This window comes from Propithecus coquereli, unplaced genomic scaffold (assembly GCF_000956105.1).
Source record: "Propithecus coquereli isolate 6110/MARCELLA unplaced genomic scaffold, Pcoq_1.0 Scaffold194, whole genome shotgun sequence".
Taxonomy (NCBI): domain Eukaryota; kingdom Metazoa; phylum Chordata; class Mammalia; order Primates; family Indriidae; genus Propithecus; species Propithecus coquereli.
In genome coordinates, this window is record NW_012144300.1 from 2,581,408 (window position 1) to 2,653,496 (window position 72,089).

General features: G+C 39.8%; 1 long non-coding RNA gene across 1 annotated transcript; it reads left to right on the forward strand.

The window, feature by feature from the left end:
• The first annotated feature begins 5,271 nt into the window (after positions 1 to 5,271).
• LOC105809448 lies at positions 5,272 to 29,882 on the forward strand. The gene is made up of 3 exons (XR_001137440.1): positions 5,272 to 5,451; positions 13,421 to 13,535; positions 26,798 to 29,882. It is a non-coding gene; the product is annotated as an uncharacterized LOC105809448 (long non-coding RNA).
• The last annotated feature ends 42,207 nt before the right edge of the window (positions 29,883 to 72,089 follow it).

Sequence of the window (72,089 nt, forward strand, 5' to 3'; positions counted from 1 at the left end):
CAAAAATTATTGAGATACTGTGTGTGCATGTACATATATTAGCCAAGTCTTTAAAATCTGAGGTATGTTTCACACAGCACATCTCAGTTTGGCCTGCCTACATTTAAAGTGTTCAATAGCCATATTGGATAGTGCAGACCTATAAGAAAGTACTTTTTTTTGTTTTTAATTGTAGACAGAGTCTTATTTGAAATAGCCGAAGGTGGTTACTATTAAATCGTACATTGTTGACAGATGTTTAAATACAATGATTTTAATTCCACTCTTGAATATTGATGATGTCATTTTTATTACCAGGAAGTCTGTCCTGCTTCAGTTTGGTAGAGGGTCAAGAAAGGTGAGTCATAAGCATGTTCTTTAAGAGACTCTGTGCACAGCCCAATGACTTTAGTCTGGGTGTGGTAAGCTGACCTCACAGTCTATTGTGCGAGTGTTTTCACTTTTGTTTTTAGTTTATTTTCCTTTTCTGGTCTTGCCAGCTTTATTTGGGATGCAATCTAAGGGAAATATATTTGTTTTGCAAGCACACTATGGTTTGCTCAGATTTTTAAATGACATATGTAGGATCACACCCTCTTTATTCTGTCAGCATTTCCATTAAAAATTCAAACTTTCTGGGATTTATTACACAGCCATAACAAATTGCTCCAGGCACAATCTTGGCAAACCCTCTTTAGTGTGGGAGGAAATTCTTTTTAACACTTCAAAAAAGATAAAAATAAATAAATGTTTACCATTTTAACTTACTCTTATGATTTTTTGATGGGGAAGACATTCAGATAAAATACACATATCTTTACATTTTGTTTTACAATTTTACACATTTGAAATATTAATATTAGCTTATAACTCAAATTTTGCTCAAGACTTACACAATTGCCTGCCCACCTCCCAAATTTTCAATCATTCTAGTATTTGATTCTAATAAATTTGGAAGTCTGCAGGGTGCTGGATCAATCAGCTATGAATCTTTGTGTCTCACCATGATAAAAATTAACATTTTCCCAAAGGTAAGATTTGTTTTGCTCTGAACTCCTTGGAGATTGAGATGTCTGACTCAATTTTATATTCTTAGGGCCTAGTGATTGTAGATGTACAATAAATGGCTGTTGGTAAATAAGTAATAAATACATAAAAAGCAATCTGAGAATTAAGACATAGTCTTATTCTTAATCTCTTATTTAAATACTCAATTATCAAATATTCACTGATAGTAAATTTGAAAAACCTTTAAAACTGTGAAAAACATGCTACTGGATCTTTAACTTCTATGATTTCCTCCATTTACGAACACCTCAAAGGATTACTGAAACAATTAAATGACTCAATGTTATGAAAGCATGAACAGGTTTCATAACTTTTTTGAGGCTTAGCTTTTACTACGAATCTTATCTACCTCAAGGGAGTTTTTGCGGGTTTAATACAAAAGAGATGTGAAAAGTATGAAATGCTACATAGATATAATTGAAACCTAAATTCTCACCACTGCAAGCATCGACAGGCCCCCTAAAATTATTGTGAAAGTAAACGTGGTAAAAAGTGCATATACTTTAACCAATATGTTTGACCTCAGATGAAATTAATGTACCTGATGTAGGATTAGATGAATTGATTCCATTTTTAGATAAACATGAGTTACTCTTAAGGTTGTCTTATTCTGTATTGTGTTATCTTTATTTTTGACTACAGCAAAGCTAAGACATCTTTTTGACTTTTGAGGTCCATTTTTTCATTTTTAAGAATTCAAGCCTTAAATTCTAAAGAAGTATATCTTTATTTGATTTAGCTTCCAATCTGTTCAATTATTTAGTTGTTATAACCTGGTAAGCTGTTTGTGTTTTCTTGTTTGTTTTGGTCGTTTTGCTTTGTTTTGAACTACATAACAGGCTACTTCCAAGGAAAACATACACTACAATTTAAAATCTGTCACAATTTGGAGGGCCTTGTGCACTGGTCTTATTAAGCACTCTTGTGCTCCCTCTGCTGCCATGAAGAAAACATTAACATTCAAGACCCCACATTCCTCAGTAGAGTGTTCTCTTTTGGCAACAATGATGCAAATTTGTGCATAAATCAGGGCTCCTCTATAATGAAGTACGATTTATCCAAAGCATGCAATGTGATAATTTTTCATTGAAAAGCCAAAATTAATAAAAGGTATTAATAATAAGGAAGAAAAACTAAATAGAATAATTAAGTTCTGCACCTGTGCCCAAATTCATCTAGGCTGAGTCTTGTAGTACGGACCAGTGTTCTTCACACTATAGTGTGCTTAGGAATCACCCGGGGGGCTGGTTCAAAGGCAGATTCTGATTCATTAGGTCTAGGGTGGAACCCTTGATTCTGAATGTATAAAAAGCTCCTAGATGCCACTGCTGCTGCTACTCTGAGGACTACACTTTAAGAAATAAGGGTGTAATATATAATTATATGATACAATACATACTTGCTGACTCATTTTAAACCTTTAAGAGTAGATACCATGAAAACAGTAAGACAGATGTAAGGGCTTAAAAGTATTTTTCATGGTGTTTAAGCAATCTAGAACACAGGTTAAGAGTAAGGGTCATCAGGCCTTATTTCTCAATTTCTTTAATTTCAAAGGTTGACTAATGCTTGTACAAATATAATATGACGGGTGTGAGGACTACAGTACTACATATTTGCCTACTGGCTTCTTGAAAGCTCTGCCCTTTTTTCACTGAATTTTTATTTGCATGAGAAAGTCTTGTTTTTAAAGAATCAGTGTCTGTTATTTGTGAATGTACAGTTAATATTTTGCCATCTGAAAACAAAACATTTTAGTACTAAACGTGATGAAACTGTTTCATGAGTATGGTGTTTATGTTGGACTTTGCAGGAAGAAATAGTTACAGATTTTAGGGACAGTTTATGGCTTTAATCTTAATGGCTACGAAAGTAAATGACACATTTCTTATTACTTGTTTTTACTGTTTGGGTAATATACATATTTAGCTTCCTTGAGGGAACATTGAAATTAATTGATGAACTCTAATCTGAATTATGTATTTTAATTTGTTTAAGGTTGTTAAAATAACGTAAATTAACTGCTCGTGCCAATGTAATAATTACAATATTAGTTCTTTTTTTCACTGAAAATTCTCTAAATGTAAGACGTCTAAAAATAGAGTGGAGGTGGATTGGACAGTTTGCAGATTATGAGTTGGAATAAAAACATCTCAGTTAAGCCAAAAACATGGCAACCAATATTTTCTGTTATAAAAATATTTTAGATGAATTTAGTTTTTATGAAAGCTGTCTAAAACTGAAATGAATAGCAGAAGCTCTCTGTTTATTCACAGGCCAGTAATAATAATACCTGCAGCACAAAGCATACGTCTTTTCCACGCAGAGTCAACAAGCTTCTGCTTCTTTCAGAAGTTGGCTTTGCCAAGTGGGGTCGGGAAGAGATATTACCCGATTATGCTCTGAAATATTAACCTTCACCTTGACAAATCTTGTCAACAAAACAAAATCAGGCAGAGCTTTTTCAGGAAACTAATGTTAGCTGTCCACTAGAGGCTGTAATGAGACCAACAATGTCACTTTAGACCAACCCGAGGTTTAAAGCCGTAACAATCATTGATTTTTAAATGAAAAAAAAAAGTGGTAGAAACGAGTAAAAGTGAACAGTAGTAGTTCTATTTAAATAGCCATGTATATGTGCATGGCATTTCAAAATGTGAGAAAAAAATATTTCCGGGGCTCTACACCTTCCTCATTTGTATGCTTATTTTTATTTCCAAAGCACGTTAGCTCTACAATACAGAGTTGTTTAAAAACTGACACACTTCTCTTGGTGATTCTGTGTCCTGCTTCAGTTGGTGACTAACCGTTAGGTCATAAGTAAACACAGCCAAAAGGTCTCTCAAATATAGCTTACAGTCAATAGCGGTGGCTTCCAGAGAGTAATTTACGCGGAGGGATCATATTTCTAGACGCTTAGTTCTAAGCACCTGAAGGAGGTCAAATGCCGCCCCAGCACCTCCTGGTCTTCCAGAATTATCTGCAACAAGGAGAACGCCGCACCGAGCTCCCTCTGGATAGATGTGCCTTCTCTTCCTTCAGGTGCCACACCTGTTGGCAAGGTGCACCCCTCCAAAGAAGATTCCTTCGCATGGAGCTCACACCTGGCGGTGGCACAGGCGGAGGGGACGGGATGGGGGGAGTGGAGGACCGCACTTAAAAATCGAGTCCAGAGGAAGTTCTCCGGCGTGGATTCTCCTCGGAAGCTGCCATTTGATGCTCGGTTTGCTTTCCCTGTCTCCTACACTGGTTACCTCATTTCCGATTAAATTAATGATCCCAAATTAGCTGCGAGAGGAGCGCGCGGGTCTTCCATCAAGGATAGAGCTGAGTAGTTCAATACCCAAAGCAGATTTCCGGACCTGCAGAAAGAGAAAGAAGGGAGGATCGCCGGCTTTCGCAGGCAGGAAAGGTGAGGGTGCTTGTGCAGTCGTGGGGACCCTTGAAACTTTCCCGAGTTGCAGGCAACGGCGATCCCCGCGGCGCCTGCGCCTGGGCTCCCGAACGCCGGAGCGACACCGGTTTGAGGGTTAACGTGCAGCTGATGATCAGAGTGAGCCCTCTTAGACGCTTCTCCGAGCGCCGGGCACCAAGGGCACGTCGGGATTAGAACTGGCCGACCTCCCCTCCGCTTTGGGTATTTCATTGGCTCGGAGCTGAAGCCTGACACCCCTTGGGGGAGTCCCCCATGTTGCCTGAGTTGCACCCCGCTGTCGCTCTGTCCCCTTCAACTAGGTGCAGGGACCAAGGGAGGCGCGCGAGGACCGACCGGTCACCGCTCAAATTACCTCATCGCCTCAGCTCCCCGCCCCTTTCCCAAACCTGGAAGGAACTGTGCCCTCCAGCCCGTGTCTCCCCTGCCCCCACCCCCATCCCGAGCCACTCTTCGGGAGAGGCTCCCGCTTCCCCGGGGCCGCCTCCCCGCGCGGCGCGCACCGAACGAAGGGTTAAGGGCGCGGGCCGGGCGCCGCGCTGTGCGCTAGCGGTGCTCTGTGCGGCTCGCCGGGCCGCCCGCCAGAGGGGCCCCCCCGCCCCAGTGAAGTCGGATCCTTGAGCTGCGGCGGCGGCAGCCAACTGCTCCATATTTGGCTTCTATTACACATTTACATACTGGAGCGAGCGAGCGAGCGCGAGAGAGCGCGAGGGAGGGCGGGCGGGCGGAGGGAGGGGAGGGGAACGGGAGGAGGGGGAGGAGGAGGAGGAGGAGGAGGAGGAGAGAGCAGAGTATACCGCAGACATCATTTCTACTACAGTGGCGGAGCCGTACAGGACCTGTTTCACTGCAGGGGGATCCAAAACAAGCCCCGTGGAGCAGCAGCCAGAGCAACAGCAGCCGCAAGACATTGTTTCTCTCCCTCTGCCCCCCCCTTCCCCACGCAACCCCAGATCCATTTACACTTTACAGTAAGTGGCTATTTTTTTCCTCCTCTGATTCTTTCTCTCCCCCTCCCCCATCCCCTTCTCCCCTTATTTAGATTAAAATCCCTTCTCCCCCACTCTCCAGAGAGGGGCAAAAACAACAACCAGCAAACAAACCCCAAACCCCAATCGGCTGCACGAAAAACAGCTGGAAGAGGAGCGAAGGAAAGCGACGCGTCGTGGTGTGTGTGTGTGCGTGTGTGTATGTGTGTGTGTGTGTATACATACAACCGTCCCGGCTCCAGCCTGCCGGGCCGACACCCCCACTCTGGGCGCAAAGGCGGCCGGCAGGGGGGCTGCAGGGGGCCGGGTGGGCTCCCGCCGGGCTAGGGGGCGCGCCCGGACCGGGGGCGCAGGCGGGGAGAGCGGCGGCGGTGCCCGGCTCCAGCGGCTGCCGGTCCGGCTGCGAGTGCAGAGCCATGTCCTCCTCCCTCTGGGTGGCGCAGGGGGAGGCGGCGGCGGCCCCGAGTCTCCCTTTCCCCGCCGCCCGTTTCCATTCCTCCTCCCCGCAGGGGGCGGTGAGAGCGAGGGGGTCTCGGGGAGGGCTGGACTTCCCTGCGAGTGGTCGCCTGGCCTTGGCGCCCCGGGGCGGGGGTCTCCCCTCAGAGGCCGGCCTCGCCGGGTGTTCGGCTGCAGGCCGGGAGGGAACTGCCCTGGCAGCCGGGCCGGGACTTTGCGCGCGGCCGGGCGCCTGGCGGGGGACGCAGAGGGGTGGCTGTGGGAACCGCGCAGTGGGGAGCCGGTGTGCGGGTGCCGGGAGCGCGGCTGGAGTGGCGGTGGCGGCCCTGACTGCCGCCGCCACCGCCGCCCTGTTGGTGCAGCCGCTTCCTGATCATGTGCAGCCGCCGCCGCCCGGAGCCGGGAGCCCGCGAGCGCCCCAGTCCGGGCCGGTGCCCCAGCCAGCGCCCGCGGCAGGAGCAGAGGAGCCGCGACAGGCGCTGCCCTGCGCCGGGAGTGAACGGCTGCGAGGCTGCTGGGAGGGTGAATGAAGCCAGGAGGAGGGGAAGGAGGAGGAGGTGGCGGCGGCGGAGGAGGAGGCGCTGCGGGGATTGGGATGCGCCCTGGAGCCCCGCTGCTCGTTCACTCTGGGCCGGGCCGGAGACTCTGCCACTCCCGCGGCCGCCGCCGCCGCCTCCTACGTGGTTCCAGCGCTGAGCGCAGGCCGGTCCCGCAGGGGGCAGGGAAGGGGGCCGGACGGGCGGAGCGAGAGGTGAGGCGCTGTCGGAGCGCGGCTTGAGTGTGAGTGTGGCTGAGTGTGTGTGTGTGTGTGTTTGTATTTGTGCGCGCGCGCCGGGCGGGGGGCGAGGGCAGTCGCGAAAGGGAGGGGACCCTTCACGGCCACTTGGCTGACTCTGCAGCGCCCCGACCCTTCTTCAGCCCCCCGCCCCCAGGCTGCCTTCTTCAACTCTGTGGCCTGTGCTTTCATTTTATTTCAGACCACGTAGGGGGCTGACTGGAAGCGATGAAACAATTCAGGTTTTCTAGGGAGATTGAGCAAGAACCTTAGTGGGGGGTGGAAGTAGGGTGGTGATCGAGACTCTGCTAGAAAACAAAACAAAACCAAAAAGAAAAAAAATCAGTTTCTGAGGACGATGGTGTTCGGTTCGATCCCGTGGCTGCTGTTTTGTTTTGCTTTCTTGGTATATAATCTTACAGATAAGAGGGTAATATAAATACTTGGGAAGGTTGGGAAATTGCTGAAGTGTAGTAAGGGCAAAAAAAAAAAAAAAAAAAGCCAGTCGGAAGAAGCTGGTTATATAATGCACGATGTGGCTAACGAGAACGGCAAGCTATTTTTATTTTGTTTACCGTATGCTGTGCAGTAGGGACTCCTCCAAACTGGTTCTATCCCCGAAGAGATTCTTAGCTTCCTTGTGAGATCCACAGGATACAATTAGCAAAATTAGAAGACCCTATTACACCCACAGAATAAAAACTAATGCCTTAGAGTGGCATTCTCCCTGCATATCCTGTCGTGCAGGCACAGGAATGTGTGTATGCAAATAAGTTCTCCTTTGGCAATCTAGTAGTCACATCTCAATGACATTTGTGTTTTATAATGCAGGCTGTTCTTAATATTTAAACATCATCGTTCTATATCGCACACAGCAGTGGGTAGCTACTTGATAGTTATTTTTAGGCATAGCTAGTTACTTTTTCAACAGTGTTAGCTGAGCCATTCCTATTTGGGTTTCTGAGGAGCCCTGCAGTTCCTAGAAGCCCCTGTTAAGCCCACCCTCTGGTTTATTTGATCGGTAAAGGTAGTTTGATACTTGAAGATTTTTTTTTGGAATGAAGATCATGCCTGAGGAAACCACCAGAGACAAGAACGAGAAAATCCTGCACATGAACTCTTGGAAAGGGATTGCACCATAACGGCTAATGCTGTGGCATTTAATCTCCTCTGATTGCCCTCTAACTGTGCACGCATCCGTCAATATTTTAGCAGCTCCGCAAATAAATGGGCGTGCATGCCACCTTCTAGTAAAGCAGAGGTTGAAGGGCTCCGCTGAACCTCCTGGCTGCCTGTCTTTCACATCATGTAGATAGGTGTCAGTGGTGTAGGTTTTCGGTGCACTTACTCCAGCCTTGATCACTCATGTAATTAGATCAGGCTGCCATGGCAACAGACAGTGTTCCTCGTCCATTCAGGTGGGTTTGTCTTGTGCACGAACTACTCCAAGTGTTCATGCACAGTATTTGTGCTGCCCAAGCCAGCCGGGAGACTTCACTGTTTCCACTGCATCTTCTTTCAGTCATTTGAACGGGAGATACTGAATGAGGCTTCTAGCTACTCAACTTTTATAAAGTAGACCAACAAGCTGTTCTTACTGGGTGCAGTATGTAAATACATCTCCCCAGACAGTGAAAGGAGCCTGACAATCCTGCTGGTGTTTATTGTGAAGGGATCAACAAGTATTTGGTACTTGTTAGAAACCTTTCAGAGCTTACTAAAGCAACATTTCTTTTGCAGTCTGCTGCCTTTGGCCTTGCAGGCACTTAACCCTTTCAAGTGTGATGAGCGCTCATCCTTTGGAACCTACATTGCCCATAGTGATGGCTGGCTTTCAAAAGGGTTTATTCAGAGGAAATAACTTGTTTGGGAAGTATATCCCCATTGTCACATTTTAAAACTTTGCAGCCATTGTAACAAAAACTGGTACTGACAGTAGGGAGACGTGAATATATTCATTCTTAATTTAGACCTGTTGGCCATGATCTTTAACAACTTTTGGTAGTAAGTTAAAAGGTTTTGTTTTGTTTTTCCTCAGCTAAGGGACAGGTGATAGAGGCCTATAGCTAGAGGACTGATAATGTGTGGGGATTTTGCACGGTAACACTTGTACTCTATTTTAGAATATAATTTAATGAGCAGTTAGAAAGCAGTATTCTAGTCTTTACATTAGAGCACCACTGATTAAGCCTGCTAAGCAAAGAGAAATAATATGGCAAAAAGGAAAAAAGAAAAATAGCTTTAGTTGCTTCTGAAGCTCTGTGCTGCTCAGGCAATCCAACTAAGGAAGAGTATTTTAATAACCCTGATATTTGAAAGAAAAGATAATTGAAAATAATAATGTCTTTATTTAGTTGTGACCCTGCCAGTCAGTTTTTAGTTTTATGGCCGCATAGCTAAATTGGTAAATTTTTTTTTCCCCCAGGGCTAGGATTGAGAGAGCTACTCAACTCTGCTCACAGGGGGTTTATGAGTTTCTACTGTTTAGTGAGTTCATGTGGTTGGTAAATTCATTGTGGCCTGGTCAGATGAAGCACTGCTGTGGTTAAAACAAGCTATTATTTCTGGGAGGTAAATAGATGGGAAGCCAGGATATAAAATAGAAGTTTAAGTTTTTACACAATACCTTGGAGGTCCTGGATTCTGTTTTGCAACATACAGAAAAACCCTTTACTTGCAGTAAAATGTGAACATGTATTTTTCAGTGCACAAATAAATTCATGCTAAAATATGTATGAAAAATGTACTTGCTTGGGAATCATGAAATACAATATTTTTTCTTCTGGATTTCATTTTAAGAGGGTTTGGTAAACAGAAGTGATACATTGTCAGAAATGTTATAACTAGGCTTTACGGCTTCTGAATTGTCTTTTAGAGAAAAATTAAAGAAAAACTCTTTTTTCCATCAGATGATGTGTTAAATGCCTGTCCATGGGCCTTAGGTTTCAATATACCTAACTCAGTTGTCTGGGAGTCCTCAGAAAGGCCAATGTTAAGAGATTATTAAAATATTAGTAAACATTTCTATGACTCCTGTTTTTGTTTGTCATGATAGAATTCAAGGACTCAGATTCCTTTTGTATAATGTTGTTCCTTTATTTTTTTTCCCATTCTGAAATGTCAAGTGGATTTTGCTTTTGCACATACCTTGAACGACAGTTTCTGATGACTGACATGCTATAACAACCTGGTTTATTTTGTTCCTAGTAGAAGTAGTCAATAAACATATTTTACTAAAACTCTGAAACTCAGTTTAATAGGTAAATGTGGGAGTGAATGTTAATTCTTTAAACACTAGTTATCTGAAAGTAACACATAGTTTAGAAACTGAAAAGCTTAAATACTTGCATAGGTAAAGTAGCATAGTACAGCAAGACAGGCTGTCATTTTTAGGGGAGAGATAGATTATTTGACTTCCCTTGCTTTATATTTTCAGAGTATTTCAGTAGTTTGAATGATTGGTTTCTGTGAGAGATTTAGATGTGTGCAGCTTAATTGCTTGAAAGAATAGATTTAGTTCCGGTCATATTCCAAGGTTATCAAAAGCAGGCCTGTCTTTGTTTTGTTAAAAGCCTTGAAAACAATAAATTGTAGAAATCCCAACAGAGATAATAATTTCTGTTCTAGGACATTGTATATGGAACTTTTTTTTTAAGATAGGAATTTTTCAGTAATTAATTACACTGTTAACATTTTAGTTTCATTTAATTTAATAAAGTAAATTTACTCATTCAAAATTTCTTTAAGAAGTGACAATAATAAGTATATAGGGTGCTTGTTTTATAGAATTTTTGAAATGTTGGCTGAAAGAGCTGCAATTGGATTGTGATTTTAAAAAATACATAAATGCTTAAAATTACAGAAGTAATAAAAATGTTTTTATATAAATCTTTATCTGTACAAAGTTTTTTTATTTTTTCCTTCTTGCATAATTGTTTATATATTTTTGTCATTATCAGTGTAGTAAAATGTTTTATAATCCTTATAAATATGAATCTTTCAGGCTAGTGTACTCTAAATATTTGTACTACATATTAATCATATTAATACCATCCCAAATGTACTAAAACATGTTTAGAACGATTACAGGCAAAAAAAAAAAAGCAACAAGCGTTATATTTTGTTTGACATATTTCATGAACAGAAATGTTTCATTGATTTTTCTCTAACTTTTAATGCATTCCATTTGTGGAGTAATAAAAACGCAATGATAATTGCCATAATGTAAGCAAAAATTATATCCTACCTGAAAATTACTTTTCAGAAAATTCATTATAGTATAATCAGAATTTGAGACTTAAGAGGGCAGAGGTTCCTCTGATTATGCTGTATGGATTTGGGCTAAGAGGGACTCTTTCTTTTTTCCCCCCCGACTTAGGTGTCTTTTAACATGAGAAGTTTTGAGGGAGTTATTTAGCAGAAGTTTTTAGTGATAATTATCTTAACTGCTAAGCATAAGCATTTATGCTTCTAATGTTCAAAGAAAGTGTATTTTTCTCTCACTCTGTGTGGCAAATTTTATTTTATTATGCCCTTGGTTTTGACCCCTCTCCCACATTATCTCCCAGTCTTTACCAACCATCACATCAGTTTTATTTAGGCCATCTTTTTTGATAATCTTCCACTATTAGTAGTATTGTATTATGTTGTTCTGTTGTGCTTTTTTAAAATGAATATTCCACTCTTGGTGTATATCATTGTATAAAACATTCTATTGGTTATTTTTTTTGCTTATTGTTTGTATGTTTTTGCAATGAATCCACACTGCCTTGCTTTTATTCTTGTGTTGCTTCCCTCTTTGATGGAATATGAGTTATGTTGACTCTCTCTGTTACCCTAACTGGTGTAGCAACACAAACGCTTTTGAAATAAGGCATACCCACGCGAGAGTAAATTAATCTTTTACAGCATTTGCATCATGTTTGACTGTCCTCTGCACTTCAGCAGAAACAGGAGGAGGCTGTAATTTGGACTCTATAAAACCTTATCTGCCAGGTGATATGTAAATAGGATTGTGTGCGCACACATCGATATACAAGCAAACACTCTCCCAACCGTGAGCTTCTAAAGTGCCATCAAAGCCACAGTCCCTGCACCTCATTTGAAGATCAAGTATTTTGATGCTCCTTGTGAGATGTTACTAGATAACATGAAGACCCCTCTCCCCTTAAGAGAAATACAGTATAAGATTAAATAGGATTTTGTGAATTTGTATTTAACTTGGCAACTATTTATATTTGTAACTCGACAAGCTTCTTGGTGGAGGGAGAGTGTCGTCTAAGGATTTAAAAGATATTATAGTCTACAGCAGCTTATCTTCCTTCTGTATACACACAGCTTACACTTGGGGAAACCGAGGACTACAAAAATTACTTCTTTTGCATATCAGTCCCAGGCATGCAATCGATGCTTAAATGCTTGGTGAATGGATTAGTTAGAAGTAAGAATGTTTTGGCTACTGTTCATTACTTTGAAAAGTGCTGGAAAGAAATGGAAGTTATTTTCCTTTCCAGCTGGGCTGTGCTCTTAAAAATAGTGAATGTGTATGGATGAAAATAATCATGACTACCGAGATGTATTGCCATGTACCCAAGGATAATTGGCTCACTTACCTGTTTACAGATTATTCACGTTGGAGATCATATTCACAGCTCCAGAATAGTTTCTTTCTGACACCCAAATAACCCTAGGCCTTCTCCTTCCTACTGTTACCTGGTGTGAGCTTTGGAAACCCAAACTAAATTTAAAATCAGCCTAAACAAATATGCAGATCAGCACCAGTAATCAAAGACTGAAAATCAGTCCAGCATTTGCTAGCCCGGGGATTATTTTATAGTAACTGTGCTGCTGATTTTTTCTGTTTAGTGTGGATAAATGGTAATTACCAGTATTTAAAAATATAATTTTAATGGATAAGGCTAAAAAGCATATTAGCAGATCGAGTCCTCAATTTCTTCCATTTCTGTGCGTAGGTCTTTACCTCACAAAAACTACTACAAGCACCAAGCTCCCTGATGGAAAGGTATATGGAAGATTCATTCATTCTTTCTTTCATTCATCCATTCACACATTCACTCATTCATCATACAGTGGATAAGTTTTACTTAACCATGTGCAAGGCATTGTGGCAAAATGAAAATGAAATAGATATACATTCAATACTTAAATAATTTAAAAGTTCAGTGGAAAGTCTACTGGATATGTGCACACTTTAAAATTTTTTTCTGCATTTTATACTTTTTTCTATGCCATTGGATTGGTATGCTAATGGCTGTGCTTTTTCATGATTGTCTTTCAAGTTGCATGTTGATAGATAATATATGCCACATTCAAATTAGGCTTTGACTCAATTACTATTCAATCCATGCCCATTTTCACCTGATATTCCTTGTGATTACCAGCATGTGTTTATCAGATGATTGGCTAGAATCAATGCAGAAAAGAATGACAGTGGCTGGCTCAAATGGGGAGACCAACCTCTAAATTTGACTGAAGGGATGACCTTTTGGTGTGTTGGCCTCTCTGAGTCCTGTTGAATAAAACCAGACCTGCCTTTTGAGCTGGCTGGGATCTGTGTAATTCTTATATCATAAAATGCAAAAGTTGATGTTATTAAAGTTCATATTTCAGTGCATAGACGCTTAAGGTGGACTTATTTTTTAAAGCAGTTTATTCTCTTTTTCATTCTGGATTTCTCCTGCACTCCCTGACCCACTGCAGGAGCATCGAACAACAAATCGCCAGGGTGGTCCATTCAAGCTGCAGATTTGATTGTCATCCTTGTACAACGGTCTCCTCCTCCACTGCCACTACAGGGGAGCGCATCACATGTCAGGTGAGAGTTGCGATGTTCCCTGTTTTCTATCTGAGGATAAAGTCTTACCTGGAAAATTGCCTCCTAGTCACGCGTTAGCATTTTATTGACGATTGAATGTATTTTTCTTTGCAAACTAAATTGTGTAGGAAATAGAGAAATTGCCAAGATAGTTTTTTTAAAACTTGGATTAAAGTGTCTATCTTTTTGGTTTAATTTATTTGGTTCATGAAAAAGCTTATTTGACTTCGTGGTGATTGATTATTGCTATTGTTTGGGGCTTGAGTCTGGCCGTTTTAATTGTCACCTTTCCTTAATGCGATTAAGAATGTTATGCTACCCCTTATTGTAAGTCACAGTTTTTACATTTTAGGTTTTTGTCGTAGTCTAATACATGCATAGTAAAACAGTCTGGTTTGTTTAGTGGCAACCAGTATTTGTTTCTTGAATTTCTTTGTGTCTATTTGGATTTTACAACTTCCTGATTTCCCAATGTACAGTAAGTTTTTCTGGCTTGGAGAGTCATGCATACACAGGGTATATGCAAGGGTGATGACTCATGGTTCTCTACTGAAGAGCGGGCAAGAGGATACTGCCTCAGATGAAATCAGGAGAGAGATGGAAGCTTGCTAGAACTTGGGGCAGTAAGGGTTTGGGAACAGGGCTATACGCAACCAAGGGAGATTATGAAATAGAAAATAGGGGATTAACTTCTATTTGCCTTGGAAGCAGTCCTGCTTGCGGCTATGAAGATACACTAGATCAGAGGTTCCCAAGCCTGGTTGGGCAACAGAATCACCTGGAGAGCTTAAAAAAGTAGAATCTGGGGCTCCACCCTAGACCTCCTGAATCAAAAGGTTCTGGAGGGTCTGTCTCTCCTAGGAGTGTGGCTCCACAGATTTGGGAACTGCTGGATTTGGTGGCCTACAGGTAGCTCTTCCCAAGTAATGTTCTATATCCTTACTTGGTGAAAAGCACAGTCTGTTTTTACCAAACCTCACATCTAAAAATTTGGATTTTCAAAACTCATTTGTCAAGAAGTGGATATTTGCTTTACCAAAATGCTTGACCAGATTTCTTTAAAGGGAGAACTCTGTCTATACACTTAACTGACATATAAATTCCCTGGCATCTGACACAACAGCATGGAGCTCTGTAACTAGCCCTTCTGGACTTAAAACCTAGAGCTGCCTTTCTGACCTCGAGCAGTCCTATATCCTTTCAGTGCCTCAGTTTGTTCAAGTGTAAAATAGAGATAATATTAGAACTTTCTAATAGGGCTGCTATGAGGATGGAATGAAATAATATATGTAACTGCGGGTAGAAGAGTGCCTGGTGTATGGTTTGTGATCTGTTAATATATGCTATCCTTGTTACCGTGCAACTTATCTCTTGACAGGGTGATTGTATATTAATGGTTGTGTTTTGTGATGGTTGCTCCTGGACCATACGTGACTAGGAACAAGTAAATATACCTGGACCTTGGTCTTTGGACCAACCCTGTAGACATCTGCAGCTCTGCAAAGCCAATGGGCCTTTTATTTATTTTTTTGAATTTTAAATTCTGAAATTATCACAACTTTCTTATTGTGATAGGATGTGTATGCATTTTTTGATGTTGTTGTAAGATGAACTCAAGAATTGCATGCATAAATGGAGTTATTTGTGGTCTGAGTAAAAATAAACAAAAACCTGAGTGACTAAAGTATTATGCCTCAGAAAAAATAGACAAAAACATGCTAGTGGGGGACAAGGAGGCAGAGGGAGGAGTTCTCAAAAACATTATATAGACGGAACTGGGTTCCTTACATTTTATTGGCTGTGGATTAGAGAGTTATTCTTTAAGTGGAAATAGAATAACTTGGAGTGACATGCAAAGGTAGACCTCTTAAGATCTCTAAGTGTCAGTTGACTGGAAAGGGTGGGGTGTGTAACTGCTACTTTATCTCTTCGTGTGTTACCCATTTTAACAGTTATTTGCTAGGCAGAAAATCCTCACATTTAGATTTTTTGGGAAATAGTTTAATTGCATATGGGGGGAGTATACGTGCAACTATTTTTTTACCCTGTAGTGTTTTGTTTTTTTTTTTTTTGAGACAGAGTCTCACTCTGTTGCCCGGGGTAGAGTGCCATGGTGTCAGCTTAGCTCACAGCAACCTCAAACTCCTGGGCTCAAGTGATCCTCCGCCTCAGCCTCCTGAGTAGCTGGGACTACAGGCATGCGCCACCATGCCCGGCTAATTTTTTCTATATATTTTTAGTTGTCCAGATAATTTCTTTCTATTGTTTTTTTTTTAGTAAAGACAGGGTCTTGCTCTTGCTCAGGCTGGTCTCGAACTCCTGAGCTCAAAAGATCTGCCTGCCTCGGCCTCCCAGAGTGCTAGGATTACAGGCGTGAGCCACCGCACCCGGCCCCCTGTAGTGTTTAAAGAGCATCATTTGTGATAACAGAATATCTCAGGAATTTCATTGTGAAAAAAACAGGCAGCGAAACGTCGAATCTCTTGGTCAATATGTGCAGCTTACTGAGAAGAGTCCCAGGTTTTTATAGTGCATTAGGCAAGTCTAAGTGCCTTATGAATACTCATTGTATTACTGACAAAGTAGTGCAAAGTCACCTTGAATTTTAAGCAGATGACATTTTCTGTGATTGCGTTTAAAGGAAGCTTATAAGCATTATCTAAACATTTTGCATCAATAATGACCTCATTACAGTCCTCACAATTGATGGCTAAACTGTGGGCAGGGAAACAGTATCATTCATGTTGTACTCTGTTATATTCATTCAGTTTTTTTAAAAACCTAGATTACAATTATTTCTGGTTCTAGTTATTTTATAAATATGATATAGCTGTAGCAAGTGATGACCTAACTTATTCACAGTCCCTATTTATGTAAAGAAATGATTCATTCATTTTCTCATTGTGAATTTTTTTTTAAACGACTGCATGGTGCCGTGGGAATGAAAGTGAGTAAGAGCTGCCGGAAGGAGGTTATATTCTTCGTGGTCAGGCAGGGGGACGAAGAAATGCTCCGAAATAACAAGTACACAGCAGAATGGGGTTCTGTGAGTGTTCTAACAGTGAAGGGATTCAGGAGAGTGATGCTGAGTAGGAGTGATCAGGAAAGACTTCGAGGAGGAGGGATCGCTTGCGGTGAGCTCTTCCGTCTGGATTGCATTTCGGTGGGAAGGGATGGATAGAGCAGGAGGAAGCCCATTTGAGTGGCTGGAACTTAACAAGCAAGTGCATGGTGTGTAACTGACCAGGCCATTTTGGCTGAAGCATAGGTGCTGGTGGAAATCTGAGTTTCTGGAGTCGGGCAGACAATAGAGAGTGTGGGAGGAAAACCACTGAGAGGTCAGGTCTGGAGATAAATTTGGAGGAGTCATGGGCATAAACGTGATCTTTGAAATTAGGCTTTGGATTCTTATGCCTTGGCAAAAAAGTCCGACCCACAGGAGGGGATAACTAAATCCAGGGATGACATCAGCTGGTGTAGAATACGCACAGAGACAGTGAGAGCGCAAAGTAGCTTGAACGTGGATGCGGCTCTGCCTGCGTGCGCCTCATCTTTGCAAGACCTGGTGGGTGGAGGAGTTGGGACGATGTATGGGTCGGCGCTGGGGGTCTTCCACAGAAACTCAGTGCTGAACTACAGCTCAATGAAATCTTGTTGAAACCTCTATTCCTTTAAGACCTTTAAAAAAATAGGAACTTGAGCTAATTTTAGCTAAATCTAATATGTGTGTGTATGAAAATGAATGCTGCTTTTGAAATTCAGCACATGCGGTATCTCTTTTCATTTAAACAAATGATCCTTCTATTTTCCTCTAAACTGTTTTATTAAGAAGATATTCAGTGAAGCCCTGTACATATTAACAACCATTCCTGCATTTCCTTTGATCTTCCCCACCGTTGATTTATTCATTGCGTGTGATATGCGTAAATCACATTGTGCCATCTACTCGACTCTGTAGCAATTGTTCATTTGTGGCACTTCATTGACTGTACTTTGATAAATCACGTTAATATGGTTGTGTTTTGTAACTTCAGAGGATTCCCCGAGGCTTTCTGCAGACTCTTTTAAATGTGAGATAGATAGAGAGGTAGATATACACATATACTGTATATACCTAGCTACTAGACACAGTTCTTTTGAACAATTTGGCTTCTCATTTATACTTTATAGGAAATAAGTAACATGGAACTGCTGAATCTTGACTCTGGGCAGAAAGTTAGCCTAAGACTTCATGGCTCAAAGTGTAAAGGGGAAGGCTGGAAATTATCTAATTGTATTGATTTTAATAAGCAGTCTATCTAATTGTGTTGATTTGAATAAGCAGTCTGTTTTAGTATAATTAGAGAAGATTTGAGGATTATTTAAGATTTTTTTTTTTTTGGACCTGAGTTATTTAGATGGACTGTCTGTATATCCCAAAATGGCTCGGAATGAAAGCAGTGACTTAACCTAACTTTCGTCAAAGACAGAAGGTTAGGAGGGATGGAGAAAACAACTGCAGGGGCAGGTCATTCTGCCTGCAGTTATTTAATGAGCATGTACATGAGGCATTATGCCAGCAAGGCACCGTAGGTGACACGGAGATGATCAACAGTTCACGCTTACTGTTCTGAATATTAACTCATTTAATCCTCACTGAAGTCTTTGAGGTAGGCACCATTATTATCTCCATTTCACAGATGAGGAAACTGGCACGGAGAGGGTAGGTAACCTGCCCAAGACTGCCCGGCTGTTTAATGATAAAGTCATGCTTTGATCACAGGCTACATTTTTAGCTGTGGCTGTAGATTGTCTCTCAAGCCCTGAGTCCTGTTTTTAAGAAGCTTACAGTTGAGTGCAGAAGGCAGGGTATGCTAAAGAATAATATTTAAAGAGCCATAACACAGGTAGAGCATACTCTCAGAGGTCAAGATCAGGGCAGGGTCCTTGGGGGTGATGAGCTTTCCATTTCTTTCTATTTTTTGTAGAGATGGGATCTTGCTATGTTGCCCAGGCTGGTGATCCTCCCCTGAAAGTGATCCTCCTCTGAAAGTGCTAGAATTACAGGCACGAGCCACCCTGCCCAGCTGAACTTTCCTTTCTGATGCCTGGCTGTCGGTTCAGAGTCACACATGAGCTTTCTGATGCAGGCTGCCCCACGCAGGCAGTCTTTGTCGTATTTCCTCCCTTTCTTTCAGCCTTCCTCACGCCGGCCAGGGATTCCTACGCACTTTCAATAATTATTAATGGAAGAAAATGATGACAGTGGCAGTATGCTTATCTGTTTCAGGGGATTGGCTTAAGTTGGCTCCAAATATTGCTTGGCATCAGGAGTCCCAGTCAGACGATGAACTTTTGACTCTTAAAAGAACTTCAGTGGGTCATTGCTCAGCTTGCAAGATTTGGCAGATGTGAACCATTTATCTCTCCAGTGTGATAGGTGGTGGTGTGGCACTGAATGCAAGCTCTAAGCACAAAACATGCAGCGAAAGGAGGCCACGCTTTAGTCAGGGTGGCCATAGGAGGCTCAGAACTCCCATCCCCTCCGGCCCCTGTCTTGCCTGGTCTCATTTTCTCTCCTTCATTGCAACCGTGAATGAACCTTAGCTCATTCATGTCCAAATGATAGAGAAGAAAGATCACTTTTCTCTTAGCCCGCTTAGGGAAGGCCAGATTGTCTTTCTTACATTGAGTGAAAATTACTGAGGATTTTTTTTCTTTTTTTTTTTTTTTTGGTCTTCAGAGGCAACGTCTCTTGTTTTACAGACACGTGGAAATTGAGAAGAGGACTCAAGATTTACTATCTGTGCCCTAGCCTGGCAGCTCCAGCCTACATCACAGCTGTAATCATATGTGATGCATTTTTATTTACAGATTAGTAGGCTCTGACTCTGACATATGACTAACCGGGAAGCTCCTCCCTACAACAGTTGCATGTCATCTGCTTCGGAGAACTAATTGCTTGGCAATTCCCCTTTGGTAATTCCCTCTTTATTTTCTGATGAGTTACTTAACAGCGATGGGCTTGTTGAGCAGAGCGTGGAGTTTAATGTGTGCTCCAGAAACTCCACTGTAGGCCTGGGGGATATGTTTTTCGAATTCTGTTTAGCTCTACTGAAGGAACACTGAAACCATTATATGGCCTGTTAATATTTCACTCAATACCAGGTTAAAAACTGAGCTGTGTGCAATTTTCCAAAAGAAATCAAAACCAGGCTTCTTTTTAAAATGTGCCTCCGTGCATTAGAAAATTATTAAACAAGGAATTTAATATTTATAGAATGTTTAATGCTCTTTTAACAAATATGATTTGAAATGGAGTAGCTCTCCAGTGCACTGCAGAGCCAGTGTGGTATGGTGGAAAGCATTTGGGCTTGTAGTTTGGAGGCTGAGTTTCTGTTTCCTGCCCTGCTATTGGGGGACTTGGGCCACTCCCTCTACCTCCTTGCAGGTCCTCAGTTTCCCTGTCCACGAAAAACAAGGAGTTTGAAAGAAATGATCCCTTGGGCCTCTTCTATCTCTGACATTGTACAGTTCCATGAATAGATTTTATTGTAATTCTTCCTCGCAGCTCCCCCAAGACCTTTGCTTCTGTCAAACATCATTTGCTGTTGTTTGACTTTCTTAGGTTTTGTATTTAATTAGAATTTATATTTTAGCTATTATTGTGTCATTATTTATAGAGTAAGTCATAAGTGGTGCCTAAAATCATTTATCACCCCATCTATATTAGTTTCATACCTGAATACTTCCTCTGCTCCTTTTTACTGTTCTTGCTACTATTCCCCAAACAATATCCATTTCTGAAGGTGGAATGCGTTATAACTGGAAAGAATCTTTTAGCTAATTGTGGAATTATTTTTTGCAAGAGAAGTACAGAAGCTCTGTTTTTCTAAGCAGTAGTATCAGGGGCCATATTCTGCTTTTAATTTGCAAGTAGAAATCCTTTTGGTGTCGTTTGGTTTTACTTGCTGGTGCAGGTCTTAGTCTCTAGGTAGTTCCTTTTCTCTTCTGCATCAACTTTCCCAATTACTATGTGCAGCATTACCTTGTCTTTTGGGTTAATTTATAAGCAGTTCATACTGATGCCTCTTGATTCATTGCAGTTAATAGTTTCTTTAGGCAGCTCGTGCAAATAGATGAGGTGGCATTTGAGAGGTTTTTGTTATGTTTTGTTGCTTTATTTTGTTTGTTTCATAGGCAGAGAGTAAGGGAAGAGGCAGTACTTACGGTGGGTAAAAGCGACGGCTTTGAAGTCAGATTGAGGTTTGAATTCTGGCTCTGGCTCCTTAAGCTGTGTGGCCTGGGTCACATGTCTTAAATCTGTGGTCCTCAATTTCCTCATCTGTTAAATGGGGGTGATAGCAGCACCCCCAGGATTGTTGGAAGGATCAAACGCATACTCACTATTTATCTACACAGTTTATGGTAGTATCTCAGTAACTAATAAAAACAAATGCACCTGCCCCTCCCCCACCACCACACACCGACACAGACACACACACACACACACACACACACACACACACACACACGCGCGCGCACACGGAAGGCATGGCATTTAAGAGCTGGAGAAAGGAAATAAGAACAAAGGAAAGTGTTGTGTTGTGGGGATAGTCAGGGTAGGAGGAGCCCCTCGAAGCAGCCAGTCCTCATGGACAGGGCTCGACTCCTCAGTGGACCTCTGAGATGTGGGAAGGACTAGATTCCCTCCACTGATCAGGACCGTGACCTTCTCTGCTGGTTTATCTGCTCCATGGAAAAGGGTGTCTGTTCACCACACACAACTGATAGAAATACTATGTTTTTAAGCATTTATTGCCCAAACCTTACAACAATAAAGAGAAGCCAGTAAAAGCAAAATTTCCCTTTGATTCCACCATCCCAGTCCATAAATCAAATTCACTTTCATGTGTTGTTTTTCAGTTCTTAACAATGTACCATATATCTTTTTTTCAGTTTTGCTTTTCCCATTTAGCATAAACATTCTCATTTGCAACCTAGACTATACAATTATAATTTGCAAGGATTATATAACGTTCTGTCAAGCTGTTTTATCTTATTTTAAGTTTCTTATCATTTTTAGACATTCAAGTCGTTTCTAATTGTTTACTATTGTAAAACTTCAGTATCTTTGCACACTTAAGTATTTACTTAGGACAGGCTGGCATCAGAAGGCTTATTACTAAGTTAGAGGAGGCTTGCTCTAAATTGCTTTGTAAAAGACCTGTACCAATTTACATTGTTACTAATGATATTGGAATGTGTCTTGCTTCAGCCTGATTAATTGTGGGACTTACTATTTTTTGGCTAATTTAATAGACTTTGGTTTTGAAATTTGCATTCCTTTGATCCATCTCAGAGATATAACATTTCCATCTATGTTTATTTACTAATTGTCCTTTTTACAATTAGCAAATGGGAGTCTTGATGTTTTCTAATCTATGTATATAAGCCCTTTATATGTGCTAGATTTTAATCTTTTATTAAAGTCATTTTTCCTGCAGCTATTTCCCCAGTCCAATTTTCTTTTATTTCAATGATAATACTTTTTGTTGTACAGAAGTTTGAGTTTTTAAATGATTGGTCTCTCTTTTCTTCTGATAGTATCCAGGGCCAGTCTGGAAGGAAGAAGTGAGAAAACCGTAGTTTAGATTCTGCAACAGGCTGGCCAACAGGCTTTGCTGGGAACAGCTCTCACTTTCTTTTGCTCATTGCTCCCCTTGGAAACTGCTCCCTGTCAAAATCCTAGTGGCTTTCCATTTCCATGGGCCACCTTTCCCTTTTTCCTCCCACCTGCTCCTCAATCCTTGCCCACCTGTGCCAGTTTCCTGGCTGTGGCATCCTTCTGCCCAGTGCTGGGGTTCTCTGTCCTCCGTTGCTGGACCATGTGTTTCTCAGGGAGTCTTATCCCAGGAGCAGTGGGTGGAAACATGTCTGGCCACCTCCCTCACTTGGACCTGGAGAGATCAGTGAGGAGTTTCAGGCCCGGCCAAAGTCTAACCATTTTCCAAGGATCCTGTTTTGGGGTCTTTACACCTTCCGCCATATAATCCTGCTACCCTACCCAGCATGCTACCCTGCTGAGGGTTGGGCTCCTTGGCTTTGGTTTTCATCCATGTTGGAACTACAGTGGCACGATGCTACTCCAGTTCCCTTCCTGTCATACCTCTTCCCTGGAGATAGCACTTTAGGTGGGAGGCTGGGAACAGCTTCCTAGGTATTGAGTTTTGGGGAAGTCTAATGTCAAAGTCGGAACTTGGGCGAGTGGCTCAGCTGGGCTGGGGAGGTTTGGCACATCATGTGCCTCCTCAGTGGCCTCTCTAGAGGTGCGGCTGTTCTGGTCCAACCCATTTTCCTCTCTGAAGCCAAAACGAACATTTCTTACCTGCTCACATCTGTTTTCCTTAACCCTCTTCTGGTTTTTCATGGCCCTCAGTATGAATCCGGGATCCTTAAACTGGTCCCCTACGTTTCGGGGACCTTGTTTACCTCTCCATCCGTATCACTCTCCTGTTGCCCCAAACTTGCTCCACTTAGGTCTTATAGCACTTCCCCCTTAAAGCGCCATGCTCTCTGGTATGTCCCAGCTTTTAGACGTGCTGTTCCCCCTCTTTAGAACCCAGCACCTCCCTCCCCCCTGTTTGGTTAACTTTTCTCTCATTCTTAAAATCTCAGCTTATAGTCCTTTCCTTAAGGAGCCCTTGGACTAGATTTTGGCCTCCCATAATAAGTACCCTATTCTTCCCCTTTCATGACATTTGTCAACCCTTTTCCCAGCACAGAGATAGGAGGAAACTGTTCCCCCCAAACACACACCATTTTCAACTTACAGCATATAGTAAACCTGCAATAAATACAGATATTTCCCTTATGATATTTATTTTTATGTTACAAATTGGATGTGATTCCATCTATTACTATGGACCATGACTTATATAATTGTGTTCTGGAACCAGCATGGGGTCCAGTGGAGCACAGTAGTAGAAAAATCTTTGGCCACCTGTTTGTTTAATTGGCTTTGTGCATCACACAGTGGGTGACAAAGGTGATAAAAAGTGTAAGAAGCCTGGGCTAAGGAGAAAGGATAAAGAAAGGCCCAATGATGAATCTTCTGGAATGAAAGCTATATGTAATAGAATGCTGGATTTGCTCAGTGATATTTAAGTTTGATAATACTGCATTTACAACCACACAAAACACTTATTATTGAAATTAATGCAGGTAAAATGGCTTTGTTTTTGAATGTCTAAAACTGTCTTTCTTCACATTGAAAAATTTCCTATTGAATTTTGATTACATGAAGATTCTTAGAAACACAGCTATTGTGTTGAATGAATGAATGAATTTGAGGTTCACATTTCTAATGTCTTCTCTGGCCTTGATCAGTGTCCCTTAAGTGCTTTTGGGACCCCACTCTCCAGTTCAGGCGAGAGTTCCTGGTAAGATAATTATCCCAAGGAGGATTTTATCTGGAAGAGAGTAGCCCCGGAGTTCTAAATGAGGTTCGTCAGGTTCAGGTGAAGTACCACAGGGAAAGGGGAACCATTTGAAGGGGTTAGAAGGTCCCTGAAACCCTCCTGCATAACCTGGTTATGAGGAATGAGCCCAGTGGGGCCGGAGGTCTCTCTGAAGATGATGTCTGTGCCTATTTGAGTTGGCCAGCCATCTCCTCCATCTTGCACATGGCTTCATCTAGAAGTTGCCTTGGTGGTGTTAGGACACCTTTTCCAGGTAGAGGGTGTCCGTTTGTGGTCGTTGGTGTGAGGACCATGTGCTAGACAATATGTCAGATCCTGTTAGAGGTACTGGCAGGGGTGGAAAGGTCTACCGTTAGCAACTGAGGCCCTGGGCCTTTCGTCCAGTGCAGCGCCGCACACAGGAGGCCCCTGGAGCACGTTCTGCCTTGCTGTGCTCTGGCAGGTTCCGAGTGGGAGCAGAAAGGAGTCTGGATGGATTTTGGTCAGTCTTCCCTGTTTCCAGTTCACCTCTGGAGCTGCCTGGGTCACTGCAACCCAGACTAGAGAGAGGTATGATCTCGAGTTGTGGCTTTTATTGGGAGACAGCCTTTATATAAGGAGCTAGGAAAGAATGTTTTCCCCTGGCTGCTGCCTCTCTGGTGCCTAATCTGATACTTTCTGTAAGATAGCAGTTTTGTTTGGTTTGGTTTGGGTTTTTTCTTTGATAAGTGGTCATAGACCCATAAGACAAGTTTATCTATTATTATACTGACAGAAGAAAAGAAATGATCTAGTTATTTATTTGAAAAATGTCCTTCCATAAAACTTTGCTTTATCTATTGAGTTTGAAGGAAATATGATGATAGCATCTAAGTCCAAATTTTGGTATTTTATTTTGGCTTCCCTGTTCTATTTAAGCCCCAGTAACCCTTTGTACCTTTGTCTACTCTTCAGAAGGAACAGGTTGTGTGTGGTTTTTTTCCCCATCTCAGCATCATCCAAATGAACAGTACTATTTTAACAATCTGTGTAAACAGATATAAAAGGATGAAGACTACTTACTTTATTTTTCCTCCCGGCGAGCTGCAGATCTATTTCAATCATCCTAGAGATTAGAAGAGGAGAATGTGAGCAGTAAGAAGCAGTGAAATGAAGGAAAGTATTTCTGAGTGTGACCTTGAACTGTGGGTCTTACCGGTAGTATATGAGCCTTCTCCAGACTCAACTCCAGAAGTCACAGTTCATGCCGTCTTTAAGTCCCGGAAGGAGAGTTATTAATCTACGGAAATGAACAAACACTAGTTTTTTGCTGTCCTGTGCACAGAACATTTGGTGACCTGAGTAATCTCAAAATTTCTGTCTCTAAATGGTGCACTTACTTTAACTCTTGCCCTGAAGTCTTAGAAAATGATTTTCTTAAAAAAAAAATTTTTTTTTTAACTTTCCAATTTTAAGTGTCCAGGGTCTTCAAAGACTTTACTGGGATGAAAGACCTGTTTCCTGTTTCTCTCATAGAGCTAGTCACAACTACCCTCGTCTCTTGATGGTGTTTTGCAGTCTGAGCCTCTGAAGTAGTAACTACAGGCTTAACAAGCACACTTATCCAGACCTTGTGCGGTGGTTAGTGTGTCATGGATCTGCCTCAACTGATAATAGCACATCACAGAGTTCAGAGTGCCTTGAACAAATTGTTTCAGTGGATAGTCATAATGACTTCTTAGGTAGAAAGTATCCTCATTTTCTAGGGGAGAAAACAGAACCTAAGAGGTTGACTGATTTATTAGGTTCCAATGGCTAGGAATGCATGTAGCCTGTGCTGGAACCCTGGTTTTCTGACTTGTAGTTCAGCTCTCTTCTCCATCACCTTGTATAGCTAAGATACACCAGGAATTAGGCAGTGGTGTCTCTGAAGTTGTAGAATGAAAAGATACGACTTTGCTTAGTTGAGTTGGCCCACTAGAGCAATTTTGGGTTGGAACTGGGAAGGCAAAGAAATGCAAGAGTTCAGTCTCTTGAATATACCCAATTCCTAGTTACCCCTTAAAACAACTTCGTCATAAATTTAGATGTTACATGTTTTTGTAGTGTCTAGGCCTAAACTTGATGGCTAGGTGGAGAGTGGTTTTCCTTTCGCAGCCACTGCACCTTTAAAGTTGAGCATTTTGAGTTGTATTTCCTTTAATGCACCTGTGTCAGCAAGGTTAAATACATCAGGAAATCAAATTGATCTCATATATGGAATCTTGAAATATGATGCCTTCTCTGAGAAGTCCTTTCCTGTGTAGATGGGAAGATAGTGCTGTCAGATCATTTCCCTGTCTGTAGGTCCCTACTATCTTTCTGCTGCATGTTACAGAAGAGGTTAGAGGAAGCTCATCCAGCCATGTGTGAATCAGCTGTATGCCTGCTGGGCAAGAGGGAGCCGGAAAAACAGGAGTTGCTTCCATGATAACTAAGAATCTACTGCACTGCAATATCTACGGGTTAATCTTTTAGTAAAATACACTGTCCATCTCCTGATACTAGAAGCATGTATTAGTACTAACTGTTACAAAGCCTTTTCTGTCTTTGCAGAAGTAGTTTGGTGGTGACCATGCTATTAGGTGCAGAAATACTTAGAATCTGATTCCCTCTTGGAGTTGACTGAAGCCAGATTTTAAATCTGGTAGCCTCATTAGTGATTCTGCAAACTAACTACACAAAGGCCATCTCCTAGGCGTCCCTCAGTCTCTTTACAGCTTTTCCCCCAGGAGTCAAGGAGATACAGCCTGGCGGGGAGTTTTGCTTGGTGATGGAGTAGCTAAGAATGTTTCTCTCTAACAGGTCACAGAACAGAAAGTGTTGGTGGACATCTCTTCTTGCCCCAAGATCTTCGTTGGAAGTCCTCGGGACTTGGTGTCTGTGCCGTTCAAAGTATTTATGAACTCTCCAGGAGGCATAATGTGTCACCATTTTATTCTGGGCCACCCTAAAGGATGACACCCAGCTTCAGAGACCTCCTGTTGGACGTCATCCCTGAGAATGTTTTAGCTCTCCCATTGTCTGAAGTCTCTTGCCAACTGGTGTTGAGCTGGTGCAGGCTTAGTCGTTAATGGCCAGCATGATGTTGAATGTTCTGCTTCATCAGCTTGCAGCTGTACACCTTTTGTCACTTGCAGAGCAGCACCTCCCTCTCGAGCTCTTGGGGAGTCTCTACACAAATGCGCTAGAAAAAAGGCACCAATCCATTCTTTCCAGCTTGGCGTTTGCCCACAGGCGTAGTCCTGGGATGACCTGGAGCAGAGGCAGTGGAGGATAAATTCATCTTGCACAGACTTGTTTGTGCTAGTTCTAGCCTGTCTCTCACCACAGATCTAGCTTTTAAATACTCAAGTGATTGGTTTTGTGTAGGAATGTGTGGATTGTTGGATTGAAAGAATTTTCTCTCCGGATTTCTAGTGTTTACATAAGCAGATATAAAAGAATGTTCTATCACTGATTTAAATAGCAGGACTTATTTTAAAAAGTTATGGGTGCTTAAAGGTGGTACGGAATAAAAATGTCTGTTTTTTTTTTCTTTATTACAAGTTGTAACACAACCCAACGGTATATATTAATGTTTTGTCAGGAAAGGGTCAAAATGGAAAATTTGCAACAAAGACAAACTAGAATAGAACAAGTGCAAACAGAAGCTGACAAATATATGCCCCTTGTTGGGAGTTCAGCCCATGGAATGTTATGTAGGACAAAAGGAATGGAAGAGATATTTCAGTAACATTTTGTTCTCTGTCAAAAACCTTCTGAAATATAAATCTGCTGTGTATTGGAGAATGGATACAGCAATTGATTCAAGTTGAATAGCTTTCATTTAACTAGAGTATCCCACAGAAAGCAGTTCTTGTTCTGACAACCATATTTGTGCTTTCTTTGACTTAAAGAAAATTGAATTCATGTTTACATATCTTATAGGATTGTTTTATGGACAAAGACCCAGGTCAAATCCCGTCACAGTGGCTAGTGTTACAACAAATGGAAACATTTCTAAATGAAATAACCTTTCCAAGCCATGGGCAGTGCTTGCAGTAATAATACTAGGTTGGTATTATGAAGCCATTTGCAACTATAAATAATTCAGCCGTAGATGTGCTTTTTTAAAAAAAAAAAAAAATCTGTTTTTTTTATAATTCTAGTCTCTTGCCAATATACATACCCATACACATACTTCACCTATTTGCATAATAGAGAAACAGGACTATGAATATATATACATATATATGCATACGTATGTATATAATAGAAGTCGGTTTTCTTTTGGACTCTCTGGAACAGATTACCTTTTTTCTTCTCCTCATGTTGGCTCCCTGAATTGCTTCTAATTATTGAAATTCCGTAATTGCCCACAAATATGAATGTGTTTTTCTAAGGGTCTTGCCATGTCCACTGATCTAGCTGAAAGCTAAGAGCCAGTATTACTGGTTTAAGGAGCTGAACTTCAACATCAAGGGCTCCCTGAAAAGGGTATTCTGTTTTAGTCTCCATTTCTACACTCCTCAAGGAGAAAGTAGGTGCTTAATGTTTTGTTTTGTTTTGTTTTTAAATTCCCAGGTCATTCTGGCATTGATCCTGGACTCACTGCAAATGTAATTTTTAGCAATAACTATTACTCCTGAGATATTTTGGCTCTCTGTGGGCTGTGGTTCAGTAGACCTGAGATTTTCCAGATACATTAAGGACTTAAATACAGAATGTCTTAAAATTTTAGGGTTATTGATCAAGAGAAAGCTTCTCTAGGAATAAAGGTCTGCTAGTTTTAGCCCCATTTTATCTTCAAGATTCTTAACTGGATACCTTATATTTTCTTTGTTTTCTGTGTTTATGCTAATTTTCCACTTGGGTTTATTGTTTTCTTACTTGGGATCTACTTTTTTGTAAATACACAGCCCTTAAAATTATAAAACAGTTCCAACCTGTTCATTCTTCATACCTTGACCATCTTTTCTGTCTTATTGCTGAACCATCGTTTCTCTTTCTGCGTGTCTTCTGGGATTTCGTTTTGCTCAGCTAAAATTCTGGTGTGTGATTTTGAATACTATGGTTTGAGTTTCCTGACCAACTTCTCCTTGCGTCCGAGTCCATTTCCTGTGCTTAAAGCTGTTGGCATTCCATTCACTGCTCCTAGTCAAAACTGAAACTTCTTGCACTAATAAGATTAGTCTTTACAACATTATTAATTTCTTCCTTTTCTATTTCTTGTTCCATTGTTATTTCTCAAAGATGAAAATTTATTTGTCAGTAAGAAATTCATTTTGCTGTCACTTACTAAAGATCTCTTGGGATTTTCTGTTCTACTCATGCATGCTACAGCTTCAAACTGCAACAATCATCAACTGGTCTTTGACAAATGAGTTGTCCCTACACATGGTTTACAATATTACACTAGCTGTTTAAAAATAATTAAGCCTCTCTCTGTGTTCTTTGCTGTGGGTCAGGAAATTTACTTACTTTGCCATCCAGCACAGAAGTTAATCACAAATGAGTCCTCTGAACCAAATAATTAAAAATAGAGCAAAGTTTCTGAACCAGGCGGTTGGCAGAAACGTCTGTACTTCCATCTGTGCATGGTTAGGAAAATATTTCATGATATTTAAATAGCATCAGCTTTGCTCTCTTTTGTGTGAGAGTGTGTCTGTGTGTCTATGCGTAATTCATTGCTCTAAAGGTTTGTTTGACTGTTAGCTAATCTTAAAAAAAAGAAAAGTCACTGGCAAGGAAACAGGAAAGCAAATCCAGGTGTTTTGTGCATACATTCTTTATTTGCCAGTTTCTGTGAAGGAGCAATGGTCTTGCCTTTGCTTTTCTCTTTCACTGAAAGTTTCTCTTGTAGCACGTGCCTCAGAAAATTAAAGAACATTGTATTTTGACTTTGAAATCTTTATGTCTTTTGATTTTTCACTTTGCTAATGGCTTTTAGGAGCTGTTCTAATATACGTGAAATGTTGACAAATCTGTTTCAGTTTGGAATGTGGCTAGTTAGGAGTTTTTGCTCTCTGGAAAGAGGATTTATACCTGATATATACATCAAATTCACGAACACTTTGTGACATAAGTACAGACACAGGGGTGAGTGGTTTTGAGAGGAATTTATTCCTTCAACTTGGATTTTCCTTTGTTCTTATCAATAATCAGTATCTCATAAAATATATGCAGTTTTGGCTGGTTCTGCAGTTACTTTAAAAATATATTTTCATTTATTAAGATATCAATTGCTATATAGTATAAAGGTTATTCACCTCTGATATTTTTCTGTTGTAAGGATCTCTTTTTATCTCTGAAAAACCTTTTAAGGTTGGTTTCCTTCTCCCAGGAGAGCTATTGCATTAAATAACAACTAATGCTTAATAAATACACTGAAGGGAGATTAGGAATTATTAAAAGGAAAAAAAAGGAAATGTCTTAATTTCATTCCTCTGGCTCTGAAACACGTATATTTCTCAGAGTTGTCAGTTTGCTTATGTTTCTAGAAACTTAGCAGGTAGGCATATTTATAACACCGTGATAATAGAATTAAACACTGAAGTCAAGAGCTGTAGATTGACTATGCTCACATTAATTGAAATTAAGGAAAGAGGATTAGCTTCATTATTAACATGGCAGTGAATTCTTGAGGTTAGCTATGAATATCAGATATAATCATTGATAGTTTTATTACTTAGGTAATCAGGAAATTTAAAATAGGGAGGGTCCTTAAACATCTTTTTGTCCAACCTCCTTATTTTACATTCAACTTAATTCTATTGATTTCTTATAAACCTACTATGTGAAAGGCATTATGCTAGGAAGAACAATAAAGTTGAGTGAGTTGTGGCCCATGGTTTCAAACCAATTAATCTTTCATTGCTCTTTGATTTCCTTTTCTGTGTTATTTGAGGGACAACTTTTACAAAGAGATGAGTGGATTTTGCTAATGTTTATTCTTTGTCACTGTAAGACATTATGACTTCATTTATTTTGTGAACTCTGAATACACATAAAGTTGAATGTCTTTATACTTTAAGTTAACACTGGATTTTGCTTATAGTTGCATCTCAAGACAAAACTCCGGTCTTCTCATTATAATACAGCTAAATCATTTTAATATAAATGAGATTCTTCTGAAAGGATGCCCGGATACTCAAGTTCTTCACACTTTTCTTATGGAACCATTAGATTTGTTTCTCTCATTTGTTTGGGCATCTTCTAGATGTCATACAGAGTTTCACTTAAAAAAGCAGAATTTGATTGCTGGTATTTTAATTCAATAAATTATTATTGATAAATATTTATTTGCCAGATTGGTGAACAAAAACACAAGGAACGGTGTACACACTCCAAAAATCTCACAGTGCAGAGAGCCTATTCTTTTAATAATAATAATGGCTGGCCGGCATATTGAGGATTTAGGATGTGTCAGTCACTGCACTAATCACTTAATCCTCACGGTCAACCTACATAGGTCGTTATTATCTCCACTCTACAGATAAGGTAACTGGGTTAGTAGCTTGCCCAAGGTCACAGCGCTGGCAAGGGGGATTGGGATGCAGCGCCTGCCTTTTTAACCGCAGACCCTGTGCTCTCAACGCGGCACTTCATTGCTGTCCACCCGTGTCATTGTGGGACTTGCAAATTGTTTTCAAAAATGGTTTTTACTAAATATCGAGTATATATGAAAGCATAGGCACAAAATAAATGTAAATCATAAAGAATAAAGATTCAGTGAACGCTCATTTAACTCTCCACCGGGATTTTAAAATCACCACAAACTGGATGTCCTCTGGGCAGCCCTCCCTGATCTTGTCACCTTTCTTCCCACCTCGGAAGTAACCACTATAGAAAAATGAGGTTTTAAATTACTTTTAACAGAAGTGCACAGTAATGCGCCCTAGCCATACCATTATTTTGTTTTATCATCTCTCTTCCTTCCTTCCTTCCTTCCTTCCTTCCTTCCTTCCTTCCTTCCTGCCTGCCTGCCTGCCTTCCTGCCTGCCTTCCTTTCTTCCTTTTCTCTCGCCATCTCTTGGAGCACAAGGTAGGACTGAGTCAGACATACGGACACCCTCAAAGATTAAGGAGGGCGTTCCTTGCTGTGATGCCCAGGCAGTGCTGTCACTAGCCTTGGGGATTCTTAGTGAGGTGGCAGGTTTTTGCATCCCTCAAATGACGTATCCCCTTCCAAGTAAGGCATGCTATAGTGGATACCACCGAGAGGGGTGAGTTCACGTGACCCTGCTGACAGATCTCTCACAAGCTTGTCCGGTAGAAGTCACAAATATTGACTCTATAGACATGTGGTTCTTAAATAGTGTGACTCTTAAAATAGAGATACATTCTTGGTAACCAGTGTGAAGGCACTTCATAACACAATCAAAACCATTGAGTGGAACACGTTAAGATAACATAACCTTGTTGTCCCTTTTAATGCTTTAATGCGATCTTTCAGCAAGTAGTAATACCCAATTTGTGTGTGTAAAAATTAGAATGGGTTCTGGCTTGGTGGGGATAATAGAATTCTTTCATCAGTTGGAAAATATATTTGAATAATTCACTCCATTTTTTTAATTAACAAAGAAGTTTTTGGTGTTTTGGTCACAAATTATACTCTGTTGCATGGAAGTTTTTCCAAGGGCCATTCAATTCTGTAGGAGGAGATGGCAATTTAATGCAGTCTTAGCTATGGAGGATTTAGAACTATGTTACTTTAAGTTACTGCTAAGAAATTATAAAAAACAATTAATAAGATTAAAAAGAGCCATTTCTAGCTAAACATAAAAGTGCTTGTAGGCACTTGGGTTGTTTCCACATCTTTGTGATTGTGAATTGTGTTGCTATAGACATTTGAGTGTACCCCCCTAATATTCTGAAATTTAAAAAAAGTGCTTATAAGGGCATATGTGTATAAATATGTGTAGTCATTTGCACGTACATATTTACATAGGTATGCTTTTGTTGCTTAGTATCTAGCGCTGCATGCATTTGTATGTGTAAATATAGTATACGCCCTTTATAGAACTAGTCTTGGGGGACCCTTTTATGAACCAACTATTATGATCTAGAGCTTTATGAAATGGAGTGATATTTTCAGTGGTTATGATTTTGGCCTGTCACAAGTAATATGACAATGAGGTTGAAGTGTGAGTATGTGTGTCTGTCTTTATCTTTTATCTCTTTTCTTTTTGCTTAGAGAAAAATTTGTGTTGAAAGATAACGTGCCTACTAAGCTTCACATATGAGAAGAGCTACCTGTGACACTTTGTTAAAATTTGTCCATTATCTCAAGAATGTGCAAAATATGGAAACTAGGAGAATCTTGGCAAATGTAGCATAAGAGTGTCACTGATTTAAAAGCTGCATTTGAGTATTCTAAGTACTGTTCCGTGACAGCTATTACTATAGGAATTGGCACCAGCTAAGAAAATGTACAGTTTAATACTTTAGAACAAATAATTGCTTAGGATGCTTTAAATAGCACAGGAAATGTGTAGAGTGTTTACTTGACATTTGCTATATTGAACACTAATACTGAAACAGATTCTTTGACCACAGAGAATGCCAGTGTAGGAGGGGTGGGGGTAGATGGGAGACAGAGGCAGAGGAAAAAAACAGCCACATGATTAGATAAAAATTAAATGGCAGATGAGCATTTTCATGATGTAGAGACCCCAAGAGGGAAATGCCTGTTTGTTTGATCAAGTAGTCTCCAAGTGTGGCAGCAGAAAGCAAAACACAAACAACTCCCTGGGATTAGGGTTGTCCTGCTAAAGGCTGTCTTCACCAGGCAGTCAAAGCCACGCAGCCCTTGGCAGCTCTGGTTTATTTTTCAAGGTCCTGAAAGCAGGAGGAATGACCTCCCTTTTTATAAAAAAGAAAAAAAAAAAACCCTCGTTATCTGTTTAATCTGCACATGCTTGTTAACCTTTTTTTTTTTTTTTTATGACAACTCTGGTGCCCTCATTTCTCAGTGCAGCTCAGCACTTGTCATGTGTTTTCTTCTGGATGCATCGTGTGCTCCTAGAATCTTCTTTTCATCCTTCCCTGGCTCTGTTAATTACGGGTCTTATCTTAGAATGGGGTCTAGTGCAGTTTAGTGTAGGCCTTAAACTCAGAGCATTTCTTTTTGCACAAACTGCTTACCGTGCATTGCGATTCAGTTGCACTTAATGGGAAAAATAAGGTATATTTTAGGCTACTGAACCTTCTTCCATTCGTAGGTATTTGAGTCAATTATACAGTGCCTTTAAATGTATGTGTTAAAAACTAATTGGCACGTATGATAGGTCCAGGAATGTTAAAATGGTGCAATGTTAATGAAATTTGTTAAAAGCATCTTCTATCTTGTCAACATGAGCTGCTTTTTTTTAATACCCAGGGGAATTTTGAAAACAACAATCAAAAGTCAAAACTTCACCCTGCAATATGGCTCAGCACCCAGAACACTCAGTAGAGGAAAGGCTGTATTTATGGCTTTTCCACTGATTTGAGATTTGACCTTGAATAAATCATATTTAACTTCTCTATGCTTCAATTAGCTTTTGAAAAATATGTGCAGTTGTGTATAACCAGTGGGAAGGTAGTAACAGAAGTTCATAACAAAAGGAGAACTGGAAGAAAAATTTTTTTAGGAAAGAGCAGTGGGCGTGAATACAATCCTAATGTAGGGTGCTGTTCATAAAATGTCTTGGTACACATGGTTCCCGAGGAAGGTAGGGCATTTTCTTGTAATACTCCTTTTATGTTTTGTAGAATTAAAAAATATATAAATAGTTTATATTTATATTACATTTACTATATATATATTGTTTTACCCTTTAACTCCAGAAAGCTTTGTGTTCTTTTTCTAAAATTCTACCTATAAAGGGATTTTTATTTATAGTCTTAGAATTTAAATTGCAATCCAGCAGTAACAAATTTTATTTAATATGCAGAAATATGTAATTTCATTTTGTAAAGGAAACTCCAAGTTGTTATTTATTTAAATATTTTCTTCTGTTTAGTCTGTTGCCACCCCTGAGATGACCTAAGAGGTTTTCCATTCATTTGGGGAGAAAGGAAGAAAGGTAATCAACATTTATTGAGCACTTACTGTGTGCCAAACACATTGCTAAGTGCTTGGTCCTTTAGTACCCTAGGTGATTGATGTTCAAAGGGCCTTGTCCCCTTCCTAGCATGTCAGGGCTCAGTTGGGAGGGCTAGAATCCACAGGAGAAAATGAAATATAACCATTGTGATTGATAATTAAAGGAGGGGCCTTTTAGTTAGCAGCACCCAAAGATCTCAGTAAACCAATGGTTAATAGGTCCCACCAAGTCGGAGACCTCCACCAGGGTGAAGCAGCTAGATTGCATCACAGTGCTAAACCACATCTCCCTGGTTAAACCATTTCAGTTATTGCCTCACTTAAGTTGCATTGTTGTAAAAAGGACATACGTACTACAAGTTGCAATGCCTAAAATTTGAACGGAAGAATATAGGTTTTAATGTATTCTTAATGTCAGAGCTTGACTCCGGAGTCCCAGATGCACTTTCAGGGTGAGTAAATACAAAGTCAGTAGCTCCAAGTTTAGGTGAGAAAACATTTCAAAGAAAGCCGGCTAAAGCTTATGTATTTAACACAATATCCATGACTCACTTTCTCTTTGCTCTCTCAGCCCGGCCATTATTCATTTACTGCTAACCTCACAGGAAAGCTCCTTTTGAAGTTTGCCTTTGGCTGCTTTGCAAAACATATAAATATACACCTTGGGAGAATAGGGTGAGAGAGAGAAAAGACAGAGGTCACAATTTTTAATCCTGCTTCTGCCGATAACAAACTCTGTGACCAGATACTTTGTATAGCAGGGGAGCATGGTTTTAAAATAAGGTTCTCAGTTGCCAGGTGGTCATCATTCTGCACAAGGGCTCGTCTCAGGGTTTCTCAGATGTCTGTGGTATTTGGTCTGCTGAGGTACCTAAAGAACCGTCCATTTGGATCAGCTCTAGTAGGCTTTTGGAAGTAGCCCTGGAAGTGTGATAGCACCTTAAGAATCCTTAGCAATTAGGACTAAATCTTCCGGAGAACTTGAAGGAATAAAAGCTGGGTGATGGGGAAGGAGGTGCCAAGCTCTTCTGCAGCTGTGATCCAGACTTCTTGGAGGTTGGGCCTGTGTGTTCAGCTGTAGTTGGCTATACCAGAATTTTGATACTGCCTATGTTTTGAACACCAGCTCTACCATTTACCACCTTGGCCAAATCAATGAACCTCCCTGTGCCTCAGTTTCTTCATCTGAAGGGTAGGGATTACACTCAATGCAAGGACAGAGTAAATCAACATACGTAAGACTCCTAGAACAGCACTGGGCACCTAGTAAATGCTATTCGTGCTTTATCTACTATTACTGTGTTATCCTTTTCCTTTGGAGTTTTCTAATTTATTTGTGTCATTCATGTGTCCTGTCATTCATTGCTTCATTTTGTTGCTTAGATGTCTCGTGTCCCCGTCAGACTCCATGTGACTGGAGGCCTTTGCCTCTCCTCAGCATCCAGGGTGATGTGGCAGAAAGAGCAAGCAGCAGAGAGGGAAGGGACCTGCTCTCCTCTCCAGTTCTCTTCTCTCTCTGATAAACTCAGCATGCTCAAGGCATCTGATCTTTGTAATCCTTAGAGCCTGCTCCCACAAAATGAGGGTCTACTCTAGATCGAGCAACCTCTGTGTTTACTCTTGCAGCTTCATCATTGTAGAGTAGTAGATGGTGAATCAGTATGTATCAAATGAATGAATAAATGTGCAGTCTCAAGCTGCTCAGTTATGGCTTAAATTATTTTTGTGTCCAGTAGCATGTTTGCTTGGTGAATAGAGGACATGGTCTCTGTGACAAATTTTCACTTTTGGTGGACAGAAATTTTGTTAGTTTTTATCCTTTTATAGTCCGAATTTGTGTTCACATTGAGTTTATATTAGTAATTTGTCTGAAAAAAAAGATTTTCTTTCCTAAAAAGTAACATAACTAATGTCACAAACTAATAAATGTTAAGAGTAAATAAGAAGGGAAATGTATTTTTAAGCACTTTGGAAGTCCCTGTTTGCAATATTATATATAGCACATAATTATGTGTTATATAATTATATAAGCTCTTCTACTCTGTTCATTAAGTAATTGATCATTTTGAAGTTTTTCTATAAGTACTTAAGAAATTTAAAACTATATTTCTGATTAAAACTTTGTAATTTGGACTTGTTTTCTTATTTATATTAAATATCTTGTCTGAATCTTACTTACTGAGTACATATTATTTTTTTTGTATGTTAAAAGAATTGATAGATATGGTTGAAATTTTTGACATTAAATCTCACTTTGGAATTATTTGTGTATTTCATTTATTTCTCTGCTCTAATAACTATATCTGGACCCCAGATTAATTGTTCTTTTATCATATTTAATGCATCTGTTTGCTTTATGGTTTTACTGATATTTGAAAATTTTAAGCAATTTTGAAAGATTTTGAATTTACTCTTCTTGATTTACTTAATTAACATAATTTACTTAAGGTGAAGAGAGAGAAAGAAAGAGAAGGGACTTGGCTACTTATTTATGTTTGAAACCATCTTTATACGTATAACATCAGAGCAGTGACTTCCTAATTTAGAAGGCTTTTTGGTAATGACACCATGTTTTTCAAACTGTATTTTCTGAAAAAAATAGTTTTTATAATATCTGTCTTACTGATTCAGACCAATAAGGGAATATGTTCAGTGTCTAATTACGTTCCATATGGCTTGAGCTCTTGAAAGATCCACCTCAAGTAGGACTGGTCCCTCTTAGGAAATTATCTTATGTCATATAGGATTGGGTGCAAGAGGTCTTAGTAATTTGCACTTAAAAATGATGATTGGCATCATCATTAAAGAGGAGTTCTACCTTAGTGTTTCAGTTTAGCGGTGACACAAAGATATATATTAAAATCTCTCAATATTAGTGAAAGAACTGGGAATCTCCTCTAACTTTTTCTAGTTCATGGAGTGTAAGAAACTCCCTCCTAGCGTTTCATCTTCATATAGTAATCGTGTTCCATATTGTAACCAAAAAGAAAATGTTTGTGGGTATCTTGGGGAGGGCTAGGGGAGAGAGGGCAGAGAAACATCAGCTGCCTTTATTTAAGCAAATATTTACCAATCATTCCTGCCCATGGGCATTTTGTTCCTTGTGTACTTGGGTCTGAATTGATTAAGAAGGTCTGTATTTATTGAGTCTTTTCTCTAAAAAATGCTTAGGCTTTACTTTGATGCATTTTTTTCCTTTTCTTTTAAAATGGTGCAAGCAAATGTTAGAATAAATGTAGTCAACTTGTATGGAGAAGGATTCTCTCCCTTATCTGGGCATAAATATTGTTGGAGGCGAGAGTGTGGGGAGGGCAGTTGCTACTGGGCAAATATGCATGCTGAGCTGAGCGCAAGTGATTATTGACATTACTGATTAGAGAAAGGGAGAGAGAGTTTAAAACTATTTCACAGGGTATTTTAACCAAGACGTTTTTCTGAATTTGGTTTCTGAGTCAAAAACTGGATTGAGCTTTTTGTTTGTTTTGTTTGTTTCATCGGAAGAAATTTACCCTGAATTGAATGGGAGAATGTTTCTTAATCCTTCGTATCTTCAGCAGTGAGTCATTCCTATGTTGTTGAGACATTTTCTAGCCTTTATTGCTGTGTGTAGTTCATGCTTTTCTCTGGATGTTTTGACTCCTTAAGAAACTCGCAATAACAAATTAACAATCACACTCCTCTGGAATGAAAACATGCAGTAGCGGAGTAATAAATAGCGGTTCTGGAAACCTGAATAAACAGAGAAAACTCAACTCCTCTACTTCAGAAGATGCTAGAGGAGTCCAATGTCCAACATATACAAGCAAGATACACTATTTAAAGCAAAAAGAAATGAATATATTTTTATTTTAATTTTCTAAGGGATCGTGTTATAAAACTATGTAGCCACTTTCATTCTTTAAAATGTAATAAACAGGTATTTTTAGTCATTTGCCCTGCCTTCCTTCAAATGGACCATAATTTAGTTTAACAGGTTCGATGTTAAAATAAGCTGTATTTCTCTGGGAAACTCAAGTGGGTCTGGACTTCTCCGCTTTCTGCCTCTATTTAGTGAAATGGAATAGTGACTAGGCCGAGGCCACAGTGGATCCACACAGCTCTACGACTAGGCGCTGCCTAAGTACTGCCCGTCCCTGCACAACCCAGGTCTGAATGGTGGTCCCATTGGAACTTTAAGATCAGAGCCAGGTTATAAGTAGCTCCAATGGCTATTTTTTCACCCTGTTCACAGGGTTGCTTGCTCTGGTTGTGTCTTTAGTTGCCTGCAATGGATGGAGTAAAACTGTAAAGGCCATCTCCCAGGGATGAACACTGGGCTTGATTAGAGCCCATTGTCATGAATGATATTATAACTCCTTCCTTACGATCCGTGCTTGGAAGAAAACGTTGATGCCCACAGAATCTGAAAATTTCAGGCTTTGGAATTTTTACTAATCAAAAAGACACCTAAAGAACTCTTTCAGAGATTACATGATTTTTCTCTCGATTCATAATGAGGAATAAGGGCTAATTTTATTTTTCCCCTTCGCCTGTTTCAGTTTCTCATGAAGTTTGTCCATATTTAGACAAACTGCCCAGTTTAAAGGGAATGCCATTCACTTTGTGCTTAAGACAATGGAGTACACACGTTCCTTACCAATCAGCTGGAAGAGCTGGTGGGGCTGAACTTCCAGTCTGAGGTGTGTGAGTCAGAAAGAAGTAAAGATTTAAATGTTATTAACATGAGAAAGATCTTTTGAACATGAAGTCACCATGCTTGAGGTTTCTTTGAACTTTCCTCATAGTCTCTTTTATGATTTGTACTAGAATAAACATGCTTTACTTTTATGCTAAAAAACACAGTAGAGTAAAAATGGACGTGAATTTGAAATTGCATGATAGCCAGAAATGTTCCTATTGTAGAAATGTTACACTGTGGTAAATATTTAGTGAAGCTGCCTGGCTCATGGGCTATTTTTTAATGGCTTTTGGGTTCAGGAATCTGGGGAAGTCAGATTCTTTGTAATTTAAATTTCCTTCTAAGTAAAGAAGTACACTATGTTATTAATTTTAAAAATATATATACTTAGAAGTTGAAATTGTATAATTATCTTAATGTTCTGGAGCCTCTTTTCTGACTAAACATTGGAACTTATTCTGTTGAATGCAGGGAATTTGTCCAGAAAAGCTTTAAGGAAATTTAGCCTATGCAGGGAAATATGCTAGATTCATAAATGAAAGGTTTATGAAAGTGATACATAACATGATTTTATTTTATCTATAAAAGATTGTATTTGAGTTTTGTCCCTTCCTTCTCCTTTTTGGATGAAATAATAATTATACCTTACTTTTTGTAGTTGATTTATAGTAATAAGTAATGTTGTGAGTTGACAGCAGGTAATTGAACTCATTTCAACTGCATCAGGATAGATTATTTTTTACAGGATCACAAATAAATTTTATTTTTAATGAAGTAAAAATGTCCCCAGAGAGGGTGCGCCTGGGATCTTAAAGTAAGCTAAAAGATAATACAGTATGCCCTCTATCTCTGGAGGGAATGACCTCTCCCATTGAAAAATAACTTCAAAGAATTCAAAGTTTAGAATTTTTAGTTGAAGTAATTTATAAATCATGGCAGTGACTTTAATCCTTAGTAGAATTCTATTTGATTTCTGAGAAGTCTGCATAAATGTTTATAGAAACATAGCCTTAAGTATTTTAAGTGTAGCATACCAACAGTACTTAAAGACAACTTTGTGCATGATAACACACCAAGTTGTTAGGTAAAAATGCCTTGTACCTTTTTGGGAAGAAAATTCTTATAGTTTGTGTGTGTGTGTGTTTTAAATTCTTAAACATAGCAGATCTTTTATAGCAGAGTGGGAAATGTATTGTTACTCACTTTGCATGCCCAAAGTGAGGGAAGCAACAATATGTTTCAGCTTTAGCAAGTTAGATGCATTGACTTACTCATGAAAGAACCTGAGTAACAAAACTTTACTTTTTATTGTTGGAAATATTAATAGTATTTGGTAAAGCTGATGTCAAACCAGGTTTGGTTACTGTCATGATTCACGGGCTTTATAATATGATGTATTTTCTGTGTATGATTTTAGATTTTTCCTGTTATTTTGGATTTTTAAAGTTATTTACTATGGGTTCACATACACATAACCAAGAAAAACAATAGTTAGATGACTCAATGCATGGAATCAGTTTTATGGAACACAAAAGGGGGGAACCTCTTTTTTTGTAATTAGACTATTATCAGTTAGCCCTTCCTTTGCCTTTTCTCCACATAAATGTATTTTTTCTTTGTAACTTCACACATGCCAAGTACATAAATGCATTTTGAATTTAAAGCAGAATAGGACATTTTAGTAAAATGAAAAGCTCAATATTTTATTTTCTTGTGAAACTTCTAATTGTTCCCATTTGCTGAACTTTGGGTCCTGTTTTGGCATTGGGAGGACATGACTGATGAACACATCTCCTGTAGCTGGTTTACGGCTACCCGGGACACTTGGGAGAACTGCATAACGTGTGCTTGGACTGTGATCTCCCTTCATTTCCTCAACTGCAGTTAATGTTGCGTCGTTTGTGAGATGACAGAACCATGACATGGTGCCTAATTGCGTAGGCTGCGCAGAAGAAGGAATCTGTGGGGTGATCAGGTGAGGGGACTGTACAAAGTGTGCCTTGTTGCTGACCCTACAGTAAGGCGGTTGGGAATTCTTCATTTCTGATCTTTTTCAAAATGTCCCAAGGCTCCCCAGAAACTGTATTACGGCATGACATTCAACATATACGTGTTTTTCTGGGGAGAGGATCATAGCTTTCGTCAGATCCTCAAAGAATTCTCTGTCCCTCAGAAGGTCCATAAGAACCACTAATTTAGAATTGAGAGATATGGACATCTTCTGAGAAAAAGTAATGAAAAGGGATGTTAAGGCTGAGTTACAGAAAACAAGCCATAAGTTACATTTTTAATTCGGTTAAAAATAACCACTACAACATGGCCATGTTATGAACTATTACATTAAGTCTACGTTGCAAATATACCGGTTACTTATTTAAAACACAGTTTGTTTATTTTGAAATAACGAAAAATTAGTGTTTCGGGGTTTGTAGTGTCCACATTTTGGGATGACTGGATGCTGTAACCTTGTTTCTGGTAGCTCCTGATTTTTACCTGTATTAGCATTTGGGAAAATGTGTGAGTGATGAGTGAAGACTAATAGCTGTCTTGAGAGAACTGTGTTCTGGTTTGCATTTGTATTAAGAGGTATGCAGAGCAGGAGTGGTTTGGAAGTGGGGAGCTGGCTACCTTCTGTGCGTGTCAAGCACAAATCTCATATTCCTCTATATCTGTACAACATTTGACAGTTTGCAAAATGAGCTTAGAGTTATGCTTGATAAGGACAGACATTTCTTGTCTGGATTCTAGCTGTGTCACCGTGCCGGCATGATATCTGGCCTCCACAATATCTAAAGAACTATTTTGTTGGGTAAGTTACCTTAGTGGGTTCTCATAGCAGCCCTGTAGCTATAGACAGCAAGTTTTATTATTTTCTACAGAATCAAAGAGGGTGATTACTTACCTAAGGTCACATGGCTGGTAGGTAAAGGACTTAGGCCTCTTCCAAGGCTTCAACTCGACCTAAATAACCAAAGTAGAAAAGCCACATTTTCACCAACTGAGTTTTAACAGAAGAGCGTTGGAGAGAGGTCATAACTCTCAAATATTCTCAAAAGTAATAATAGCATGCTTGACTTGCAACAGAGGGAAAATCTTAAGCTAATACCTCTTGCTAATGTTAATCAAGTCAGGTGTTTATAATTTCGTAGAACAGAAAAATAATTTATTCACTCTTATATAACTGAGTATTTATTGAATGTGTGCTGTGTGCCAGACAGTTCTGTGCACTGAGGAAGTGACAGGGAACAAGGCAGTCTGAGTCCACAGAGAGCTTGCCTTCTGGTAGTGGAGACAGACCACAAGTAAATGCATAAGTAGACTCCATTTCCACACAAAAAAGTAGAGCAGGCTATGTTTAAGGGAAAGAGAGCGATGGCGGAGGGGAAGAGGATTATTTCGTATGGTGCAGTCAGGGATTGCCTCTCATGGCTTGGACTTTTGTGCAGATACTTCAGTGAGGTGAAGGAGCCGGCTCTGGGAGATTGGGTAGTTGAGGGGTAAGATGAGACTATGGAGGAACAAAGCCATCCCCAAAATTACGGTCGGTAGAAAAACTTAGAAAATGATAACTTTGTTTTGCTCCATATCTGTACGTAATGATAATCACTCCATAGAAATGCCAGGTGAAGAACTATGCACCAAGGTGTACGATTGTCTTTATGTTTACATTATATGCACACATCTGTGAGCATCTTACAGTCACGGATGAATCTAGCTGAAGACTAAACAGCAGGGGAAATGTTCTTTCTCACTAAAATCGCAATGTTAAAATTCTTGGCAGTTCATATGGTCTCCGCTGTAGCTGTTGGTTTACATTTTGATAATTTACCAAAGAGCATATAATATTTAATTCCTAGTTGGATTGTGTAACTGAACACAGCATTTCCAGCAAAAGGCATTGCAAATGTGAAAGTAAGCATTTTCCTTGGGAACTAGCAGCTCACTTACTCCACCGGTTCTTCTGTGGCTATGAGCGTGACCTGTAGGTTAGAAGTTGTGGAACAGAAGGAGAAAAACAGATCACGTCACAGTTAACAGGAAAGGAGGTGCTTCACATCCCCTGCTCCTTTGCAGCTAGTTTTGTTTTCCTTCCTTGGTCTGGGAGTATTTGGCCTTGCATATCCTGGCATGATTTGGGGAAGTAGGCTCTGACCTTCTGTCATGCTCTTTCGTTTACCCCAAGCATATTATCAGTGGGCATAATCATATTTTTGTGGCTAAAAGTTTTCTGATTTCTGTACTGAGGCTTTGTTTTCCAGCCCACTAGGGCAAAAGAACTGTCATTTGTGGACATCATTGCCCCTTTGCCATGATTTAGGCTTTTCAAAAAGAGTGCAAAAAGTGTTCATTGCACCTTGTTGTGCACCTGTGCCAGTCACCAGCTGGCACTGTGGGTATTTGGCTGTTGCTGTTATTTACTTTGCTCTGGTTTTTAGATTACTGAATTAAGTCTTGTGCCAGTTTCCCTTCTATACATGCATAGGGAGGCAAACATAAACTTTGTCCCCAAGAATCAAGTTATTTGGCTTCACTGTCTTAGTCGGCACTGTGAAAATCAGTGGAAAGTGAGTAGAGCCAGAAGTGGTGTGTAAGCCCTGCTGTCAGAGAGGGCTGGCTGGCTTTGCACACACCTACCACCCTCTGCCCCTGCTTGGAGACCAGAGATGGCTTCAGGTCTGTATCCAGGGCTCGCCGCGCTGACTCAGAGAGCTAGGCGACAGGCGAGCCTGAGCTGAGACCTTCATGCTAGCGTGTTCATTCACAGTGGAAAATATCACTAACATAGTCTCAGGGCCACATGATGATCACCACATTCTCTCACTGTGTCAAGCAACGTGGGAATGTAAATCATAATTGGAAGCTACTTTATCGATCTGCTTTGAGAAATTGCTGCTCTCTGACTACAGGTATCAACGATAGTCACAGGGCACATGTTCCCTAAGATAGATCCATATGGAGTCAGGTGGTTGCTTGCTTAGCAAGGAACCAGAACAAGGGAGTGAGATGAGCTGACTGTTGAGTAGCACTGAGCTAACATAGCCTGCTGCTCTCTATTCATCTCAGGAGGAGGGGGATTTTTTAGTGGTACTAGGAACACTTCAGTCATTGGCCACAACTGCCTAAATCATCTCACCAGAGTGGCCTTGCCCACAAAGCCACCCCTCTCTTTTCCCCAACATCCTTGGCACTGCCTGCATTGGCTTTAGTGACTCTGTACTACCCTGGCTGAACCAGTCCATTCTCACCTTCGAGGACACTGTCTTTTCTTAAACATATGAATGTATTTCATCAGGTGCTAGTCGGAGCAGGAGCGGTGGTGGTCGTGCTAGTGCTGTTGTGGTCGTTGTCTTTTTTCAGTTGACTTTGTGTGTCCATGTTCTAACCCACAAAATGTTTTGAATACCATAGACCTCTGACTAGGCAACCTCTGTGCCCCATTTCCAAGTTCCTGGTGGGGGAGTGGTAATCCTCCTCGTGAAGACTATGCTCCTTATAAGTCCCTGTGGGATAGACAAAGGCTTTGGGATAGACATCACCTGAATTATACCTTCACGTCGGGCTCTGTGAACTGCACAGCGACATGGAGGCATTCCTTCAGACCAGGTGCAGGTACACTATGGCCTGGGGGCCAAATCCAGCCTGTTTTAGTAAATAAAGTTTTATTGAACACAACATGTCCATTCATTTGTCTAATGTATATAGCTGCTTTCACATGGCGGTGGCAGAGTTGATTTGAGTCATGGTAGAAGCGACCATAGGCCAACAAAGCCTAAAATATTTACTGTCTGGTCCTCATCATAAAATGTTTGCCAGCCCTGGTCTATACCTTTTCAAGTCATAGTGTAGCAAGGAAGTTCCCCCAACCCCCAATTCAGTGAGGATCAGAGAAGGACTGGGACTTGCCCAAGGTCACCGAGCTGGTTAGAGGGAAAGCCAGGACCTGAGCTCAGTACTTCCAGTTCCTGGTGTATTTGTCTCCTACTTTTGGAGGCCATTGTGAGTTTTATGGTTCACAGATGACCAGCCATTACAACATACTGAAAATAAAGTTTCTTCAGTGGCCAGAGCTGTTTTCCATACTGACTTCCCCAGGTAAAATCAATAGCCAGCTTGGCATTGATGCTCATTTATTAACATTACAACAGCACCTGCCATATGTCAAGAATGGAGAAAAGGGCTAGGGACATTGATGAACAGGCACCCCTGCCTTGCCCTCAGGAAGTTTAGGTGAGAGAAAGGTCAGATATGAATCTGCACATCCTTTTATTTGCAGTGTGTTAAATGTCATCACGGGGTTGAGCACAAAAGGCTGTGATTAGTAGGAAGGAAGGATGTGTTCATTCAGCCTTGAGGGGGTGGGAGTATTGTCAGGAATGGCTCCATAGACTTGGAGAAGTTTGTGTTTGTCTCAAAGGAGAGAAGTTTCTTTGGGCAGAGAATTGCAGCGCAAGTGGCTGGTGCTGTGTAGGCATGAGTGTGCATGGTGTTCAGTAATTTGGGAATACTTATCTGTCTCTACTACAGGTAGTGCGTAGGGTATGTGGTGAGGCGGTGATAGGAAGTACAGTTGGAAAAGTAGGTTGGAGCCAAATTATGGGGCACATGGCATTTCATGCTAAGGATTATGGACTTTAGCTTACATTCTGGGAATTTCCAACCTGTAGATTCCATAACACATGGGAGACCACAGTTCTTATAAAAGAGGACCTACACACCCATATCCACACTAAGCATTGTCTGTAGATTTAGTAATCAATATCACTAACAGAAATAGGAGCTTTCTTTCAAATATATGTAGGTGGCTGATACTGTTATTCATTAACCAAAAATTCATTTAAAGTGTTACTAAATTAATACTATTATTTTGATCATTGTACATCTTCTTGATATATTAAAAGTAAAACATCTTTTGCCCAAAGTCTGCAACATTTTTGATTAAATAAAAATGTTGGAAACTACTGCTGTCGATGGCAGTAGTCATGAAATTTTTTCAGGTAATACATGGTATAGGTTCCAGAGTCAAGCTGCTCCAAATTTAACTAGCTGTGTGACTTTGAGCAGCAAATTTTTTCATGTCTCTCAGCCATAAGAGTCTATCTAACAGTAAAATAGTAGCATTTGTCTCTTAAGATTGTTATAATGATATAATAATGTCTGAGGAGCATGTAGCATGGGGCCGGTGGCCAGGTGCACGGTATGTGTTCATTAATAGAAGCTATTTTTATGATTTTTAGTGGGAGTGGCATATGCAGATGTATCTTAGATCAAATCCAGTGTGGAAGATGAGTTCCAAAGGGAGCATTATACAATCTTTTCATTATCCAAGTGAGAAATAATGGGGCCCTAGGTTAGGGCAGGAGGAGAGCGGGTGGGGAGCATGAGAAGGCGTAAGTCCACTTTAGGTAACAAAGTGGGAAATGAAAGAAGCCGTATTCTGTTCATGCCTAAAGGGGTAGACAAGGCAGGGATTAGCGTTTAGTGAATTCTGGCTCTGTGACTTTATGGCCCGGAATGGGGTGAATTATCCGGCAAATTCCACACCCCATAATTTCTGGAATTGATCTACATAAGAATTCCCCTAGGATAACTTTTAAAAAATTAATGTAATGAATTAATAACCCTTCTTTGAAACATGTGAAAATGAGAATTACAACTTGAGTGCCTTCTTTCTCTATGATACAGGATAGCTCCGCAGGTTAGCCTGCACCTATCACAGAGCTTTGAAAGGAAAATATACGAGACAGTATGTGGTATATTCCAAATATAAAAAAATTAAGTAACATGTACATATTATTAAATATTTATATATCTATGCTTAGAAAAAGTCAGGCTGGATAAATGGTAAAGTGCCAGTTGGGAGGTTTCTATTTCCTTTTTTGTCATTTCTGTATCTTTCAAAAGGAATATATATATATATATATATGTATATATTGTGTAGTATTTAAAAAGGAAAACAATCACAAAAAGGAATACATCAGACAAGCCTAAGGGAATTTTCCATCCTTCTCTTTTTGGGTAGATGTTCTACAAATGGTGGTGGTGGGTGCCCTCCCAACGGTGTCTCATTGTAGTCAGCTGTTGCTCTTCTAAATCTAGTGGGGGGCGGCTAACTCAGAAAAGTGGGGGTGGGTGTGAGGACTTTGAGTGACAGTACTACATGCTGTTGGGACCAGTGAAGATTTGACCGTTACACGTTATTAAATTATGAATGTTAAAAGTCTAGGTTAAGACTGTAACATGCGATTCCTGTTAAGTACCATCATTTTTCAGTCTGCAAATTCTCACACACATGGGTGCTTGCACACACACAGGCATACACTGCAGAGGCACCAGGCCCTCACCTTGAGGCTGCAAGGACGCCGACACAGAAATCAGGAAGTGGTGGGTCTGGTGTCAGTTCTGTTACTTAGTTTTGTCATTGACTTGACTAAGTGGTTAACCTCCCTGACCCCAGTCTCTTCATCTGTGAATTAGGGATAACTAACAGTTCTGACTACCTCACAGGGTTACTTTGGAAATCCATTTTGAATGGATTATAAAATGCTATACATAGGAGAGTTATTTTTAATGCTGGCTCTGCTACTTTTTTCCACATTGTAGTTGTGGAAAAGTGACAAAAGCTCTCTGGACCCCAGTAGTGTAAAGCTAAAGCAATTGAATCTTAACTTTTTATCCATCTGGTACACCTGAGAGATAATGGTGGTTAGAAACTGGGTCAGAGGAGTGTTCTCTAGGGCCTTGGTTCTTAAACCTGAGTGTGCATTGGAAGCACCTGGAGGGTTTGTTAAATCACAGATTCCTGGGCCCCAGCCCAGGGTTTTTGATTTAATAGGTCTGGGGTGGGGCCTGAGAATGTGTATTTCTAACAAATTGCTCCATGGTACCGATGCTGCTGGCTGGGACCACACTTGCAGGGTGAGTAGCAGGCAGGTGGAGAACTATATGTAGGATGAAAAGCATCCAGTTGAATTTTATATTCACCACCCCCACCCCCCGGCACACACACACCAAAATCATAGAACTGGATGTTTTCTGAGATTCTTTCCTTCTACTAAATATTTGGTTCTCTCTCCATGCCTCAGCCAGTAGAAACAAGAAGTGACTCTTGGTTTGAGCAGTTGTCACTCAAGTAGCCTAAATGACATCGACACATCATTTTTACACAGCATCAGCTTATTCACACATGTGTGTGCACCAGAGGCCAGTGGCGTCCTTTAGCTTTGTTCTTCTTTTTAAAAATTCAGTGAGTAAGCTAATTTTATAGGGATGTCTCGGAAAGCTATTCCTGTAAACCCAGCGTTTGTAAATTGAAACAGAGGAAGCAGTGCTGATGAGCTCAAGTGTATTGAAACTTACTGATGGAGAGGTCCCTCTAGATTCAGACGGTCCCTCTAGATTCACCTGCTGTCTCCCTTGCATGGCGTTTTCACTCAAGTTTGGGCAGGAGCCCTCCTACTCTTCCCTTACCACTTCATTGTTTGGTAAAGTTTCATTCGTTCACATGGTATCTACTTTTTCAGCCAGGGTTTATACTTGTAGTGATTCTCTCATTGGAGGGGATGATTCAGAGGGAGAGTTGGCATTAATTGCTTCATCAACTGTGTGTGTGAGTCATCTCCCTCCTGTCTTAGTAATTCAACTGGAAGGAGGAGAAATGTTAGCTCTGGTTCCTGAGGCCAGCTTGGGCTTCAGTGAACTAGGATACTCTCTCATAGTGACTTGCGACGAGAGTTTCATTCACTTGCTGAGGGAATGAATAGATTGTGAATCTCATTATCCTAGCGTGCATATCTAAATGTCTACATGACAGATTGCAGTGACTTCCTGATGTTTACCAGCGATCAGATGCCACAGGCGGGACACTGGCCCTAGAAGGGCACTGTACTGATGGTGGTTGATAAAGGAAAAAAACAAAAACAAAGGGTTATGTTCAAGTTCTTACCTTCACCGAATTCCCCTCTCCTAGCTTCCAATTTGTTTAACAGAGGTGTTGAGGAAGGAATAGGACAGTTTCCAAATAAAACTGACTTTGATTCTTTTTTTGGGTACAGTGTGGTGGCTAGGTTATTTGGATACATAATTTCAGATGTCTTATTTTCTGCTTCTTATGTTTGGTTCACTGGTGTCTTCCTGTTTGGCTTATACCTTCCCCTTCTGACTCAGTCTTCTCTATTTCTCTTCTCACTGTACCAGACCCCACTGTTCTTCCTCTGCCTCAGGCTTTTCTCATCTACTGGCTCCCTTGTGTGGTCTTTTCACTCAAGCATGCTCACTGTTCCTTTGCACAGAGTAGGGCTTATCCCCGGCAGACCCTCCAGATGGAAAGTACATCTTTCTTTCCACTAATAAATTTATTTTTATTTAAGGAGAACTTACATTCAGTGAAATGTACATATCTTATGTGTGTAGTTCAATGAGTTTGGATAAATACATACCTCTGAACAACCAGCATCCTAATCAAGACAGGACATTTTCATCCCCCCAAAGAGAGTCCCTGTGCCTCCTTCCTGTCAGTTCCTAGCTCCCCATTGTCAGCTACTGCTTTGATTTTTTTTTCACCATAATTGAGTTTTGTCTGTTCTTGAACTTTCATAAAAATGGAATCATTCAGTACGTACTTTTTTGTATCTGCTTTCTTTTGTTCAGCATATCATTTTTGAGATTCATCCACATTGTTGCATTATCATTTTTTAGAAAAATGTTGGCCAGCATCCACTGTGTGCACACAGTACAGTTTGCCCATTCTCTTGTTCATGGATGTTTTTGGGTTGTCCACATTTTGATGATTGTGAAGACAGCAGCTATATAAACACTCCTGTACATGTCTTTTGGTGAACATATGTTTTCATTTCTCATTGGAGTGGAATTGCTGGGATGTAGAGTTAGTGTGTAACTTTATAAGAAACTGCCTGATTTCTAAAGTGGTTGTAGCATTTTATGTGCTCTCCATGAGTGTGTGGAAGTTCTAGTCACTCCTCATCCTCACCAACATTTGGTGTTGTCATTCTTTTGTAATTTTAGCCATTCTAGTGGTTAAATGAAGTAGCATCACATGGTTTTAGTTGAACTTCCTGATGACTAAGGATGTTGAGCGTTTTTTTATGTGCTTATTGGCCATTTGTATAGCTTTTTTTGTATAATGTTGTCCAAGTTCTTTGATTATAGTATTTTTTAAATTGAGTTGTTGCCTTTTTTTTAATATGTAGAAGTTTTTTATGTAGCCTGGATATAAGTCCTTTGTCAGATATTTGTACTACAACATTTTTTCCTAGTGTTTGACTTACCTTTTTCATTTTTTAAACTGTGTTTTTTTATGAGCCCTTTTTAGTTTTAATGAAATCTAATTTATCATTTTTAAGCTAATTTTTTTTGTGTCTTTATAAAATTTTTGCTTACTCTGCGGTTACTAAGATTTCTCCTATGTTATCCCCTAGAAGCTTTCTAGTTTAGCCTTAATATTTAAGTCCGTGGTCCATTTCAGATTAATTTTAATGTAGTGGTCAAGATTCAGCTTTTTTCATACATTTGTTGAAATGCATGAAACAACAATTATTGAAAAGATTTTCTTTCCTCGTGAAGTTGCTTTAGCACTTTTGTCAAAAATCAGTTGGTGGTATATGTACTGTTATGTTTTAAGACTCTCTATTCTATGCCAACTATATTTATGTCAATATTATATTGTCTTGATTAAAATAGCTTTATGATGTAAGCCTTGAAATCAGATAGTGTGAGTCCTCTAACTTTGTTTTTGTTTTTCAAGATTATTTTGGGTGTGTTCTAGCTACTTCAGAGTTCCATATGAATTTTAGAATTGACTTGTAATTTCAAAAAAATAAAAGCCTGTTAGAAGTTTTTTGGGATTGCACTGAATCTAAAGAGATCAATTTAAGAAAAACTCACATATTAACAATATTAAAACTTCTAATTCAAAAACATGGTATATCTTTCTATTTATTAATTTCTCTCAGTAGTGTTTGCTTGTTTTTGGTGCATCGTATGTCTTTTGTAAAATTTAACTGTGTTTTATGTTTTTTGATACTATGATAAATACAATTTTTAGAGCCTCATTTTTTAATTGTTAAATGCTTATATGAGGAAATATGATTGATTTTTGAATATTGACCTGTATCTTGTGGGTTGCTAAATTCACTTATTTGTGACGTTGGATAACCGTGCTTTGTTTCTGATCTTATAGGGAAAATATTCACTGTTTCACTATTTCATCGTGATGAAGCTATAGGTTTTTCATGGTTGCCTTTTATTGAATCAAGGACGTTTCCTTCTATTCCTCCTTTCTGCGAGTTTTTTGTTTGTTTTTATCAGGAATGGGTGTTGAATTTTGTGCAGTTCTTTTTCTGCCTTTATTAAGATGTCATATGGTTTTCCTTCTTTATGTGGTGAATTACATTGATTTTAAATGTTAATCCAACCTTGAGTTCCTGGGATGAAAACAAGTTATAATTATGTATTAGTCTTTTCACCTACTGCAGGATTTTTTATTTTTTACTAATATTTTGTTAAGTGTTTTTGTAACTACATCTATTAAGAATATTTATCTATAATTTCTTTCCTCGTGTAATATTTATCAGGGTTTAGTGTTGGTATTATACTGGTTTTATGAAATGTATTGGTGGAGTGTCCCTGTTTTCACTATTTTCTGAAAGAATTTGTGTAAGATTTTATGTCTTTTTTAAAAATAATTGATGAAATTCAACAGCGAAATCTTTGGGCCTGGAGTTTTCTTTGTGCGAAGGTTCTAAAATTTTTTAAGTTTAATTGAAAAAATTATACAGTAAAATGTTCCTATTTTTTTGATGTACAGTTCTATGAGTTTTAACACGTGTAGAGTTGCATAACTACCGCCACAATCAGGATACAGAACAGTTGTATCATTGCTGTGCCAGGGATTTTGATAATGAATTCAACTTCTTAACAGATAGCAGACTATTCACATTTTCTATTTATTCTTGCTTATGTATCAGTAAGTTATGTTTTCTATTTTTCAAGAAATTGTTCACTTCATTCAAGTTGTCAAATTTATTGACGTAAATTTGTTTATAATGTTTCCTTATTATCTGTTTAATGTGTGTAGGATCTGTAGTGATATCCCATTTTCCATTTACAATTTTGGTAATTTCATTTTCGTGTTTTTGTGATTAGTCTTGCTAGATGTTAATCAATTTTATTAAGCTCTTCAAAGAACTGTTGTTTGTTTTTTGTTTCATCAGTTTCTACTCTTTATTATTTCCTTCTTTTTCCTTACTTTGGGTTTAATTTGCTCTCCTTTTCTTAGATCATTGATTTGAAAATTCTCTTCTTCTTTTCTGTTATTAGGTACATATACTTTTATAGTAGATGTGTCTTCGTAATAAATATGTTCTTTAACTATTATGAAATGGCCCTTTAACTCAAGTATTTCTCCTTGTCTAGACCACTGATATGGTTATGGCCACAAGAGCTGTATGTTGTTCAGACTTCAGCCAAGGACCTGCAGCGAACCCTCAGATTTTAGTTGCATTGCACAAATTTTGACATATAATATTTTTATTGTTACTTAACTGAGTATTTTGTAAATTTCCATTTTATTTCCTCCATGAGTTGTTTTGTAGTAAGTATTTTAATTCCCAGACATATGGGGAATTTTAAGCTTTTCCTTTTTTTTTTGTTTGCCAGCTACATTTATGATTTATCTGAACTTTTTCATCGTTGTTGCTTTAAACGTTTCTAGGCCATTTTGTTAGATGCATATATGTTCACGGTCATAAAATCGTCTTTACTGATTATTCTTTTTGCCAATACAGAATGTCCCTCATGATCATTTATAATGCTTTTTACCTTATATTCCATTTTATCTGATATTCAAAGTGCTGTCCTGGCTTTTGTTTTTATTTTTGCTTATTTTTTCGTTTTTTAATCCCTTATTTTTGACTTCATTGTGTATTTTCATTTAAATGGGTCACTGTTTTTCCCCCTACACTTTGCACATAGTTTTCATTCAGTACTAGTCTCTACTATTTGAATAGTGACTTTATACCCAGTTATACTTATTATAGTTATTTTTATTAGGCCTTATTTAATGTTTTCTACTTGGCATTTCTTTTTTATTTCTTTTTTTTTAACCCCTCTCCTTCCTTTCTCTGGATAGATTGAAATTTTTTTTTTTTAGCTAGTCTTAAAAGGACACATTTTATTTTATTCTTATAGTGTTTACCTTTATCTTAACATGAACTTAAATATAAACAGTTTCCTCTCTTTATGTCTAAAGACTTACCAATAACTTTAATGTTCCCCAAATCACTCCTCCCCCATCACGGCTATTGGACCTGTCCTGTCTGAGTCTACTGTTTTCCCTAGATTGCCCTCAACTGAGACTTCACCACCGTCTTTCCTCCAAGAGTTTCCTACAATACTTACGTTAGTTAACTGACATAACTCTGAGATGCATGAGCCTCCATCCTGTGCAACTTCCCCACCTGATTTGGAACCGGAAGTGACTTTTACTTTTGGTAAGCGCATTCATCAAGCAAAGTGGAGGATAGAATTGATTGGTGTGATATTGAGACAGAGAGACCGTCTGGGGCTCTCTTGCAGTGGTGCAGGGGACTTCGGAGAGTTCAAGTTAGAATAGTGGCAGTCAGAGTGGAAGGACTGGTGGAAAAATCAGCAGGATTTGGTGTTTGAAGTCTATGGTGCTAAGCACAAGTGGTGAATATATACAATTTCTCTGTTTTTTTTTTTTTTACTCTATTCTCTTCCCTTCCAAATTCTAGTTACATGATTTCTCATCAGGGTTTTGTTGGCAAGCGTAAATGAAGTAAAACATGTAAAACACATGGTGTGTGTCCTAGGATAGAAATGGTAATTTTAAAAAATTGGATGCTACCTTCCACATTTCTGTCTCAGGTGCCTGATTGTATGGGTAGGGAGGCTACAGGTGACCCAGGAGGGAGAACATTGTGTGTGTGCGTGAATGGCAGAGTGGGTAGAAATGTAATTACTTCATTTCTGGTACTTTTGATTTTGAGTTGCCAATAGAACATCTACATGACAGATAATTGGATATGTAAGTCTAGGGCTGGAAGGAGATATAAATTTGAGAGTTGTTAGTAAAACTATGGAAGCCTTTCTAGCAGGGGGTGATAAAATGAGGAAGAGAAGAGAAACTTGAAAAAACATTTATAAGATGGATTTGAAGGAATAAGATCCATCAGGGAAAGTTAGGAGGCCTGAATTCTTGTCCCTGTGCTGACACTAGCTGGTTTATTTAGCCTGGAGGAAAGTACTTAACCCTTTTAGAATCCTCTGTTTCTCCTAAGATCTCTCTCTCCCTCTCCCTTTCTTTTTCTCTTTCTTTCATTCTCTCTTTCCATTCTTCATTAATTCAACGAATACTGTTTGAATACCTATTATATGCCAAATTGAGGCTAAAGCATCACATAGAATATGGTCTTTGATCTCTAGTCCTGAGAGCAGGCAACAGATGAGACGTTTCTCTCAATTAAGCATTATGTTAGGGGCGTGTTATGCACCTAAGTCAGGTTATCTGGGGGACAAGAGTGTCGAGAAGGCTTTCAGAACCCACGTCCTTCAATCTAAGCTTTTCAAAATGAGGAGCTGTTTGGACAAGCATATGCAAAGAAAGACAAAAGAAATGAAAAATGGTGTGTGGATGGGCTGATGGAGCAACAAGCAGTTTGGCATGGTGGTCGTGAGGCAGGCCTGGCAGCGCTGGAGGGGCTCAAGGACTCAGTCAGCAGGGCCCTTGTGTGCCAAACAGAGGGACGTGGATTTTACGTAGGATGCAAGGCAGATCCTTTGAAGGACTTTAAGCAGGGATGTGAAGAGTCAGGTGTGTGTTCCAGAAATCTTGTTGTACCAGTGCTATGCATTTGGCATGATAAGGGACCAGGTGGTGGGCGGGGAGACCAGAGAGGAAACAGTTGTAGGAATCCAGGTGACAGAGGAATGTTTACTCAACAGCCACAGAGCACCTGCTCCGCGCTAATCACTGGTCTGTGCTGGGGCTGCTGCATCGATCAGGCCGCAGACAGGCCTCTTCGTCCCGCAGAGCTCGAGGTGGCAGCGGAAGTGACGGATGGAAAGAACAGGCAGATTGGAGAGATGTTAATGAGGAAGGATCTGGAGGACTTGATGACTAATTAGATGTGGCAGGTGAGTGAGAGGGAGGAGTTTCTGGTTTGGGGAACTGGGTGGACAAATGACACCACTCACTGTGGTGGGGGATAGAGGAGGGCAGCTGAGTAGGGCCCCCTGGGACAGGTGCCTGGCGTGCACTTGCATAAGCGGGTCCTGCGAAAGAGCTGGACTACATCGATGTTTAAGTTCCTTGATTTTATTCTGCTCTGTGATTCGGTTTTGGTCTCTGCCTGTTGAGTTGCCTCTACCGAGGACTGGGCTTCCTTTATGTATTTCTCCCCAGAACCTAGTGTGGGGCCAGGCAAAACAAGGGGGTTGTGGATTGTTTTCAACAGGTCTGGAATCCAGCGTCATTGATTTCAGTACTCATCCCCTGGTCCCTGCCTTCCCTTTAGTCCCCCAGTCTCAGGGTGAGCCCACTAGCTAGATTTTGATGTTAGGTTCATTGGGTCTCATCTCTGCATTTACAGATGAGAGGAAAATGAGGCCCCAGGAGGGTGGGAGGCCTCCAGAGCACTGACAGGGCTAAGGTGAGAGCTCCTGATTCACGGGTCTCTTTTGTACTGTGCCTTTCTCCCACTCAGAGTTCACGGTAGTGCTTAGAGAGCAGGGCAGAAAAGTTCCTAGGTATACATTTGTGCAGAAGTTTGGAAATGACTAAGACCATGTATGTAACTTTGAGACTTCTCGTGAAAGTTGTCAAGCAGCATTTGGTTACTTTAGCTCTGACGTAGGGAGAGCACATCCTTGGGTATCACGCTTGAATGCAACCAGCCCCCTACTTGGGGTGCCCTGCAAAGGCTCCATGTAAGGAATCGTTTTACCCCAGGTGTGGAATCACGTTGCACTGCGACTTCAAAGAAAATGTAAAAAGTGCAGAAATTACCAAACGTGTGGGGAAGTACTCGTTGGTAAGAGTTTCAAGTGTGAGTGAGAAGAGAGGTGTTGAAAGGACATATACTTTCATCAGCTTAGAGCATCTGTTTTTTATTCTTTAAAAAGAAGCAACACCTCAAATGATGGCAGTCCCGAGGCAAATAAGCACTTGAGATTTTGATCTGTGCAGATTCTCAGAGGGAGTGCCTCGCAGGAGCTTTTAGCAGTGATTTGTAGCCCTTGAGTGATTCGGTAGAATGACAGCTGATTTTTGTGGGGAAGGGGAGAAAGAGCCAAAGATAGTTAAGGAACTGCTCTGTGAAACAGCAAATAGGCCATTTCTCTCATACCCGAGGACAAATGGAAACTGTACTCAGCAGACCCTGGAGACCAAATTAAAGTAGATAGGAAACGAAAACTCAATTCCATGTTTTTTATTTTTAACTCAGTACCCACCTCCAAAACATTCATACAGTGTGGGCTCTATGCCGGGTTTTTCCCTTCTCTTTTAAATAGATTTACTTATTTTATGGTGGTAAAAGATACTTAACATAAAAGTTACCACTTTAAACCTTTTAAAGTGTACATTTCAGTGGCATTAAGTACATTTCACCATGTTGTGCAACCATCACTACCACCCTGTAGATGTACTTTTTATTGTGGAGCAGTTTCCTAAATTGAGCAAATGAAGAAAGGAAACAACATCCCTAGCTCTTTGAAGCCCCCAATAGCCACGGTTAGAATTAAGATGTTCGTCTCCAAGTCTTTTCTCTTATTGATCTGATTTTGTTTAGGCCTACTTGCAGTAGAGAATTTTAGAGTCATAAGGGAATTTGAAGATGGTTCACTCCGTACTCCTCCCACCCACCCTTTTAGATGAAGAAATGAATGGCTGAAAGGGACAGCGGCTTGCTGAGCTGCACGGTGGCCCGGCTGGCCCAGCATCCAGGCCCTCCATCCCCTGAGCCCCATTCCCTGGGCTAGTCTGTTGTTAGTTTCAAAATGTGTTATAAAAAATTCATCGGGTGGTTTATTTTTAGGGTAATCTTTCTTTTTCTCTCTCTCTTTTCGTTGTGTGGTTTCTGTGTCTGGATTTTTTTTTTTAATGGCATATTCAAACAGGAATTTGTCTTATACCAGAACATTACAGCGTGTGTGCCAGGCTTGTGCTTATCACTCAACAGCCTGACATCCTTCTCTAGTCTTGCCTCTGTTCAGATATTACTATGTCCAGGATGTTGCTGCTTTTTTGTGTTTCCATTTGTTTTGCTGGTTGTAGTAAAAGCAAAGTTTAAAGGTGATAGTAATTTTCTCAAGCTGGGCTTTTAGCCAGTTTCTTTTCCTTTTTAAGATCTGTTTTCCACTTAGAAATGAGGTGAAAACTCACAGAAGCAGAGCCTGGCAGCTAAAAACTGCACATCTGCTTACCACTTGACACCCTCTGGGCTGATCTGCAGCTTAGGTCCCCTTTCTGTCCTCTGCCCAGCTCCTAAATTCCCATCAGTGGGCAGTTTTCACCTCCTCCTGCCCACGTTTGGAGGTCTGTGGGTGGTGGTTAGGAAGCCGAAGGAGGCTGGAGGCTGGGGTATATTGTTTGGGTCGGCCATGGCAACCGCGGCAGGAAAAGGAACAGGACTAGTTTTGTGCTGCTCTGTAAATGGCCAGAATTCAGCTGCTATCTCAGGACTCCTGCTCAGCCCCAGACAATCTGATCTCCTGGTAAGGTTATTAAACTGGGCTCTCCTCTCCCACCCACCTTTGATCACGTCGTCAGCCAGTGAGTGGGAATGGCTGTGGGGAGGGGGTAAGGGGGTACAGAGTGCGGAGAGACTTGCACCCGGCAGAACGGGGACTGTGTTCTTGTCACATCTGCACCCCAGATGCAGAGGTATACCCCCAAATCCTTGCCAGCACTGTTCTTCAGGGTTGAGCCCCTCGCTCCAAAGAGCCTGTCTAAACTGCCACCTTGACCAGCAGGAAGGAGCCGAAGGAAGGGCCAGTCCTGGAAGACCCCAGATTTTGTCTAGCTAGGGAAGCATTATTTGAGTTTCTCTGCTGAAAAGCATGAACTGCCTACTACATGTGTTTCATAAAAATGTCATTGAAAAGGAGAGTGAGAATACAGACTAAGCTTCCATGGCTTAATAATAGTTTATTTTGTGTCTCGGAATAGCTTTTCTTTTCATTCAGCAGATCATTTTAGGTGTCATTCAGTTTATTTTAAGTAGTGTGTTTCATCCTGAGCAGATTAAGCATTTTATTTTTTAAACTCTGCACTGTGTTGCTTCCTACTGGGAAATTTACATTTTTTTTTTCATGTTGGTGAGTAAAACCTTTTTGGTCAAGAAGAATGGCCCATAATTAGTACTGAATTCTGAATGTTTTCAGAACATTCAGAACATTCAGACAGAGTTGATTCTTATTCAAAATCATGCATCTGACATTTCATTTGGGGAAGTCTGAGGAAGTTGGTGAGGTCTTATGTTAATAAAAACAAGGCCTCTTTTTCTTCTTATCACCTTTCAGTATCTGCTCTGCTGGCTCATGCAGTGTGGTCTGGCTTAACTCTCCCTGGAAGTCACATTGTGCTTCAGAGCTCTGTTTGCTATGACCCACAAACAGTTCTCAGACTTCACTCTGATGAGTCAAAGGTAAAACTATGAATAAACAAACAGTGAAACAACATATCCACTTTTCTGAATTCAGTACTCTCTCTGAAACCGATTTGCAGTCTAGCTCTGAATTCAAGGGACATGGTTTGTTCTTCCCTACTCCCTAACCTTTTGTGTTGCCGCTCCCCTTTTGTTTTTATTTTTGTTGTTTTACCAGTAAAGGACAGGGAAATAGTTACTCAATTTGTAAAACGGGTGGGTGGTGAGGTCACAGATCCTGAGATGAGCTCGAAATTTGTAACCGTTTCTGTTGGGTGGCACCAGGATTTTGCTTGGTTATTTCTGAGCTGTTTGTGTTGGTTTTTTAAATGCAGTTAGTAACAGAGAAGCTTCTTTCTGCTGTGGAGCTACTGAACCCTTGAACACAACAAATCAGCATATACAGCAGATGAACTTCCAGCAGGAACGTATTACTTCTTGTCTACTGGTAAACTGAACACTGAACGGCAGACAACAAAATAAGACTCTTTCTGAAAGTAAAAAGCAGATAATAATTTCTGGACAAAGTTTGTGTTGTACGAGTTAAATATTTTTTATTCTTTTCTGGTTATATTTTCTTGACATATGTGAGATATTTCTGCCTTTTTTAAAAAATCAGCCTAGTTAAAAAAGCAGGCAGTTTTAAACACAGTTCATTTTATTGAATTGGAAGGATGGTCATAGAATTTTAGAGCTGAAAGGGCTTTCGTCTAACCTAATGTTTTAATTTTGCTGGGGGGAAATCTGAAGCATAGTGAGGCTAAATGACCAACCTTACAACACATAGCTTGTTCTGGTGGCTGAGTCAGAAAACCACCTCTCCGGATTCCTCAGTTAAGGCTTTTTTCTTTATTAGGCACATCATTTTGTTTCAGTTAGGATCTCTTTTTTTTGATTATTGAGGTTATTTTAAAAATTAGTTTGCCTTGAAAATTTAATATTTCAACTTAGTTGTTCTCATACTTCGAGAAGAACAGAAAAACTTCCTGAGCATCACCACCATATATTGTAGAAAGTGTATATATATATAGACGCTGAGCAGTTTTTAATGATCGCACATGTGCTTAATCCACTTGAGAAAAAGGCTTATTTGTTTAAGAAAAGCCCAATGTTGTGTTAACTCTAAGCCTAGAACAATGAAGCATCACGTCCTAGGTCCTGGGATTAAGAGTGGGACGGTAGGGAGTGGTTGGTGCTATGTTAATACAGCAATAGTTCAGCAGAGTCCTTCAACAACAGTCTCTAATGATAGAGCGATGTGTTTAGACTTGAAGGTTCTTTAGATGCTGTTCAAATAAATAATGAACACAGTTAATTTGCAATGCAGGTGAAAAGTTAACCACTGAGTAGTGGAACTGGTTGCTGCTCTTTTTTTTTTTCCCCTGTTACCTCTGTGGCCTAATCTCTTGCTGCACCTTTGGAAGGGATGATTGGAATGGGCAGATACTCTCTCCTGGTGCTCCTAGCAAGAGGAAAGCACTGCAGAGTGGCGGTACAGTCTCAGGAAGAGAACTCATTCTGTCCCTGGGGCAAAGCTTCCCACTGCCTAGGTCTCTTCCTAGTAAATGGGGCAGCTGGGTGGCATGGCTGTGTATGATGAGAACAGTATCCATGTCCCATTGGTTGTCAGGACTTGATTCTTTATTTGTACTTAGGTGCTGTGAAGAGACTTATTTAATGTTGTTTAATCCATGTTTGGCTTTGTTAGAAGGGTCTAAAATATTTAGAAGGAAGAAATGTTTGGTTGCTTTGGGAAGGCAGGTGGATCATTTAACTAGTGAGAGCAACACCAAATAAGTTAATTAAAAACTTTTGGGAGTAAGCCTAGTGAGAGTGTTGCTTTTTTATGAGTGATCTGGGGAGAGGTAGGCAACTATGGGGAAAAAGCATAGAAAAAAAGAATTTGAGAAAAGGAAAAAGTTAGGCTTAGCTCTTCAGAGAGCACCAGGGGAAAAAAAAAGAAATTTAAGTGGAAAGAAGTTAAGATAAGCTCCAAAGATTTTAAGTATCAAAAAAAAAAAGAAAGAAAACGAGTGGAAGAAGGGCTGTAAAAGAGATGAGTCAACAGCTGTATTCTAAATAGCATCTCTAAAACTGAGATTTGAAGGGAAGCGAAGGCCTGAGAGGGGTCTTAGACTAGTCCAAGAGTGAAAAAGTAAATAGATATTTAAAGAAGTGGAGATTATAACAATTTGGTGACAACAAACTTTACTGGTACTTAGAATTTTTTTTCCTTAATACTTGATAATATGCTAACTGATCATATGCTAATAATATGCTGAGGAATTTTCCCAATTTATAATCGAAAGCAAAATTAACTAATGTATGTGGTGTTATTAAAATCCACTTAAAATGCATCAGTAGGCGTATTGGTCCCACTAATACTGACACCCTGTTACCCACTCTGCTGTGGCATTTCCACTTTATTTTAAATATTTTATTTTATTTTATTTCAAAATATTAAGGGGCCACAAATGTTTTTGTTACATGGATACCTTCTATAGTGCTTAAGTTGGGGCTTTTAGTGTGCCCATCACCCAAACAGTGTTTCCAACTTTACTATGGTGGTGTTGGTGCAACCAGGTGTCGGGGGTGTCTCAGAGCGGTGAACAAACCTTGCCAGAACTTACTTAAAACTCTTACTGATGGAGCTATCATGTTCATAGAGCAAGGATATTAGAGAAGAGTTGAGAAAGTACTACACAACCATATTCTAGTCTTTTCCTCTCTTAGTTTTTAGGGTCAATACTACCTTTCTCTTGGAAACGAGAAGGGGAGAAAAGCCATTTTCCACTGTTCTGTTGAGAGGAGTTTCAAAATTCGTACATCCCACCTAAGTGTAAGGGCTTTACAACAGCTGGACCCCCTGACCAACAGGTTAGGAAATAAATTTATTTCTTTCCTTCAGATGTTTCTCTCTACAAAGAGAATGCAAAAGCATAATTCTTAACAGTTCCTCAGTGATTATTCACTTTCGTTCTTCCATATTTCTCTAGTGAAGATTTAAATATTTATTTCTTTATACTCCTGGAATTAACTGCCTTCTGATAATGCATATTTACTCAGAATATTTAAATGCATCAAGTGCTGACATTGTTAGTGGGTGGGGGAACCTCAACATTTTCAGACATAAATCATGGCAAACTATGGTTATAAAGTTTCCTCCTTTCCAAAATAAAGTGCTACTTTTTTGCTTGGAGACTTACTGTAGTTTCCGTGAAGTCATTACAGTGATATAGTAGCGTCATGATGCCTCAGAAGCTCATAATTCTTCCTCATGCCATGGCCCCTGTCCTGTCTACTTTTCTTGGTTATCGTGTCTTAAAGCTCCTTTTGTGTTTGCCTATATCTGTAAATTTAAGAGAAACCAGATGATCAAGGTTATAAAATCACCAAGCTGAATTTTATAAATTAATTGTAATTCCTTGCTCTCCGCACCTAGCCAGTGTGGCCTGAGGTATTCATGGGCATGTTCTGGGGTGATGGAGTCTGAGAGAGCCCAGGAGGACTGTCTAAGGTTAAATAGAACATAAATATATAAAGTAAGGGCTGTCAGTATGCATGGCATTTTTAAAGTTAGTAACAGCCCAAATGGGCATTGAATAAAATAATAAAAATATGGCCGCTTCTCTGCTTAAACCATTCACAACTCTGGTGAAGGTCCTATTAATAATAAGATATTTTATAGGACTTAAGTGTTTACTGCAGCAAGGAGGAAAGTCTACACCTGTTAGACTTTCAAAGAGCTTCAAAAGCGGTGTCAATCTAAGGCCAGGACTCTGGAGTTGTCCCACATACCTGGCAGGCTTGTTTGCGTACTTAGGTGGTCCCTAGGAGACAGAGACCTGTGATTTAGAGCCATTGGTAGAGTTTCTCTTCAGCTCCTACTATCCCAGGAAGCAGAGGAGAGGTGGTCTTTTGGATAATACAGATTTGTTAGTCTGCCACTTTGGCTTCTGCTGAGCAGGGAGGGGCTTTGGAATTTCTGTGCATGCACCAAAACATTTTCTAGCCTCACAAGACCGTTAAAAAGACAGAGTGATAAATTATACTTTGTTTTCCATGAAAAATATTTTCCTTAAAAGTAGAAATACTGACTTATAAAAGGATCCTTTTCAGAAGGATTCTAAGTCTGACCTTTGAAACTCAGAATACATTTGTCATAGAAACAGTGTATGTTAGAGGTGGCTTTCAGAGGACCATGCCCACCATTGTTCCCATAGAGCCATGGTGCCCAAGAGTCCTTTCAGCGGGTGGCAGGTGGTTATGAAGAACAGTCATCGTGGCTCACAGATAACAGGTGGAAATTTTGAGTAGAAGCTGGTTGTTATTTAACTGATAAAATGAGGGTGCCTAGCCGAGGGCCTGATGGTCACTGAAATCACTAAGGGAAGTGGTTCCAGGGAGCCCAACTAAGAACTTGAGGAGGGAAGTTAATGGTAAGTAAGAAGAGTCAGACTCCACTTGAGGAAGACCACAGTGGCAATCAGGACTGTCTAAAAATAGAACAAGCCGATTGATTGGGTAATGAAGCCTGTTACCTGAGATGTTCAAGCAGGGGTAGAAGGACCCTCTTATCAGGGATTCTCCAGAGAGGAGCTGTGAATTGGATAAAAGTTTGTAACAGATGACGGACCACTCCTCTTTCTCTTAACATGGAACTGTAGTACTTAAGACTCACATTCGTTTCCCAGTTTTTAATTGGAAAAGACAATATAGTTCCACAGCGTTGAACTAATTTAAACAAAGGTAAATAACCTGTTATAACCCTAATACAGTATGACCTTTTATTTTATTATTATGTTCATCATTTACATCATCACTATAATTTCTTTAAAATAAGGGACAAAACTTAACCTAATAAACAAAATGTTAATTTCCCATTGTAAGGATCATAATATTAACTTAGTCATCTGTTTTTATACTTTATAAGTATTGATAATAATAAGATAGCAGTGCATTTAGGTTATTCCTTGTTCACTTGTTTAAATTCATTATTAGCAGGAACAAAATCATATTTGAAACATGTAGGTATTTTACATAATTTAAACTTTTCATTGTTTCAAGATTTTGACTTCAGTATTTCTGTACATTAGTGGTCCTTGAGGATTATGCAGGGCCAAGTTCTTTTAACTTTTATAATTAGTGTGTTGGAATCCCAGTTTTTCCTACCCTAGGGTGGACTGCATTTTTCACAATTAACTGTGATAAAGGGTGATTGGGGGTGGGCTGGGAGGAGAGGCTTCCAGTTAACCAGAGAGTCTGTGACTTACTCTCTCGGCTTTTCCTAGGTCACCAATTTTCAAAGAATTTGAGTATAATTAAATACACTTCATAATAAACTAGGCTGAACATAATTTAATCTTTCCCCGAAGGTACTTCAGAGTCTTGGAGTGCTTTAGGGTCACGATGAACATCAATTACCTTCTCACGGTGGGTGTGCAGAGGGAGGTAGTTAATAGAGTTCCGTGTGATAGAGTCCTGGGTGACCGGACATGTGTTCTGTTATTACAGGGAGTTCAGTGTCAAAGCTTTGGGACTGATGCTTAATGTTACATTCTCAGGCAGGAGAGAATGGAATAAAGATGACCTCTTTGGCTTTGAGAGGCTGAAAGTTGATGACAATTCTCATGTCCGTGGTATATATGGCCTTTTTTTAGTTTCCGAAGCACTTTCACATACCTTGTCTTCCATTATTTGTTTCTTATGACAGTTCTGGAAAGGAAGCAAGGCAGCTGGTATCCTCATTTTTACAGATGGGGAAAATGGAGCTCAGGAAGCTTGAGAGACTTGCCCCAAATCATACAGTATATCAGCGGCTGAGGCCGTGTGACTCCAAGTTCAGTGTTCTCTTTAGTATTCCAAAGGATAGTAAACATTTACTCATAGTTATTATGTTCTCTGTGCTGTATGTGCGTTGATTCATTTAATCCTCACAGTGGCCCTGTGAGTAGGTAGGTGTCAGTTCTTTTGGTACTGTTATGATTCCAAAACGTCTTTAGAGCCGAAGACACGGATGCACGAGAGGTTAGGGCATGCACTAGTGAGTGGCAGAACTGAAATCTGAACTTAGGAGTTTGAGCTTTAAAGCCCACACTCCTCACCATTGTGCTACGTGGCTACCCAGTGTGGGGTACACAGATGATGAGTAGGAGTCGGTTGTTGTTCTTTTTCTTTTATGCATTGACAATGGCCCAAACTTTATTAAACGTTTTTCAAGAATTAGGTATCTGTACTCGTATGAATGTGTGTGTATTAATTGGATGTAATTATCTTTTTTGAGTCTTTAAAATAGGCAAATCTTATAATTACATTTGTTAATATTATTATACCTACCTAAACTTGAGTTATAATTTTATCTCATTAGATAGCTAGCAAGTTATCTGAGAACCCAAAGTAATCATCCAAGTTATTTGCCATATACTTAATTTGTGACTGTACTATGGCTGCTAAGGTAGAGGTGTGAATTTAAAAGCACCAAGATCGGAAATCAAGCAGGTGGGAGAGGGGAAGGGATGGGTAAATTGACATCTAACGGGTACAATGCACACTATCTCAGTGATGGGCACACTTATAACTTTGACTCAAACTGTACAAAAGCAATTTATGTAACCAAAACTTTTGTACCCTCATTATATTCTGGAAAAAAAAAAGCACCAAGAGAAATGTTGATTTCAGTGGTTGCAAACAGGCTGATCATATATACTACATAGAACTCATTAGAAGATACACTGTCTGAGTCTGTCTGGGCTGCTATAACAAAATACCATGGACTGAGTAGCTTCTAAACAACAGAAATTTATTTCTCCCAGTTCTAGAGACTGGGAAGTCCAAGGTCAAGGCACTGGCAGATTCAGGGTCTGGTGAGGACCCATCCTCTGGCTCATGAATGCCACCTTCTCTTCTTCTTCTTCTGTGTCCTCACATGGTAGAAGTGGTGAGGCAGCTCCCGGGGACTTCTTTGATTATTCCCATCCATTAGGGCACCTCCTGAGGCCCCATCTCCTATTACCATCACCTTGGGAGTTAGGATTCAACATATGAATTTTGGGAAGACACGAACATTCAGACCAGAGAATCCACAATGATCACTTTTATTCCGTCTGTGCCTGGAGCTTCCGTTTATACTCTATTTCAACTACATTTGCTTGTTTTCTATTTGTTCAGGGCATCTTCTCAGTGAGTTTTTATTTATCACCCTTTAACACGTATTCTTGACATTGTGTTTCAGGCTGTAAACTCTTTGTAACTCAGGAACTATGCTGGCTTAACTAATGGTACCTACTTAATAGATGAAACTGATGGTAACTGTTTAATAGGCACTTTACATATTTAACAGACCTCAGCTTTTTATAAACACCAAAAAAACCCTCAATCTTTTAATGATTTTTTAAATTTCAAATAGGTCTTTTTTCATTTCCCTGTACAGAAAATTATAATACTGCATATGCATTTTCAAACTATGCATATTCTTCTTCATTCCTCGTAGGAGCTTTTATTCATTCTTTCAGTGCATTTTACTTAGCTTGTTCTCTAGGTCTGGGCAATGTAATGTGATCAAAACAGACATAGTTCCTACCCTCAGGGAGCTCTGCCCCTGTACACAGTGATGACAGTGATAAAGCAAATAATGACTTGGGACCTGCCTGATTCCAAAGGGGTAATTTTGTGACACTTACAATGAAATTCTAACCAAAACCCATCCTTTTCATTGCAGAATTCATGAAGGTTGCATCACATTATTTGATCCCACATTTAAATGTAACAAAAGGCACAAATATTGACCATAAGCACTACAATATGTTGTTTCTTGACTCTCCTATTGTCTCCCTTCTTATCTCCCCTTTTTCCCTTTGTGTCATTCTCAGTTTTTAGAGCTTAGTCATTGTTTCCTAACCTTTCCTACAATCTAACCAGGTGATCTGAGGGCAGGAGGCACAGGTTGTGCTCGAGCCAAGCCGCATCCGCATCCGTGTAATCTTGCAGGGCGTAGCGGGGGAGAGACTCTGCCCCACTTGTGGTCAGCACTCCCTTTAGGCCCCACTGACCAGATTTGTGCTAATTGAACCACTGTGGCTCGGAAGGTCACTCTCCCTCTTTCCACCTCCATTTTCTCATTTTTAGTAGAAGAATTGAAATCGCATGATTTTCTAAGGCCTCTGCCAATGCTACAGTTCAGTGATTCATATGTTCCTGAACACTTGAGTGTACTTTTTCCTCAATAAATGGAAATACGTTTTCCAATAAGCCTGGAAATATATTTTTCAATTATCCTCTCCCATGGTTTATGACTTGTCATCAGTGTGTTGGGAGTTCTAACACTGTTGCTGCTCTAAGCCCATCAAGAGGTTAATTACCTGTGAAGAATGAGGAACTGCTGGGGGATAGCTGTAAAGCCTTCCTGAGAAACTTTGGAGTTAATCCGCTTGGTAATGTGAATCAGTGTCCTTCATGTGTCTAGTTGCCAAGTGGAGGAGTAAGGGTCCCGGGCTGCGAGGACTTGGAGAAAGGCAAGTTGCTGATAGAGTTGAGTGCTGAATGAAGGTCGCTAATCAAGCTCATCGTGATTGTCTTCTTCCTCCTAGAGGTTCCCCAGTCAGGACACAAATAATACTTTAAACAACAAGAACAACTGGGGCCAGGTGCAGTGGCTCACACCTCTAATCCCAGCACTTTGGAAGATTGAGGTGGGAGGATTGCTTGAGGCCAGGAGTTCGAGACCAGCCTGAGCCAGAGTGAGATTCCTGTCTCTACAAAAAAAAAAACACATAAAACAAAAACCCAAATTGCCTAGGCATGGTGGTACATGCCTGCAGTCCCAGCTACTCAGGAGCTGAGGCAGGAGGATTGCTTAAGCCAGGAGTTTGAGGTTGCAGTGAGCTATGATGACACCACTGCACTCTAGCCTGGGGCAACAGAGTGGACTCTGTCTCAAAAAAAAAAAAAAAAAGAACAACTGAATGAGCCTGAGACAGTGCAGTGGTGCACCTCTGTAGTCCCAGCTACTCAGGAGGCTGACGCGGGAGGATTGCTTGAGCCCAAGAGCTCTCTGACAGCCTGGGCAACATAGCGAGACCTTGTCTTTAAAAAATAAATAAATTAAAAATACCCAAACACCCAACTACTGGATTCCTCAGTGTTCCCTTAGGAATCCTGAATGGTTCCATTCTAGTTTGTTTGTTTCATCTTCCTCTTCTGTAGTGGGAAAAACTCCAAATGAAGAAACAAATAAGTGATTTTTTTTTTTTTAAGAGATGAGATCTTCCTATGTTGCCCAGGTTAGACTCAAAACTCCTGGCCTCAAGCAATCCTCTCACCTCAGCCTCCTGAGTAGGTGAGACTATAGGTATGAATCACCATGCCTGGCTGCAAATGAAGGATTTATTAAAAAATTTGAATTGCCAACAAAAGCCATCCTCAGTTGACCAAAGTGTCAATGAATTTCGGCTAGACAGGAGAAGTAAGTTCCTGAGATATGTTGTGCAGGATGATGATGATTATTCATTATTATCCATAGTTAATAATGTATATTTCAAAATCACTAGAAGAATGTACTTTTAAATGTTCTCACTATGCAAAATAAGTACGTGAGGTGAATGGATATGTTAATTAGCTTGATATAATCATTTTATAGTATATACATATATCAGAACATTTTATACCCCATAAATATATGCAAATGTTATTTGTTAATTAAAAATAAAATTTAAAATAAAAAAGCCATTTTTTTCAATCTTTTCCATTTGGAATAGAAACTTGCTTTCAGGCCCCACTTGCTGCCCTTATGACTTAAGCAGACTCAACCACTGCAGTTCCAAACACTGCCTGACTCACCAGTTTTGTCCTAAAGAGTAAATATTGTCTTGATTTGCTCTAAAATATGCCAGACAAAAAACTCCTGCTGCCTATAGGAAAAGCAGCATGTTTAACTATACACATACATACAGTACACATACACACATCTGCACACACATATACATTTACACCACACATACACACATATATATACATACACGCATACACAAATCTGCACACACACATACACACATGCACACATATATCCATATACACAACACACACACATATACATATATACATACATAACAGACACACACATACTTATCTACAAGTGTATCTTAATATTTCCATGCTTCCTTTCAGTAAAGCACCTAGAAGAAGGAGAGAGATGTCTCACCAGCTTTTGGTGGTTGTCAGGGATATCATAAATGGGAATCTCAAGTTATTCAACTTGATTTTACAAAGTAATTTACTGCTAGTTTTAGAAATGGCATTGATTTTTAGGTAGCCCCACTTGTAAATCAATGAGCAGGAGGAAAGCAGCCTGGATGTCACCCAGAATATTTTGTGGAGAAGGGGCATATAAAAAACTCCTGTTTTCATGATTACTCATCTATTTTTGGTTTGCAGTATTATGTTGAGCCAGGCTGGCCATCTTCCATCAAAGGGAAAATGATTCAACCTGCAATGTTAAGCAGGTACTTACTTAACCTCTGCTGAATTCAGTTGGTGCTCTATGGGGAAGGCCAAAGTTAGGAGTTTCATCTGTCATTGAGACAGAGACCCTTAGCTGGGAAAGCCTTGAACTGTGAATCCGGTTGATATTCTATACGAGCTTGCCCCTGGTGTTGAGCTTAGAACCCTATCTCCATTTTTCTTTCTGTGACTTCAGAGCTATTTCAAGAATTGTTTCTTTATTGATGTGTATCGAGTGTGTTTTCTCAAGTCATAGGGAAGGACAGACCCTGAGAGACAGATATCGCATTAGTCCTTTTTTGTTTAACAAAAAAGTTTTTCAGTAAAGCTGCTAAATGGTATGTCTCATATTCATGAAAATTCATCAGTATTATTTTACTGTCTCCTATCTGGTTACTTTTTATTTTAGAACCACTGTGATACAGTACAAGCCCCTGGAGCTTGAAAATAAACTAAAGAGCTAATATTAAGTTCTCAACTCTCAGTTATACTGGAACCCAGTGACACATAATCCATAGGAGGTCCTTTGATGAACTCAGTTTTCATGGGAACGTCCCATGACGTTCATGGATAGTCAGAAGTGTGACAGTGTTAAAAATGGCCACATGAAAGGACAGTTTCTTTATGCCTTATATTTTGTTTGGTGAGGATTTCCGACAGAGGTGTTTTATTTTAGTCTCCTGGTTGCTATGGTGATACTGGTTTTACAGAGCTTTAGTGACCTCTATTAAGTACCAAATAAAGTTAGGTATGATAAAGGCATGAAAAGATCATGGCACCTAGGCAGCTATGTGTGCTCTAAATGCAAATTATAGCTAAATTTGCATGCATTTTTGTCTTCATTCCTCATGGTGCTGTATTCTTTGCGTCTCTGTGTGTTTCTTCTTTTATTCTGGGCTGCTTGTAGAAAAATGCTGATTCATAGTGTCATTGTCTTTTGTTTTCCCAGGGAAATTCTGAATCTGTTTCTAAATTCATTTTTTCTATAATAACCCAGAGTTTAATCTCTCAAGATAAATCTTTATTTTTTCCTCTTGCAGACACAAGGCACTTTGCTTTGTTTATGCTAAAAATGTCAGACTAGCCACAAAGAATTAGAAGAAATGCCAGTAGTTTCATAGGGCTCTCAGGCATTATATTTTCCCTGTTTCTTAATATATTGTACTCCTTGTAGTTCAATTTTTAGGCACATGTAGGTGGTATTAGAAGATTCTAAGATTTTACTGGTAGCATCCAGACAATCTTGTCATCACCCAATATATATATCACATTTATGAAGTAGACCGTTTCTCATCACAAAATTTTCTCATCACAAAAGTAGAAAGTTTAATCTTGGAAAAGAAGAGGTTTTTCAGATGTATTAAATAGGTTTTGCTACAATACAGTGAGATGGTACTTTTTTTCTTTTTTTTTTTTTTTTACCATTTTAACCATTTTTAAGTGTACAGTTCAGTGTCACTAAGTACATTCACATTGTTATAAACAATAACTTCCCATTTTCCTCTCTCCCCAGCTCCTGGCAACCACCATTCTACTTTCTGTCTTTGTAAATTTGACTGTCTTTGTAAATGAATATGTGTACCTCATATAAGTGGTATACAGTATTTATCCTTCTGTAACTGGCTTATCTCACTTAATGTGATGTTGTCTTTTTTTTTATTATTTTAAAATATTACAGGGGTTCAAATGTTTTTAGTTACATGGATCGCTTTTGTTACGTTTGAGTCAGGGTTACAAGTGTGCACATTACCCAGGTAGTGTTCATTGTACCTGTTAGATAGGTTTTCACTCCTTCCCCACCTCCCCTTCTCCCCAGCTTGATTTCCACTGAGTTTTACTTTCCTCTGTGCATGTGTGCTCATCGGTTACTTCCAGTTTAATAGTGAGTACATGCGGTGGTTGTTTTTCCATTCTTTAGGTACTTCATTTAGGATAATGGTCTCAAGTTTCATTCAAATTGTTGCAAAAGGCCTTAATTCGTCCTTCTTCATGGTTGAGTAGTATTCCATAGCATACATATACCATATTTTGTTAATCCATTTATGAATTGATGGGCACTTGGGTTGATTCCACATTTTGCAGTTGTGAATTGTGCTGTAGTAAACATTCAAGTGTAGATGTCTTTTTGATAAAATGACTTCTTTTCCTTTGGGCATGGTATTGGCACAA